Raw genomic sequence first — 72,089 nt, 5'->3', positions numbered from 1 at the left:
GTGCAAACACCATGGAGACATCTGATTACATGACTTAGCACTGATTTGTGGAACTTGCAGACTGTCCAGAACTTGGGGGCCTTTTCCAGTCCCGGGCATAGCTGGCTGCGAGTGTTGACGGAAGCCTCTGCACAGTGACACTTCAGAAAGCAAACTGGCCTTGGCTGCTTCTTTGTACGTAGTAATTGAGACATACCCAAGGGGTTCGCAACTCCAACCAAATACTTTAGTATACTCCATTTTGTCCATTTGTGTTTCTAAAACTGGTGGCTTCCTCACTGAGGATGTAGCAACACTTTCTCCTTCAAACCCTCAACCCTGTGAGTTGTTGGCCCGCAGAAGTTCTAACCCACAAAGACAGACAGTCTCTGTCCTTTTCCTCCCCTCAGCTAAGATCCCTAGAGACCTCAGATAGGATCATTCTATGTCTGAGATCTTCTCTCTCAATTTCTTATGACCTCCAGGAGTTACTCAGGCCCAGCTAATTTTTATCCATTCTACTGCATATTTTACCTATATAAATATTGACAGAATTGAAATCAGAGCATATGTACAAATTTCCATCCTGCTTTTTTCATTTAACATGTTAGTTGGTGACCATCTTGCATTTTTTAACATTTTTGGTACATGTTATTTTTAGGACAGCATAATATCTTATCACACGAAAGATCAAAATCTACTCAATGTTTCTCTCCTATTGAATATCTATCTAAGTTGCCACTCCTCCTCTTTTTTTTGCTAATATATTTAACAGAGCTTCTGCAGAGAAAGTAAGGGTGATGAAATACATGCGGATGTGTAAGCACCAAATGGGAGAGGATTTCTTAAGGAAGATAATGGAAAGTATTGAGTGCCCTGATTTTACCGCCCTGTTATAAGAACTGGGGGTCATTTCATGAAGTAAAAGCACTCAAGCAATTAAAATAATTAAATAAGTCAAGTTTGTGTGAGTCGGTTGGTGTGATTTGCTCTCACCAGGGAAGTTCAAGTCAAGCACTGTACTATAGTTTAAAAACAACGGAGTCATTTAAAGACCATTCCTTGCATTCATCTCAGGTCAACAGAGGATAAAGATCAGAGTAATCAGGGCTGAGGTTTCAGAACATGATGTGATTATGATGGTGTTCACCCTGTCATGTACAGCCTTCTCAACTGGCATTGGGTGTTGCGAAATTCCCTTCCTCAGGCATGTGGAACCTTCACCACATGAGAGATTGGTGGGGACATCCCTAAAGCCTGACCTGTTACTCTGTGTTCTCTTAAAAGCAGCATGGATTTCAATGAGCTCTTTTCCATCAAGAGAAGGAAAGCCGTTCCCAGCCGTGCCCCTGCCAAGGGCCACAAGGTACTCAGTGGGGTAAATCACAAAGTGTGGTATATGGTTTAGAAGAGACTTGTGCTAAATTCCTTAAAACAAATTTGGAGTGATCCTAGCCCAGAACTCTCCTGACAGGAGTAATGGGAGACAATAAAAAAATTAAGTCTGCTAATCCTACCTAGAACTGCCCACGACTACTTTGGGCTGGGGACACATGCTCAGCCTTCAGAGATGCATATGGGTGCATTTTGTTAATCCCCATCACTGCGTGTCAGGGATAACTGATCTATGACTAAAAATAGTGTGAGGACAGCAATACCAACTATTTGGGGCTGAACTGAGGACACAGTGGAAAACTTGACGGCAACACAGTAGAACCTTCCTGGCCCCAGGCCACAGGCTCAAGGGCAAGAGTCCAGGTTCATCTGCTGAGGAGCGTGATTAACAGACTCACCTTCCAAGAGTGGGCTCCAATGGTGATGATCTTCTAACACTACCGGGCACCTTCTGAGTGTAGGGTAAAGTGATAGGAGCTGGGCATGGCATGGTGTAAGACCTAGTTCTTCTCTGGAAAAAACCTACAACTGAGTGATACTTAAGAATCATACAGAAAATAAAATAAAAATGATTCTGCTTCACTTCACCGATTTCAGTATGAAACTTTGTCTCCACCACCTACATGAACAGGGAAAGAAATCCAGACTGTAAGAACAGAGGTCCATGCCCATTCTTGGCCCTGGTATAATTCTTTGGGTGGGAGGGAGGGACCTTGGGCAGAAAGAAGCCTCAAGGTCACATTTGCCCATTTGTTCAAGTTAGTTACATGTACTTAGTGCCAAAATTTACTGATAATGTTTTCTGTGTAATTATAGAATCATTGAATCTCAGTGTTTTTCCACTATGTAATTATGATATGTCTATTGATATAGGTTGGATGTTGTCCCTCCAAGTCTCAAGATGAGATATAATCCCCATTGTTGGAGGTGAGGCCTGATAGAAGGTGTTTGGATCATGGTGCAGATCTCTCATGAATGGTTTAGTGCCATCCCCTTGGTGCTGCCCTTGTGATAGTGAGTGAGTTCTCGAGAGACCTAATTGTTTAAAAGTATGTGGTACCTCCTCTCCCACTCTCTATTGCCCCTGCTTCTGCCGTGTGAGATGCCTGCTCCCTCTTTGCCTTCCGCCATGACATTGTAGCACCACAAGAACATCCTAACACACCTACTATGTGTCAGATGTGGTGCAAAGAACATTTTTGAGATTGCCTTAAAAGCTTGTTATAGTGATCTTGCCCAAAATGTATTTAATGAAAGAATAGTTCTTGGGAAAACTGCTAGGTATTCTCAAGAAATAGCCTCATGCCATATTCCATTAGAGTCGCAATTGGTGACCACAATACAGAGTCACATTGAGACATCCCTTATCCTACTCAGAGTTCCAGACATAATTAATAGTGACAAAGGCACTCATTTTACTTCTTAGCGTATAAAATCCTAGGCTGTTGGACAAGGCATTCAATGGAGCTTTTACCTCCCTTGATGGCCTCAGGTTGCAGGCCTCATAGAGTTACATAATAGCTTACTTAAACAAGTTCAAATTCAATTAAATAAAAAACTTCATATTTCAATCATCAGTCAACGATTAGGGATTAATTATAACAAAGAATATAACTCCATTTTTTTTTATTTTACTAGTGACAGCTTTTAAGCGTCACCCTTGCCTTTCTCCTGGTGTCTGTTATCCGGGCAAGCAGAAAAGAAAGCTTGGGTGCTTCCTCCCTTCAGCACCCATGGGAGGTTCAAACTAGACAAGCCCCTACTTGAATGCAGGGACCCTTCTCTGGGCCCCACCCCATCACCCACCTGTTTTACCTATGAGAGTTTACCTACAAAGGCACTTAAAACAGCTTCTAGCCCACAGTACAGTGAGTGGTATATAGGCGTTGGTCATCATGATTATTGGAATTGCTGTCCTTGTTGATGGTTTTATTGTGAGAGAAAAGTACTGGCTATCCCCTGACTTGCGGTTTTCACTTCAACTTTGTGCCATTCCTGGAAAGCACACAATATGACTGACTTTTCCAACTTCTGCTTTTCCCTGAAGATTAATCCCTTATATTAGATATGGCTGGTTATTCAATCTTCTAGTGGACAATAAATTACTAAATCCCTTGGGGGAAAAGGCCTAACTTTATGTCAGCCTCTCTGTGAAGCTTTTCCTAACTTTTCCACGTGGAGTTCGTCACAAGCACCTCCTTCAATATGGTCCTACGCCCCTGCTCTATCAGAACATTTGCCACTCTGTGCTGGAGTCTTTATGTACTGGTCTCTTGTCCCCACCAACCTGTGAGCTCCTTAGGGAAGGAACTATGCTGGCTTATCTCTGAATGCTTTTCCATTTTTTTCACTGTGGAGAAAAGCAAAGAGAACAAAGCAAAAATATCACTTTTATGCATGCTGAAATTAAAAGTTTTGATATCTCTCTCTCTTGCTCTCCTGTGTGTGTGTGTGTGTGCGCGCGCGCGCGCGTGTGCGTGTGTGTGTGTATTTCCTGATAAAAATATTCATCGAACAATTAAATCAGGCTGGGGTTTGGAAACAGGTCAGGTCTAGAGATAATGATTTAATGGTCATTTTTGCACACTGCTTTTAGAAATAATAGGAGTAGAAAAGGTCACCAGCGATGAGATTTCAGAGAGAGAGGAGGAGAGGGTAAGAGGAGTCTGGAGTTTCCAAATGCTTGCCCCTTATCTCTGCAGATAGAGCAAATTGTTCCATCTTTGCATCTCTAACAGATTCAAGCCCTTTCTAAGCTCTGGGGCCAATTTTGACCTTAGGGACATTTAAGCAACTCTGAATCCTTTCTAACCATTCATTCATCTCTGCAGCTAATCCCGGATATAAACCAGTCCTGGGAAGTGTGTCTCTCTTGCCTTGTTCTCCAGGGTCTCATTATGTATGATAATCTTTCTAGAATCTTAATTCAACTTTGTCTTGGCCATGAGGTGCAAATTAGTCATGATGAGTGTGCAGGGTTGAGATAAGAGTGATTAAATAGGACTGGGGTGGACGGGTGATCCAAAACAAAAATAAAATCTGAACAGGATGCCAAAGCTTCATACATGAATCAAAAACAAAGGAATGAGTATGGAAAGCAATGGCTAATATTAGTTCCTGAGCTGTCACAACAAAAGGAACAGAGCACAAATGTAAGCACATGTGGGAGCTCCTAAAGTCAAGAGCCAGAAGAATGTGCCAGTATTAATAAAACGTGAGAAACAAGGCACTCATATACCCTGCTAGAGGAAATGGTATCAACCATTTTGGATAGAATTAGGAAATATATATATATATATACACACACATATATATATATATACTTTTTTTTTTTTTTTTTTTTTGAGACGGAATCTGGCTCTGTCACCCAGGCTGGAGTGCAGTGGCGTGATCTCGGCTCACTGAAGCCTTCACCTCCTGGGCTCAATTGATTCTCCTGCCTCAGCCTCCTGAGTAGCTAGGATTACAGGTATCACCACACCTGGCTGATTTTTGTATTTTTAGTAGAGACGGGGTTTCATCAGTTGGCCAGGCTTGTCTCAAACTCCTGACCTCAAGTAATCTTCCTGCCTTGGCCTACCAAAGTGTTGTGTTGGGATTACAGGCATGAGCCTCTGTGCCCACCAAGGAAATATATTTCAAAAGCCCTGACGATGTATATACTCCTTAATTTTGTCATTCCACATCTAACCACTAAATGTAAGAAAATAATCCTTAGCATGGATGTTAATTTACAGAAATATCCATAGAAGATAGAATGGAGAAGAAAATGAAGTCAATTGCTAAATTATGTAAGAAGATAGATGGGTCACTAGATAATATTAGGAGCTTGGAACAGTCCTCCTGAACGTATCCTCATACCTTTTTTCCTTGCTTCCTTTAAGTTTGCTCAAATATGTCACCCTTTCAATGTGGCCTTCCCTAAACACTCTCACCTCCCATCCCTCCACCCTGTTCCTCTTTTCTATTTCATTCTTCTCTATAGCACTTGTAGAACACTTTCTATTGCTCTTTCAAACACTCTATAGAAACTAACTTATGTTGTCTCTCTGTCTGAATGGTAATCTCTACAAGAAAAAGGATTCTTGCTCTGTTTTGTTCACTGCTGCATTCCCAAAGCCTGTGAGAGTAAGGGCACACAGGGCATAGTAGTTCCAAGGTTCTTTGGGGGGAAAATGTGGAAAAGAAAAGTCTGCCTCCTGGGCGGAATTTGTGAGTGCAGGCTGTGTCACAGTTTTGGAGGTGGGGAAGACAGGCAGGGAATGGGGTGAGAAAAATTTGCCCACCAGTGGCTCTATAAAAGGGATAGGGCCCTCCCTCTTTCTGCCTCAACAACCCAAACACACAAATAATAGCCAGGTTTGCGAGGGTTTGGCAGATGAGTGACTGTTACCTGAGTGAACAGATTTTGCTAGTGTCTCCTGCCACGCTTCTCCCTTCCGTCTCGAACTCTTTCACCTACAACTCCCTCCTCCCAACTCTTCTCAGCTTTTGCTGCTTATTCCTCTATCTCACAGGTTTTGCACAGAACCAAGAGGCAGTCTCTCCTCTAGTAAGTTTCCCAAATCATATGCACATGTAAATTATGATTCCGAGGCTAAAGTTTTGCTAAAATCTTGGTGAACAACTGTTGGGTTTCTGTAGAAGAAATTTCATCAACACATGTAGGGAAATAATCCCCATGTAGGGGAAGCTCAGTTGGTTGATTATTCTTTCTTGTCTTTTATTCTTCCTATTTGGTTGTGGAGGCAAGAATAGCTTTGAGGTAAGCGTTGGCAGCTTTGATAGAAACAGAGGTCCCTAGGGCCCAATTGTTCTTGCATGCCAAGAAAACTAAGGTGTTGACCTTCCAGAAGGATCTAACAGAGCCCTGGTTAATCCATCTCATTCTGGCATCAGGAGAGTGAAATAACCAGACCTTAAACCATGTGTCAGCCATCTCACCGGTAAACTTAGATCAACCATTCAAGCACCCATGGCTTTGTGATTGTTCATCACAGAATGCCTGTAAAGTAATGTCATTTACACTTCTGGGGTCAATCAAATCAGGCGTACCATAAGTGCAGTGACAGGTTAAGTTTCCAGGATAGTGACATCAATGATACAACTCCCAAATTCAGTTTACCTATTGTACTTCTAAACTATTAAAAGGCACAGAGGAGCCAAGATGGTCAGTTTGATGTGCAAATTGCCTGGACAAAAGTGGAATTTTACAGCTCTGGATAATGTCATATTGTGTTATCCTGTCATCAAAATTGGTCCCAGAGAACAGCACATCAGGATGTGTCAGTGCTGTATGTAAGATGACTGCCAGCTGCCCAAGTTTAAAAAGTAAGATGAAACATTTTTCTAAGAATAGCGCTTTACACCTTCTTCGGGCTTTCCATCAGGAAAAATCTCAACACATTTGACTAATTTAATTATTTATCTTTAATTCTGTTTTTGTACCAGATTTCATAAAAAAAGGAAATGAACATTTATTATTTTCCTTGTACCAGTGTGGTGGCTATTTGACAAATGTAGCAGAATGCTAAAATGGAATTTAATGCTGAAAGACTCTATTTGTCAGGATTCTCCAGAGAAACAGAACCCATACGACACACAAACACGCGCGCGCGCACACACACACACACACACACACACACACACACACATGATGTAGTATAAGGAATTGACTCTTGCAATTATGGAGGCTGAGAAATCCCACAATGTGCTGGTCCGCAAGCTAGAGACCCGGGAAAGCCAGTGGTGTAGCTCTGAGAACCAGAGGCCTAATAGTGTACGTCTCAGTTAAGGGTGGGAGAATACTGATGTCCTAGCTCAACAGTTGGAAAAATAACAAATTCTCCTTTCCTCTGACTGTTTGTTTTATTCGGGCCCTCAAAGAATTAAATGATGCCCAGCATATTAAGGAGGGCCATCTGCTTTACTTAGTCCACCAAATGAAGTGCTGATCTCATCCAGAAACATCCTTATAGACACACCCAGAAATAATGTTGAATCTGGGCATTTTGTCAAGTTGACACAAAAAGTTAACCATCATAAACATCAAGAAAAAACTGATTCCACAAATTTGCACAACTTTCAAAGGAAATGATCAAAATCTCACGTGGAACTCACTCACTCACTTGCATGAGGTACGTAAACAGTCGAGAGATGTATATTTGAAGAAAATTTATTTGGAGAGAGCTGTGCTATGTGTCTCCCATCCCACTCTTCCAAGGGAGAGATAGGTAAAGGTACCACTGCCTAAGCCCAAATCTGAAAAGAGAGGCTTTTAAGGGACCAATATGAGGTCTTAACAGAAGTCCTTGGAACTTAGGGGGATATAATAGTTTAGTGTCTGAGCCACATCTGAGGAATATAAATAAACAAAAGCTGGCTGAAACTGAATAGAGGGCTCTAGCATGAGAATCGACTACACTCCTAGAGTCAAGAGGAAAGAACTGTGCGTTTTCTGTGAACCAGATGATTGGAAAGGACTGCTTGGAGGGCACATCAGACCTCAGCAGGAGGGAAGCTGGAGGTGGATTACTGGATACCTGGATGTTATGCAAGAAAGCAAATAGTAATGCATGCCAGACAAACTTTAGGTGAGAGAATCCTAGTGATAGCCGAGGGTGGGGTCATCAAAGAATTTCCAAAAGCATCCAGATAAGGAAGAATCAGGTCCCCGGACTGCCAACTTGGAGCCACACCATCATTCCTACTCCTTTCACCTCTGCCTTCTTCCATCTGCTCTAACCCTGGGGAAACCAGAAGCACTAGTTGGAGAAGAAGAAGGCTAGCTACATGAGGAAAGAGAAAAGCAGTCAATTGCACCTCCCTTCTGGAACTGACTGCATACTTCCTGCTCAAAGAGGACCTAGAGGCAGGAGGGTACAAGCATCAAGTTTGAATAAAGTTCTACAATTTTAATTCCTGAATTGAAACTGTATTTGTGATTCTAAAGGATATAGCAGATGTACTACCTAAGAGTGACGAGAGAAGTAATGAGACCTGGAAGGCTGAATAATGGCCTCCCAAAGATGTCCACATCTTAAGCCTTGGAACCTGTGAATATGTTACTTGAATGGCAAAAGAGACTTTGTAGATGCAATGTAGTCAAGAATTTTGACTTGGAGAAATTATCCTGGATTAACAAGGATGGCCCAATATAATTGCTATGGTCCTCATGAAAGTTATGTAGAAGGGTCAGAGACACAGAAGGCAATGTGATTGCAGAAGAAAAGGGACAGCAAGAGGTGGAAAGATGCTATGCTGCTGGATTTGAAGATGGAGGATGGGACCACAAGCCAAGGAATTTATGCAGCCTCTAGATGCTAGAAAAGGGCTAGGAAACAGATTTTCTCCTAGAATCTCCAAAAGGAACACACCCCTGCAGACTTATTTTAGGACTTCTGACCTCTAGAACTATAAGATAATACATATGTGCTGTTTTAAGCCACCATATGTATGGTAAGTTTTTAAAGCAGCAATAGTAAACTAATACATGGAATTTGCTCAAGTTTTCATGAAGATGCAAGGGAGAAGCCTCATTGACTAAAATTAAATGTACAGGAAGAAACAAAGGGAAAAAGACTGTCTTGTGATTTTGTATCTCACCAGGCAAGTTTGTTTTGTGTAATAGTTACACTTTGTCATCTCCATTGGTATTCACAATAATTTTGTAATTAGCTATTATAGTTCTCATTTTTAAATGAAGAAACTGAATATCAGAAGTTAAGAAACTTGCCTAAGGTGACACAGTAGGCAAGTGAGACCAAAATAGGGAAAGAGCCTGCAGTACTGGTGGTGCCCTAGCTGGTACAAGCACTCTCTCATCAACCTGGCTCCAAAGCCCATCCCTTTGTCATTGCACTATGCCATCTTTTAGATGCGTTATTCTCGTTTTCACATGGGTCACAAGCTATGAAACACTTTCCATAAGTCTGGTGCCTCCTAAGTGTTCTATTTTTCCTGAGAAGATTCAATGCCTGGTTCCTCCTATTTAACTTTCCTAACACCTTGATCTTGGTGTCTCAAGTCAAATTCTAGCTCTGATGTCTTATGACTAGACTGGATTTTCCAGGATCCTTCCCTGACTCAATCTTTCTCAAAAGAACTTTATCATTTAGATCATCATCTAGGCCTGTTTCCTGCTTCTCTTGATTTCTTATTTCTCTTAATGTTACCACCATTGTCACAGTCTTACAAGCTCAAAGGTTTGGAATTATATTAGTACTTCTATTTATAGCATCCTTTAACCCCATGGTTGCCATGGGAAGTATATTATCCCCTGGGATATTGACCCTACTCCTGCCCAGTCCCACTTCTAGCCAAGGTGGAATAAACACTGGACACCAGTCAACATGGGACAGTGATCTCTAAGAGATTGGAGGCAAATAACTTCTACAATTGCCCCAGTAATGGTCTGGGAGAATTTCCAGGCCATAGTATAAGACAGGAAGCCTAGTTGGAAGCTAGCAGACTCCTGAACTGAGAAAACAGAACTAGCAGTATGAGGAGGTCAAAGCAACTAGAGTTCACAGGGCAGAGAAAACAGCTATACAGCGGAGAAGCTCCAAGAACTGCAGAGGATCCCCTCAACTATTCAGCAGTGTACTGATTAGTACATGTGTGAGGAAACTATCTGAGATCAAGAAACTACTCAAAAGGAGCAGTGGGAGCAAGCACTGGAAGTCACAAAGGGCTGTGAATGGTCCATATTCTCACAAGCCAGAGTAGAAAAATGTCATAATTCACAAGCATTGAGTAGGACACTCAGAAATTTATTGCCTCAAAAATTTGTGTTGTTCTTTACAGACAAGATTAAAAAGCCAGCCTTGAGGGAATCAAACTGTTTCCAAACAACTTGTGTCCAGGAGGAAAGTGCAAGAATATTTATTGGGATATAAAAGTATTCAGCACTTAACAAGGTAAAATTCACAAGGTTTTGCATCTCATTAAAAATTACCAGATATGTAAAGAGGCACAAAAATATAAAAATCAATCCAAAATTTTTACAAATGGCAACATTAGCAGAGGCCTTTAATCAGTTATTAGAATTTTTTCCATATGTTTGAAAAGTTAAGTAACGATATAGAAGATATATATTTTTTAAAGATAAAACTCAAACTTATTTTTTGTTTGTTTTGGGGTTTTTTGGTTTGTTGTTGTTTGTTTGTTTGAGAAAGGGAGTCACTCTGTCACCCAGGCTGAAGTGCAGTGGCACCATCATAGTTTGCTGCAGCTTCAACCTCTCTGACTCAAGCAATCCTGTCACCTCAGCCTCCTGAGTAGCTGGGACTACAGGGATATACCACCATGCCCAGATAACTTTTGTATTTTTTGTAGAGTCTGGGTTTCACCACATTGCCTGGGCTATTCTTGAACTCCTAGGCTCAAGCCATCCACATACCTCAGCCTCCCAAAGTGCTGGCATTAAACGTATGAGCCACTATGCTTGACCTCCAAATCAAACTTTCAGAAATGAAAAAAATACTAAAATGAAAAATACACTGGATGGAATTAGGAGCAGATTAGAAATCTCAGAAGAAAACATCAGTGAACTTGACAAAAAAAAAAAAAAAAAGCAATATTAACTGTCCAGAATGAAACAGAAAAAATGAACAGAATATCAGTGATCTGTGAGGCAACTTCAAATGGTTCCATATATAGATGCTTCTTGACTTACAGTGGTGTTATATTCCAGTAAGCCCATTGTTAGGTTGAAAATATTGTAAGTCATTACTGCATTTAATATGCCTAAACTTCTGAATATCATATCTTAGCCTAGCCTACCTTAAATGTGCTCGAAACATTTATATTAGCCTACAGTTGGGCAAAAGCTTATAACACAAAGGCTATTTTATAATAAAATGTTAAATATTACATGTAACTTATTAAATACTGCACAGCAAGTGAAAAACAGAATAGTAATATAAGTACTCAAGTATAGTTTCTATGTAATGTTTCTGCACCATTGTAAAGTTGAAAAATAGTCAAAGCATTGTTGAGTCTAGCACTGTCTGTTTATATAATGCAGTACAAGGAAAGTCTGGAGAATGCTGGATATGCTCATGATCTTAATTGTAGTGATGGGTTGATGGCTGTATACATGTATTGAAACATTTCAAATTGAACATTTTAAGTGTGTGCATCTTATTATATGTCAAGTATACCTCAATAAAGCTGAAATAGGGTAAAAAGGTATATTGAAATATATGTTCAACAATAGTCCTTCTCTCTCCTCCTTTCTCTGCCCTATGGTCTCTCCCTCAGCCACCCCATCTCTGGATTGACAGCTCAGTCTGAGCTGTGTACTGGCTTTCTTCCCAGTCTTTTCCCCATAGGGGATCCCTTTCTTAGTAACTATCTCCATTCAGCTGCCGCAGCAGGGACCTGGCCAGGGACAAACTGAACCTTCTTCACCACGCTGCTATGAATACAAAATGAAAATCGATCGTAAAATCGTCAGAGAAGATGAAGTTGTTTCAAAAGTCATTACAAAATACCACAAGCATCGTAAATCATTTTGAAAAGACAAGTCAATCTGGTGAATTAGCATTTCTGTGAATTAGCCATTTGGCAAATTGGTTTTCAGGGAATTGTCTTTTGGTAAATTAACTAGGACTCCCTGGCACCGTATCCTTCTTTTACTGAGGGAAATAGATGGGCTAAAAAGAGTATTAATCTTACATGAATTACCATAAGAATCTGTATGACCCTCCTAGAAGACAGACTTTGCATTTGCCAAAGAAGTGAATATGTTATTATTTGCAAGATTCTCTTGCCTGGAATTTACATTTTATTGATTTATAAGGTTTTTATCTTTACAGTTGTGGCTGGAGAGTCAAGTAAAGTACTAGAATAATTCATAATTCAATGGAATGGTACTAGAGTTATCACCAGAGCTAACTGGTAAAGGCACCAAAATGTATTTAGAATCGTGACTAGAACTGATCAAGAAGATGAGAAGTGAACATTAAAATATGCATTAAAGACATACATTCATTGAAAGCAGTCTAAATGGTGGTTTCTATAATTCTGTCTACCTCAATTGGGTGAAACACTTTGAATATGTTTGCCGAACTAGAGAGAAGGGTAAATTAACTGGATAAAAGATGTAACATCTATCCCATCTAGGGATACACATTTAGAGTCTTTGTTGACATAGGAACCATAAAGTAGGCCCAACAAGCCATCAGCACCTCCGGCAGCATCATCTTACATGATGTAGTGCTACAGAGGTCCTATGTACTGGTCTACCTAAAAAACAACTGCAACTTGGCCTCATATATTTCCACTCAGTAACTGCAAATCTCCCAAGATGGTAAAACATCCAAAGTGTGTTATTGATCATCTGTGGCACCAACAGAATTATCCTAGATATTTAAAACCCCATATCACATATTCTTGTCTTGGATTCTTAACCTCTGCTTGAATGAGACCTCTGCTTGCTTAAGATAGAAAAAACATTCCTCATCATAATGAAAGTGCCTTTCAATCCTGAGAAAGATTAGAATTTAATATACTAATGATGAAGTAAATCAACACATACTACAGTATTTTTAAATATTTTTAGAAATAATATTATATATGTTTGTTACTTAATACATCTTTAATGTCCAAAAAAGTCTGACATATTAGTCAAACAAAAATCCAGTTACATAGTAAAGGAGTAGTGCCTTTCATAATAACTGTTCACACTGCTTTAGACGGTTTGCAAAAGGAAGCACAAGTCTTTTTTAACTTTTGATAGAATGGTAGATTAAAGATGGTTTGTGCTACGTTATTGCTTTATTCTTCTGCCAGGAGATTTTTGGGTCTCACACCGCTAACAACATGGTAAACCTAATTGAAGAAATAGTGATAGATTGGAAAAATGTCATACAATTATTATTGTCAATGGAACTATCAAGATGAGGCAAATTAAGAATCATAAGCATAAGACATTTATTCACACATTTCAACGGAGTGTTCCAAAGAAATTACAGCATAGCGTAAAATAGCAGAATCACAGGCTGACCCAGTAAAACAGAGAGCCACTATCATCAGCCAATTGACTTTACACGCATCTTGTAATATAAACAATGTTTAGAGAAGATGAAATCATAGCTAGTTCATGTTAAAAAACTGTTCTAACAATGACAACAACAAATAGCCTGAACCTCATAATTTGTAGATGGCAATATTAGGTAGTAAAACTTAGCGAAAACAATGATTGCTAAAAGAAAGTAGTTTACTGAAACCTGCTGCAAAGTAATCAACTGAAACGGCTTGAGCATTCGGTGTTTCTCTCATGAATCCTGCAGTAAAGAACCTCCTATTGCTCAATTACACTGATGATTTTAACATTATGTGCCTGCAAAGAAAACAGGTAGAGAGGAAAAAGCAGAGGTAATTTGGTCATCTTGAAACCCAGTGATACAGCTCCATTGTTACATTTCTAGATCGAAAGAAAAAAATCGCAACAATTGAGAAAAGCAGAAGTGATGGCAAAAGTGTTAGAAGTAAATTATAACTAAAATAATCATTAAAGTCTACTTCTGAAAATGTCCAGAAAGAATCTTTAAGTAGTGCACAAAGCTTCCACTTGAGGGATTTCTTCAATAAGACTGTGTCATAGTCATTGGCCAAATCTTCAAGTTCAGAACATAAAGAAAAGTCACATTTTATTTCAGTTACTATTACGGGGATAAAAAATCTTTGTAACTTGACCCTACCAAAAAAATATTTTGCTTCGCCATTGACCTTAGTTAAGAGTGGGTACCTCGATGTTGTCACAAATGAGTGGTATTTACCTTGGGAAGAATCTAACAAGCATCTCCAGAAACAAACTGTTTCTACATTATAATGTCAAATTTTTCAATTTAACCAGCAACATTTTTTTCTCATCATTTAGAATGTTTATACTTTAAAAAATATTATCTTAGAGTAATTTAGACATAGTTTTTATCACATTCATCTTGTGCATACATAAAAAGGAAAATATAAAGAAAATACATTGTCACCTATGACTTTCTAAGTCCAACTCACCTAAGTCACTTTTTGTCCATATTTTGCCAGACAATATCACCTTCTGTACCATGGAGAATATATATAATGCAGTATTTCTTAAAAGAATGCTCCGTGATGCCCTTCTATTTGGTCAGCAGGGAGTTTCTGACACACTGATGTTTGATGCTTCAAGGACAGTCCTGCTCCTCCCATGAAACGATGACATCATTCATCCTTATCTCGTTGCTTTGAATTTTCTATCATCTTTTCTAAGGATTTGGAGACCTCCCCTGCTTCAGTTCAGTTGCTTGGAGAATAATAGGCAATCCTTTTGCACATACCTTTCCAACAAATGTCACTCTCCTTTCATCTTGTGGGTGTGCACGAATGATATTTTAAATAATAAATGACACTTTTTGAAAATGTCTAGTTTATTCTTATTCCAAAGTCACATTTGACTTAGGCCTTGACTTTAGTCAGATATTAATTTTAACTCCCAGCCATTTGGCATTCTGTCAAAATGTATATTTGGTACAACCCTGCCTTTTATGAACCCTCTTGTTTGCCATCTCAGCTTTCACTCCCTACACTCTTTTTTTTTTATTCCAAACAAAATGTCATTAAGTTGAGGTCTTCCCCTCTCTCATGCTGCTCATAAGACCCAGGGGAGGCAGTCCCCACCCTCAGCTTCAAGGGCAGGCCTAACTGGTCTTAAAAAAATCCCATTCGCCTTGTTAGCAATTGATTCAGAAATTAATGTATTACCTAAATCTAGCCAATGAAATGTGAGAAGAGATTTGCTGGAGGTTTGGGGAAATGTTTTCTTCTGTCTAAAAGAAATCCAAAGGCTGGGCACAATGGTGTACACCTGTAATCCCAGCACTTTGGGAGGCCGAGATGGGTGGATCACCTGAGGTCAAGAGTTCGAGACCATTCTAACCAACAGGGTGAAACCCCATCTCTACTAAATACAAAAAATTAGCCAGCTGTGGTGGCATATGCCTGTAATCTCAGCTATTTGGGAGGCTGAGGCAGGAGAATCACTTGAACCCGGGAGGTGGAGGTTGCAGTGAGCCAAGATTGAGCCACTGCACTCCAGCCTGGGCAACAAGACCGAAACTCTGTCTCAAAAAGAAAAAAGAAAAAAAAAAAGCCGAAGGAAGCCTTTGTCCCTCTGCAGCTAGATATAAAAAGGAAAGTAGCCCCAACTGCTACCAGCAGTCATCCCATTGCCATGAGAGGAACTTGACTTACAATGAAACTGACATGGCCAACGGCACAGCAGAAGAGAATGACTAGAACCATTGATGACATTAAGTCATTGGATGACCCGACTCCAAGGTCTGTTCTATCTTTCATCTTTCCTTTCTGTGAGCTAATCTTTTCCTTAAACGTTGCACAGGTATTAAGATGCTTGTGGGTGTACACATTCTAATTGATATAAACTCATTCTTTTTGGTTGATTAGAATGATACTTTAGGCTAAGTCCCTTCATTGATTTCTATACACTAAGGGATCTGAAAGTATTAGCAAGGCAAATCAGAAATTTATCTGATGCTTTTTCTGATTTTAGCAAGATGAGATCTAGCAAGACATCTGGATTGCTGAATTCTGCCATCAATATTTTATCTTGGCTCTACCAATTAGATGATCTGATTCAATATATAGCAAATTAGTCACTTAGGGTGATAGAGATAGGCCTGGCCTAAACATGCTTTGAATTTGAGAAGTTTACTTTATCTTCACCTCAGTGAACCATTGTTTGCATTATGCTTCAAGTTGTTGTGACTTTGAGTCTAGTGATGTCTACATGTAGCTTAAATAGTTGTATGAGGCGATGCTGACTTATCAACTTTTAAATCCAAAAACATTATATCTTTGTTTACAGTACATGCAAAATCATCTTTTACTTTCTGATTAAATTTGAAGCTAACATATTTTTATGATTGAATGACTTTTTGGTTCTCTAGTTTCTTCTTCCATGATTTTTTCTCTTTTTCTGGCTCTTGCATAGAGCAAATATTTACTGATTTTCTGCTATGTGTCAGAGATTCAGATTCAAAGACGAAGAAGATGATAAAGACCCACACCAGCCGTCAAAGCCTTATGGCCCAGAGGAAACGCAGAGATGCCACAAGAAAAGCACAGTGAAAAAGTGTAAGCCAAAGGCTGCAGAGAAGGATGGGGCAAATTATCTCCCTGCGCCCATGTATATATATTTTCTGTAAATCCTTTCACTTTTGCCATAATGTGTTTTTTATTTGGACCAAGGATTTATTTAAATATTGATTATCTTCCCACCCTTGACTGTTCTCTCACCATATCTATTGAACAGAGGACAGTTTCTTCTAGACAGTCTCAAAAATGGCACAAACACTTAATAAAGATTGCATTCCATGCCTATCTTGCTCACTTGGGCCTTCATCTGCAGGTTTGGGGTGAGGACTGGCAAGGGACTAGAAAGTGGTCTAAGGACCCTCTGACAACGAATCTTTAGTGTTTCTCAGACATAACTCATAGAAATGTACCTCTCTGCTTGGTGGACACGTCACACATTTTTCCCTTTTTTCTTCTTTAAGATGAAAACTATGAGAAATCCATCATTCCTCTCCATTATTATAGGTAAATCCAGTGTGTAGTTTTCTTCTACTCTATTTTCAAAATTTCAATCACAGAAATAAAGGTATAGCACCTCACTTTCTGCTCTATCTAAAAGAGCATGAAAGTAAGTTATCCTTCCTATATGTAAAATTTTATTATTCTGATAATCATCATGGAGAGCGAAGACTTTTATTTTAATGGGTCTAGGTACCCTGACCTAGTAGGGGGCCTAGACTTCAAAATCCTTTGAGCGCTAACATTAATTATGTCTTACTTGCCCCTTTAAAGTGAGTCCTATGCTTTAAAATGCTACTTCATTTGCTATTATGTGTTCCTGTTCTTAACTGCAAAAATATTTCCTTAGTTGCCTTAACCAGGAATGAGCGGCGTTGGGGAGACAGGAATGTCAGTACCCACCTCACTCAATGGGATCCTTTCGTACTTCAGAAAATCTTGGGATCAAGCATGAGCAAGCTTTGTAGTAGGAAGAAAGGAGCAACCATGCGTTGGAAATTGCCTTGGTGGGTACAGACAAGCAGATGAAGAAGGGGCTCTGGATGCTGGAAAGTGTATCAATATAGTTACTGACACCCCTGGAACTAAGATTATCTTCTTAACTGAAAGCAAAGCATGAATATCCCTAAGTGCATACAAGAGGAAAGAAAAAATAATGCAACTATCATTAATGAATTCCACACTATGTGACAAGCACAGTACTAGTCCATTTCATGTATTTATTAATCTTCAAGGGCTCCAAGGGCTCCAAAATGCCTCCTAGCTAGTGACTGGCAGAACTGGGACTCAATCCAGCGCCATCTGACGCCAAACTTACCTTTAAATTATCCTTTTTAAAGCACACCTCTCTGTGTATTTATCCTTTTCCTGAACCTCAGGCAGCCATGTTTATCCAGCCCCTGCAAGTGTAAAATTGATGACATAATCATGTGATGGTGTCTATGGGACTATTACAGGAGGATTAGGCTATTATCAACAAATCGGGGACTAGTATTGTTTTATCAGCATGGGAGTGTTTTCAATTAATTTGTAATTAAATAAAGGAAGCAATTTACTGGGTCTTGGAGGAGTCAGGGCTGTGGAAGGTTTATCTCATCAGTCTCAGCTGTGCATTCCTCCCGCACCGGCTCATTGTTTAGGTCACAGCAGTGATACATGATCTGACCTATAGAAGTAATTCAATAAAACATCAATATTTTTCTTCCTTTAACCCATGGTGCTACGACAACTTGAGAAATCTGCCTTGAATAGCCTCCACCATGGGTCCGTCAAAAGCTATACCTCTAGTCTTACTGCTCTCTCAGCTACTCCTGCCAAAGAACCTAGCCGTGTTAGGAATGACCAAACTCGTTTTGTCTAGGGTAGAAAACAAATAAGCTTCATGGTTTCAGACTTGTTTTAAATGTCTTTGCACCTAAATTTTCTAGGCACTGTTTTAGCCTCTTTACACCCAAGATCTGATGCAATTCCCTCTTAATCATCTTGTAAAGTAGGCACTATTATCCCCATTGTATTGGATGAACAAGTTTAGGTTAGTTGATGGCTAAGCCTGGGACAGTACCTAGTTCTGTAGCACTCTCAGGGCCCAGGGGTTCCACCTATCCTGCTTAGCTCAGGCATACACAGACCATGGAAAGTGAAAATATAGCTGGTCCTCCCTGACAACCAGAGGATATTGTCATCATTTCTTGGTGAGCCCTTCTGTTATTTATACTATCTTAATCATTATCTAGTTATTCACAGAACTTGGCGCAAATATTTCAGTAAATATATGCAAAATAAGAATAATCACTATAATAATAACAATAGTGATGAGAACGACAAATTGAAACCTGACTATTTACTAGGTTCTAAGGACAATTCTAACTGCTTTACATATATTAACTCATTAAATCTTCATAAAAGTTTTGCAAGTTAGATACCTGTTATTACACCCACTTTACAGGTAAAGGGCATAGTGACAAAGGAGTTAAATCAATTTACCTAAAGTTACACTCTTTCTTGTGGTGAAATTGGGTCTCAAAACCAGGAAGATAACAATTTTCTATGGTAGAGGTCTGCAAAGTGAAACATTACTAAAAAGTATTAAAATGTATCATTATGTTTACTATTGACGGAAAAGTTATTATATTTATTATTTATCTTTTAAATATCCACTTACAGTTAAAACACTGTTTGATATCAGTATCCTTGCTCAATCCAAATGTCTGGTAGTCACATTTAATATGCAAGAAGCTCTAAGGAAAGAATGCTAATCTCCCTCACACACCTGGGTGGAGTGATGTATACCCTCACTATACTGTCAGCTGACTGTAGTTTACTTGGACTTGGTTTAGTTGCATACACAAATTATAATATCTGCACTTATCTCAATCAACTCTCCTAAGGTGGACAAGTGGCCTTAAAAAAAAAATGACTCCTCCAAGGAAACTTGGGTTTGAATATAGTTCCCATAATGCAAGCATAAGGAAACAAGAAGAAAATGGCACAGTTGACACTTCTTCACCCCAGAGAGATAGCCACATTACAAAGCACATCTAATCATATCTAAAACGCTATGGCTTATTTTTGGCACATAGAGATTGCAAAAAATGATTGAATCTTTTTGCACAAGATTCACAAACATAAGTGACATTAATTTACAAAATATATCATTTAATCTAAGTTAAAGTTCATGCTTCACAGAGTGCTATATAATTGTACCCTGCAAAACTTATTAAATTGTAAGGCCACAGTCTTCTTAAAATAGCAGACTTTTGAGGGAGATGCTGACGTTTCTTAAGCAGATTTGAGTTTTTTGGTTTTCCTTGGTTGCCATTCCCCACAGTGGACAGTAAATGTTTACAAACTTTTTTTGCAATTTCCACATTTGTCATCATCTTTCTTGAGATACAAATTTACTTCTTAATATTTCATCACCATCTTCATCATCTTTCTTGAGATACAAATTTACTTCTTAATATTTCATTAAACTTGCACTCCCATTTTTAACTGTCTGCTTCTCAAAAGGTTTACTACAAAAAGAAAGAAAGAAAGAAAGAAAGAAAGAAAGAAAGAAAGAAAGAAAGAAAGAAAGAAAGAAAGAAAGAAAGAAAGAAAGAAAGAGAAAAGAAAAGAAAAGAAAAGAAAAGAAAAGAAAAGAAAAGAAAAGAAAAGAAAAGAAAAGAAAAGAAAGTCTTGCAGAACAATAAAATACTTGGAGAATTATACCACACAAATAAATGACAAAATCACCATAACAAAGAAACTTCAGACGGCTCTCCCTGTACTCTCTGACAAAGTTATTACGCTATATTTTGGGCAGTTATTGCAGGGACACCTAACCAATGATTTTTCATGTTTCCCCTTACTGTAAATGACTCTCTTTCATTGTCTAGTAGCTTTGAGCATCTCTTAAGTCATGGTACAGTCATGGCATAACCAGCTGGTATGCCAAGTGACTAGCAGGGCCAGTGGCAATGAAAACTTCTTCCAGCACCACCAGAACAAAGGTGACCTTGGCCACATGAGCCACTCATGTCCAAGTGATTTATCAATAAGCAGCTTGAATGCTGTCCTGGGGAAGACAATTTTGGTTACATTGCACCAAGAAGGATTAGGAAAAGAGAAACAGATTATTGCTAGTATCCTTCCAATTGTACCATGTGTTAAAGTGAGAACTCTGTTTATTAATCAAGCTTCTCACATACTATTAAATAAGACTAACTGTGGCAGAATGTGGGAAGGCTGGGTGTGGTGGCTCACACCTGTAATCTCAGCACTTTGGGAGGCCGAGACAGGGGGATCACGAGGTTAGAAGTTTGAGAACTGCCTGGCCAATATGGTGAAACCCTATCTCTACTAAAAATATGAAAACTAGCTGTGCGTGGTGGCTCACTCCTGTAGTCCCAGCTGCTCCGAAGGCTGAGGCAGGAGAATGGCTTGAATCCAGGAGGCAGAGGTTGCAGTGAGCCGAGATCACGCTACTGCACTCCTGCCTGGGTGACAGAGCAAGACTGCCTCAAAAAAAAAAAAAAAAAAAAAAAAAAAAAAAAAAACAAGCACAACAACAACAACAACAAAAAATGTAGAGGTCTACCAAACCCATCTTAGCCTACCTTAATAAAATTATAATATATCATTGAAAGAAAACAAATCTGGAATAAATACTAAACTTGACAGGATGCCAGAATAAGAGATGTCAACTGGGATTGTGCCAGGTAAGCCAGGATATATAGTCACATGCCTTTTAAGGTCCCTTTCAAGCCTCAGTGACTGCATTCTGATGATAGCTAGGAGTCAAACAACTACTCACCTTGTTGGAATTCCGAGACCAGATGTTGAGTCTCGAAATGACCTGAGTCTTCCTCATTAGTAGTCAACTTCCATCTATTCTTTCAATACTTATTAAGCACCTGATTAGTAAGAGACATTAGGTTAGTTTCCTGACCTCAGAGAACTCACAGCACAAGAGGGAAATTAGGAAAGAAAGCCAGCAGTTCAAGTTCAGCTTACTGTTCTGCCCCATCTTGGATCTCATCACCATTTTTTAGTTTCTTTGTTTTCTTCACATTTTAAAATTAAATTCTTTATTATTGAGAAATTCAAATCAAAATCACAATGAGATACCATTTCACACCAGACAGAATGGCTATTATCAAAAAGTCAAAAAATGATAGATGCTGGTGAGGTTGTTGACATATTTTAAAACTTAAGCTTAAAAGTGTTATGCTATGTCATAGATATCACAAATGTATTTTCCAGTCTGACTTGTGATAGTCTTTGCTCAAAAAATTTGCTTTTCATTTTATGTAATTGTTATTCTATTTTTTTTATTTTTCCAACTTTTATTTTAGGTTGAGGGAGTACATGTGCAGGTTTGTTACATGGATAGATTTTGTGTTGCAGGGGTTTGGTGGTACAGATTATTTTGTCATCCAGGTAGTAAGCATAGCACCCAATAGGCAGTTTTTTTATCCTCACTCTCCTACCATTCTCCACCCTCAAGTAAGTGCTGGTGTCTATTGTTTCCTTCTTAGTGTCTATAGGCACCCAGTGTTTAGATCCCACTTACAAATGGCAGCATGCAGTATTTGGTTTTCTGTTCCTGTGTTAATTCATTTATGATAATGGTCTCCAGCTGCATCCACATTGCTGCAAAGGACATGATTTCATTATGTTTTATGGGTGTAGTATTCTGTTGTGTATATGTACCACATTTTATTTATTCAGTCTACTGTTGATGGGCATTAAGGTTGTTTCCATGTCTTTGCTATTGTGAATAGTGCCTCGAAGAATATACATGTGTATGTGTCGTTATGGCAAAACAATTTTTATTTCTTTGGGTATAAATGGGATTGCTGTCAATTTTTGTTTTTGTTGCAATTGCTTTTGGAGTCTTGGTCATGAAACCTTTGCTATGGTCTACGTCTGGAATGATATTTCCTAGGTTTTCTTCTAGAGTTTTTATAGTTTTAGACTTTACACTTAAGTCTTTAATCCATTCTGAGTTGATTTTTGTATATGGTGAAAGGAAGGGGTCTAGTTTCAATCCTCTGCATATGGTTAGCTAGCTATCCCAGCACCACTGATTGAACAGGGAGTCCTTTCCCTATTGCTTGTTATTGCTGACTTTGTCAAAAATGAGATGGTTGTGAGTGTGCAGCTTTATTTCTGACTTCTCTAACCTGTTACATTGGTCTATGTGTTTATCTCTGTACTAGTACCATACTGTTTTGGTTACCGTAGCCTTATATTATAGCTTGAAGTTGGGTAGGGTGATGCCTTTGGCTTTGATCTTTTTCCGTGTATTGTTTTGGCTACTCAGGCTCTTTTTAGATTCCATATGAATTTTAGAATACATTTTTCTAATTCTGTGAAATATATTGTTGGTAGTTTGATAGGAATAATAATGGATGTGTAAATTGGTTTGGGTAGTATGGCCATTTTAACACTATTGATTCTTCCTATCCATTAGCATGGAATGTTTTTTCACTTGCTTGTGTCATATCTGATTTCTTTCAGCAGTCATCCCCACTTTTTAATAGGTGTTCTACCCGTACACATTTACCTGGCAGAGTCTTTGTCTGTCTCGTTACCTCTGATGTATGCAGAACCCAGAGTAGTACCTGGTGTATGGTTAATTATTCAATAATATCAATTTAATGAACGAATGAATGAATTGAGCTCTGACAGAGATAAACCCAGGTGACTTGGAACAGGCATCTAACTGAGATAGTAAGTCAAGGAAGTAATGGGTTAGCTGAGCTCAAAGGGCAAGGAGGATTCAGCAAGTTAGGAAGGGCAGGAAAGTGCTTTCCAGGCATTGAGGAATAACATGTGTAAATGCCTGGACATAGCAGACAGTGTTGCTTGGGGAACTGCAAGTTATTCTGAATGATTGGGAAACAGGGTGAAAGCATCGTAGGAAATGAAGCCATGGGCAGGACTGGAATCTGGATTGGCCTTAGTAATGAGGAAATAAGCCTATGGTCATAACACTCTGAAAGCGCTCAATATCATCTGATCTCGGAAGCTAAGTAGGGTTGGGCCTGGTTACTACTTGGATGGGAATAATGAAGAAATAAGAGGTGATTGGGGATACCACTCAGAGATGTAAGCTGCTTTTCTGAAGATATGAAGCTCCAATTATACCCCAAGACTCCCTGGTCTTGCAGAACAGTGATGCAATACAGAGAGGAACCTAGAATAAACTTAGCTGTCAACTCTTGGAAGGAAAAGGAATCAGACCCATCCCAAGTTCGATGGTAGCAGACATTTTATGGAAAGACCCAAGCCACATTTGTCTCAGTGCATTTGAGTCAGGAATGGTGGAGGGCCTGCTTTTAGGCACCCAGCCTCTGTATGCAGAGAAGTAAATAGCTGAAGTAATTAAGTGACTAATTAAATGAAAGACTGATGAAACTGATGTGAATTCTTTAGATTTTCTTTTCCCAGCATGTTCCTTGCCTAATTGCCTTGATTTTCCATTGAATTGCCACCCTCTATGGAAGAAACCTTGACAACTTGAGTACAACTAAGCAATGGGAATTTTTTGCAAGTTTGAGTGGAAGTGCGCCTGGGGGAGGAAGAGACAGAGAGGAGGTGCAGAAAGCAGAAACAGGAAATGTCTGTTCTTTTGACTGCACCTTTATCTATAGTATCTCAGAAACATCTCCAGAGCTTTTTCCTAGTGTTATCTCTTGCTTAGAATAGCATGAGAGTTTCCTTGTTAGAATTTTTCTCTCCACTGTCTAACCATTGCAATAGGGTTAGTTCTCAAAAAGCACAGTCCCACTACTAATTGCGTCCGGCTTCATCTCCCACCATCTCTTACTTTCACCCAACTCTCCCTGGGCCAGCCTGACCTAATTAGCATTCTCCAAACATACTCTGCACTTAAACACTTCCATATATATTTGCTTTTACCACTCCCTCTCCCTGCAATATCCAAATTTTGCCCACTTCAGAATGTAGTTTAAATTCTTTGAAAGTTTCTCTGATCTTTCAGCTAAAGGGGACCCATTCCTCTTCTCAACTTCCATGCCAGCTTACCTATACTTCTTCTCAGCACTTAACACTTCATCTTATATTCAGGCTGTGTATATAACAGGTTTATTTCACTTACCTTTCCTTAAAGTCTGTGCCTTACCCATGTTTGTATTTCCTAGACTTTTCTATCCCAGTGCCTGACTCTTGTGGGAAGCCAATAAATGAATGAATGAGCCCAGGTGTCTGGAGACCTCCTCCCTCTACCAAAGAGGTGTTTAAAGCTGATGGCATTTTTTAACAGAGATAGTCAAGCCACAGTGCATCTTTCCCCCAGCTTCTGGCTCATGTGGTACTAAAGTCCCCAGCTGTGCACAGCTGTGCCAGTTGGGGACCATCTGAGCATCTAGCTACATCTGCAAAATGAAAATACCCACGCAGGGATGGGGCTTGTCTTACTGATTACTATTTTTGCTTTAAATAGTTGCATCCCTGGGAAGTCTATCCACATTTCTCAGGCTTCTGGGTGGGCTTTTGAGCATTAGTACCACTTGTTAGCTATAGTCTGAAGAAGTGCTTCGGTCTTTTTTTTCTTTGTTCCCTCCGTAAGAGAAATCCTAAGTCTCTGGGCCTGTGAATTTTCTGGATTCTTTGCAGATAGTGGCTGGTGTCATGATGAGCATAGTGGGAACACCTGTTAGAGTGAAGGATTATTACTTAAACTGTGCCCTATTTTGAAAGAATTTTGTAAAAATTACAAAAAGACATGTAGTACAAAGGGAGGTGAGAAAATTAATGGAAAATATAAATAAGTGTAGAACACTAAGGTGATTAATGATTAATATAGGAATGATTGATGTAAAACATGATGGCCATAGGATCTTCTATATTTGCTACAGGTAGACTGCGGATTTGACTCCAGGCTTCTTAGAAACCAAAAATAAAAGAGGGAAAGAATTATATGATTGTCTATATCTTATCTCATAAACACTGTGATTATTAGAATAACAGTGTCTGTAAGATAAGAACAAATCAAGTGCCCAAGGGGAGCACCTCCTTCCCCATACCCAAAGAAAATTTTATTTTGTGAAGTCACCTACATGACGCAGAAAACATTGTCCTTAGTAATACTGAAACACAACATAAAAATGTAAAAAACACCACAGCTGAGTCCCTGGGCCAGATTGAAATCTAATGATAAGGAACTGCTGTAGAGATCAGTGGTTTTTCCCTGCTCCTTACAATTTCAGCCCAACAAACATTTTTAGAGCTGCTACTCAGTGTCAGCCGGGAGTAAAGGTTGCCAAGAGCCAGAGAACAGCAGAATATGCCAAAACCATCTGCATTTCCTCTTTTTTAGGAGGAATGAGTTTGTGGTAATCCAGTAACTCTCTCTCACTCTGACTCCTGGTGACTTGTGGGCCCTGTGGCATGAAACCAGGTGATGCCCAGAGGACAAGACAAAGATAACTGTCCCACATGTGGACAGAATCTGCATATACCAAAGGTGGACAGAACAGGGCAGTGTTTTATATAACAATAAAGTTATTATAGCTCTTATGTTGTACATGAACTGGGGAAGGGGGATAATGGTACGCAGATGAACCAGGTGCACACATCTTTCTTAGAAAGCTCACAGTCCAGTAGGAACAGTTGGAGAAATAGCCAAAGACACCAGTGTCATGCAGCTGTCAGTGGGGAGCCCTTGGCTAGACACGAGCTTTCCCACCACAGCTCTCTCAAACACTCACATGATGCTCCACACCCAAGGATCTCCTTCTTGTTAGCAAATCCCACTTCCCCTGCTTAAGGAGAATAGGAGAACAGAAAGTACAAAAGCTCTAGCCAGGCCTTTAAGACTGAAGTAGAGTGAGTGAGAAAGAACACTAAGAAATGAGGCCAGAGAGATTTCTGGGGCCAGGCCGCAGGGGCCTTGCAGGCAGTTGTAAGGACTTTCACTCTGAATGACATGGGAAGCCACTGAGAGATTTTTGAACACAGCAAAAATATCTAGATTGTATTACTAAAGAATGCCTCTGGCTACTGTTGTAAGTATTCACTGTAGGGACGCAAGGGTAGAAACAGGGAAGGTAAGTAGGAGGTGATTTGGGATCATTCAAACGAGATATGAGAGAGGTTAGAGTGGCAATGGTAAGGTGGAGTGAGAAGGTAGAGCACACAGGATTGGGGAAATGAAAATCACCAAAATTGGGCTTCAAGAACATTTATCTGACATCAGGGGAAAGAAGAAAGAATATGTTGATTATGGGAAAAAATTGGAAGTCCTGAGAGACAGTGTGTCTCAGAAGTGGTCCATAAATCACCTATATTCAAATCACCTGCAGAGCTTAATATACAGATTCCTGGGTCTCCACCCAGAGCTACAGAATTATAATAATCATGAAGGAATCTTTGTGAGGGCCTCACTAGGTATTCCTTTCCATGACAAAGTTTGGGAACCGCTGAAGTCCTTAAAACTAAAAACAAACGCAGTGTTAATTGATTAAACTTCAAGTTCAAAGAGAATATTTTGTAACAGATGGATATCAAAGCTCTTTTCTTCTTCTTCTTCTCCAAAATAACATTTGTCCTAGTCAGTTTTGGCCACTATAACAAAATGCCACAGACTGGGTGACTTATAAACAATAAAAATTTATTTCTCATTGTTCTGGAGGCTGGGAAGTCCAAGATCAAAGTGTCAGCAGATTCAATGTCTTGTGAAAGCCCATTTCTCATAGATAGCTGACTTTTCACTCTAACCTCACATGGTAGAAGGGGCTGGAGAGCAATCTGGCCTATGAAAGAACTAATCTCATTTATGAGAGCTCCACCCTTATGATCTAATCCCAAAGGCCCTACCTCCTCATAACATCACCTGGTTAGTGGGGGAATGTTATAATTTTAACATGTGAATTTGGAGGAGATATAAACATTTGGTCTATTGCAACACTATTTAATAGTAATACTGGAAGTTTGGTATATATACTATGTGCTAGATACAGTCCTGTATAATTTACCTAAGTACCAGGGAAAAATTGTGACAACCTCATCCCCACTTCCATCCCTCCTATCTGTGGATGCTAACAAGTGGGTGCTAACAAGTGGATCCTAACAAGTGGATGCTAAGAAGAGTCCTTTGCTTGTTGAGTGGAGCCATGGGTATTGAGCTACTGATTAGAGGCTGAGAGGGTGCAACAATGCTCTGCATAAGAAAAAGTATAGAGAGAAATTCTGGGATGATCTGGGATGGATCCAGAGCCTCAGCAGAGCATGGGAGCCAGGGAAGAAAGGAAGACCTAAAGGCTGACCCTGAGGAGAGCTGGAGAGGGAGGAAAGGTGAAGTGGCAAGGACCCAGAGAGGAGCTCCTGGGAATTAGCAGAGATATTTAAACAGGATTATATGAACCTTTCCCATATAGCCTGTGAAATAAGTGCTTTTCCCCACTACCTGCCATCAAATTCTTATCAATATTACCTGTTAGATCTGTTTGAGGGATGCAATGACGTGCTTGGTTCTGCTGTGAGGTGATACAGGCCAAGAACAGAGGCTTCCCATTTACCTTCAGTTTGCACCCCACCCACTCATTCAAGCTAATCCAACTCCACGGAGGTTGCCAACTTCACCCACATGAGACTGTCCTGCTCACCTCCACGTTCCCGCCCATTGAGCTCCTTGTGGCATTCCCAGAGTCTGTGTGGTAACTTTATTGACTCAGTGTTTTCCAGGTCGAGAATCTGGAACTAGCATAACCTTTAACCCACAGCAGCTGCTGATTTATCACAAAATCTGTTAGAGTCTCTTCCAGATGTTGACGTTTCTGACATGAAGCCATTTAATTTGAAATTGGCTTAGCTGCAAAATTAGGTTAAAGATTTTTATAGTCACAGTCTAAGGCAGAAATTTTACCCTTCTTATAAACCCAAGGTGTGAGTGGTACAAAGCACAATTCAAAGATGATTAAATTCCAGACCACTCAATGTTACAGTGTATCTGGAAGAAGGCTAAAGGGTGGGAGGCAAGATGGGTTGTTCTTGCCTGGGGAGTCATGATTGAGCTTCAAGGATGGCTGCCAGATCTGTAAAGAGACTGCAGATGTGTGGTGGCCTTGAGGTAGCTCAGATGAGAAGGGGCAATCCCCCACACAAAGAAGGAGCACATACATTTTTTGTTCTCAACTCTATACTGAACTCCTGGAATCACTGCTGATGCTTAAATGCCTGACAAATTAAACTTTCCATTGTTAGGTTGTCCTGGGTACTTGTCGGAGTCTCTAACCTACTTAGTGTTCTGGAAGAGTTTCAGAGCCCCCACCTGTCCTGGAGCCCTGCCAGGAGAAGGTGAGTGGTAGTGGCTGTGGCTGTGAGGGGCAGTTAAATGTGTTGGAAGGAGACCTTACTCAGGTTTCACCAGAGAAGTGGGCATTTGAGGAAAGGATGATGAACATGCAGATGAAGCAAAGACCAAGGTGGAAAGCATCTCGATCTGGCCCCCGAGTGCCCCTCCTACCATGATAGTTCGCTGCCAGCCTCCACGCAGAATCAGAAGCTCAGGGGAGGCGAGACCAGAGAAGGCACAACCCTCTTTGTATTTAGTGCTTTAAGAGAAACGTGAGCAAAATGGAACACATTTGGGGACAGAGGTGGCTGGAAGAGAGAAGTCTTGGCTGAAATTTCAAGAGAAGTGGACTGTAAGGGGTAAACTATGTGACAAATTTTTTAAAACACCAATACCAATACTTTTTGCCAATGTGAAAAGGCAACGTGACCTGTTCTGTGAGCGACACAAGATGTCAGAGTTCAGCAAATGGCAGATACAGAAAGGTGAATTCCTAGGTACCTTTCTAAAAGGAAAGGGAGGGGGGGGAGGGGAGGGGAGGGGAGGGGAGGGGAGGGGAGGGGAGGGGAGGGGAAGGGAAGGGAAGGGAAGGGAAGGGAAGGGAAGGGAAGGGAAGGGAAGGGAAGGGAAGGGAAGGGAAGGGAAGGGAAGGGAAGGGAAGGGAAGGGAAGGGAAGGGAAGGGAAGGGAAGGGAAGGGAAGGGAAGGGAAGGGAAGGGAAGCCGTCTCTGTCTCTAGAACTTCTAGAACTGCCTGGATAACCTCTCAACAAATGTACCAGATGGGGAGCAGGCTAAAGCATTGGATGGGGATTTTCTTTAAAGGACCTTAGAGGTTCCTCAAATCTATGAGCCTAGACTCAGGCCTACTCTTAAAATGTTTTCTACCTTTTATGTGAAACTAAGCCTCTGGTTATCTGGTCATTTGATAAAATAGTAAAACTCTTCACTCTAGAATATTGAGAATATGCGAAAGGTACCATATGGTTAGTGTTTTGAATCTTTCAGAATGACAATTAGTTCCTAAAAGCAAAATATGTGTTTTTCATTTAATTATATTAGGGGACATGTTAGGCAAATTACGCAGACTGAAAGAATTGGATAGTGTGGATATTTTAAAATATTTGCCACAGCTCTACTGCCAAGGAGGAGTCAGGTTTCTAATTCTTTCCACTTTGAATGTTTTGCATCTGGATTTATTTATGCTGGGACAAATGCTCACTTCCTGACCCACAATTCTTCATGGTAACAACGAAGCATCCACCCAGGACAAGCATCTTCACCTCAACTTTGGTCAAACTCATGACTCAAAGGTTCTTTTAATGCAAGGGTTGAATCTACAAGACTCTACCATTCTTATAGACTGCACACAGTCAGACTATTGGAATTATTTTTTTAATTAAAGCAGTGTGATGAAAGTGTTGATTGTAGGGGGAGTCACTTATTGTCCAGAAGTATTATCTGCACTGCCAAACATCTGGATTTGGTGAAGAAACATCTAAGTGGTTCAAGTGAATTTTTCTTTTTCATTTGGATGTTTTGGTGTCATGTAGACTCAGCCTCAGTCAAGACTTGGAGGAAAAACCTGGCAGAAAAAGAACAGAATGACTTAATGCTAGCATAACAATCTTAAAAGAATAAAGATTTTTCGTTCATGATTGACATGATGCAGGAGACACTGGAAGAAAGCCATTCTTCTAAATAAGTCAGAGAGTAATAACCAGGTCACAGAAAATAATGAACTATGCCCCTAGACCTCTTTCTCAATTCTGGCAAATGAGTGGTAAAGTGGTATCAATGGTAAAAAGTAGGATAAACTGTAAATCAGGTTAGCAGATATTTGGAAATCCTGAATGCATAAAGTTTAACCAAAAAAAATTACCTACAATCTTGAGCATAAATAAAACATATATGAAAGAAACCACTGCTAGCATTTCTGAAGACTAGTGAGGAATGGACAAAAATCCCAGTAATTGGGCGAAAACTAAATACTATTAGACCAAGCTAGGAAAGGAGGACAGTGATTCTGAACATTATTCTTCATTAAAAAAAGAACTCTTTAACTGTTGAGAATGGATAATCACCACACCCCTGTAGGCCTCTTAGAGGCTCAAGAAAAGGGATAGGAATAGGCATGTGCACTGTGAATGCATTTCCATCAGGATGAGACTCTCAAGGTTAGAAAATTCAATTGGTACTGAAGTTGTACAGCTTTATCAAAGCCAGAAAATTTATAATATTATTCCCTTTTCATTCATCCCCCATTCCTTATCTTTCCCATACCATCTGCAGGTTAACCCAGCTCTTTGTGTAACCTCTCCATTCATGATCTGGAAGGTGGGGACGTTGGGTGCTGGTTACTCCCACACCCTGCCCTGCCAATTGCACATAACTTCTTGAGGCCTGTTTCTTCATCTTTAAAATGAGGATGTTAAATAATATTACTTTAATCATAGCATCCAGAAACAATAGGCTAGTATCCATAAGAACTAATAAACTGTTAAAGAAGCAACATTTGGAATATTTAAATGCATTTGCAAAGTGATAGTTCTGACCAAGTGGCAAGGGCAACCCAGAACCTAAGTAACATCACTGAGGCCCAGCATTGGGCTATAAAGTAATAGGTAAGGAGACATGAGGGAACATACTAGACCCAATGTTCTCTAAAAAATATTAATGGGACATGTAGATTATACCAAGCTAAAAGAAGCAGACCCCAGTGTGGGCAGGCAGTAAACACATGAATGATATTAAGAGATTATAGAAATATGGGTGGGAAAGAATGAAATGGAATTCAACTTGGAAAAATGCAAAGTAATGTATTTGGGAGCAAATAACCAGAAACACATGAGTTTGCAGTGTTTTATGGCAACAGAATTAGCTGGAGACAGAATCATCCTGCCAGTGAATGGAAGATGGATGATTTCTGCATCCCTAGGGGAGTATACACTTGGAATTCTGAGTTCAAATCTTCCCCTTCAAAAGTAAGAAATGAGGAAGAAAAATTAAAAAGGGGTCAGGAGAATGCCAAACAAATAATTAGAGAATTAAACATGGTTGATTTAAGGTGAATTTTTAAATTTCACAGGATGGGCTGGCAGGTATCAGGCTGTGATAAGAACATAGAGCATTGTAGATCAAGTTTAAAAACCGGTGTGAAATTGGGGAATATTAGAGAAGGGGGTGGTCTTAGAAACCTACTCCACCACCACCCCTGACTCCATGTTACAAATGAAGCCAAGATTCAAAGAGTTCAGAAAAGGATGTCATTTATTAAAGTGATTTCTTAAACAATAGAACTGAATAGGAAACCTCAGGGCCTCTTGGTTATTGCACCCCTAACCCAGTAATCTCTGAATGTGGCATCACTTTGATGTGTTCTTGCCTTTGAACATGAATTCATTCTGCCCTTGTGCTGGTTCCTATCCCCCAGGGTCCTCTGCCTGATCCTCTGTTTTCTAAAGATTACCCTCCCAGGGCCCACGCCATCACCTATAACATGAACTCCTTTTTCACCGCACAGGGAAGGTTCATGCACACAGCCTGGCTGCTGGTGAGCAAGCCCATTTTGGACACGTCTCTCCTTCAATCAGAATTAGTTTTCCCTCCTGACTGTCCTCTTAGGCCTTTTCCATTTCCACTAAAGCAATGATCACACTGGGTTACAAATCTGTTCATGCTTCCACACCTGACATCCGAGGGGAGGAGCAGTGTCCCAGTCATCTTCACATCTCCAGCATTTAGTTCAAGGCCTGGCATAAGAAAATGTCTTCTCATGGATGTTAAATGAATGAAATATTCTGTTTTCTTCCTATCACTCACTTGCAAACCTATGTTTCAAGACAGAGATTTTGGGAGGCTATGTGTAGCGGTGGTGTTAAAATGTGACATTATTCACTACTTTCAGACACTTAACACCTTCGGAGCAGAAGTCTTTTGCAGAAATCAAACCTAATCAACCCATCAAAATGTATTCACCCTCCTACTAGCACAACTGATTAGGCAATTCTATCATTTTGCTTTTTCTCAAATGTGTTTTATATTTCACAATATATTTCTCCACTAAAGGCAGATTCCATAGTGAAACAAATCAGAAACATTTGGTGAAACAGAAGTAACTTGCTTTTCTTTACTGTCCTGCATATTATGGATCACAAAGCTAGGGGTCACCTAATTTGAACTCAGAACCCTTTTCTCATCTTTTAATATATCAGCTTCAGGGAGTCGTGTTTTGTGGAAAACATTTCAAAATATGTTGAGCTTTCTAGGCAGGTGACCATGCCACATGTTCTTGTAGTAGTATAAATAGCCAAGGCTTACTGTGTGTCAGACCCTGATGCAATACTTTATGTGTATTAACTCATTTAATTCTCATAACCTTCTAGGAAGAGCTATTACTCTTACTTTACAGATGAAAAAACTGAGGTATAGAGAGGTAAAGAAATTTGCACACCATCACATAGCTAACAAGAGGCAGAAGCAGAATTTGATCCCAAAACTTTGGACTCTAGTGCCCAGTACTTTAAGATAAAACCCCATTCCCTATAATTGTCATCCCAAGTTGACCCCTGGGTGCTGTGGACTGATTCCCAGCCCTTATGGCATGAAACCCATTTAAATATTTGAAATATTTCTGTGGCTTCTCTTCTCTGAATCTTCAACTACAATCTACAATCATTTCTCAAATAACAAAGTCTGAAATTCTTTCTCCTTCTCGATGACTGGCCTCTGACACATAGAATAGATCTATGTCCTCAGTAATTTTAGGTCTCAGAAGTAATCCAGCCAGCCTGATGTGGTTTAACTAACACTAAGAACAGTAAATAATTTCTTCTCCCTAGAAACACATTAGGTGTGGGGAGTCTTATTTCTATGTTTGTCTATTCGGGGTATCCGTATTATAATATTGGCTTATGTTTAGCTAAATAGTAACTAAAACCCAAGGTCAGCAAAGCATGAATTTGAAAATATTTCACAAAAATTTTAACTTTTGTAAATGACAGAAACAATTAATGAGCAAAGACTGCCCTCAGCTAAATGTCCCCACTTAGGCAAATCTGCACGTATCACATGGGCCTCACTCAGGACAATTCCTGTCTCCCATTTGCAAAGTTATGATGGTCAGTAACCAGCTGGCAGATGTAACCAGCCCTTTCTGAAGGGAATCATGAGGATACAAGTTATGGCCTGGGAAATGGTTATATAAGAGGAACTGCTTTTAATGAGGCTGCCACTGACTTAATATTAGAAGCAGTGTGGGAGACAGGATGAAAGAAGGAAATTAACAATTTTTTTAATTTGTAATTAAATTATACAGATACAAAGAAACATGAGTACAACCCAGTGGACACTCAGAAACATAGCTCCCTCTCTTGTTCCACTAGAACCACTTAGTTCAGAAAAGCAGATTGTGAGTGGTCCACCACCTATGTAGAATGGTCAGCTCTCCACTTGAATGGGAACTTCCTCACTTGACAGATGGGGATTGAATGTCTGTTGGCTAACATTTTTCCTCTAATTACTAATTATACCAGAGAAAGGGGCTTTATGAACAGAGTCCTGGAAATATGAAATTTGATCAGTAGAGATTTGCAGTGAAGATGGAAGATTGATGTGTGACGTCAGACAGCTGGCCAGGAGGCCCATCAGGCGAGGAAGCTAGCAGCTGCTTACAGCAGATTTGAGAGGGTGGAGGGAGAATCCAGGAAGGGGGGGATCAAAAATGGATCTTGGAGAGGAAAGATAAGGAGAACCATGTTAACAATTTTGCTTCCCCCAATCCCCTTTGTGTCCTTTCAGATAAGAACACATTAATCCTCTGAGTTTGAGGTTATGTCCAACAGGTGGCAAGGCCTATTCCTGCATGGGAGACAGCTGCTGGGACTGAGGGAAGATGCCAGAAAAAGGGAGCTTCAGGTGGGAATCTGCACAGTGCAATTAACCTTCACCTTGAAACACACCGGACTCCACTCCCACCACTCACAAAGGAGAGCACAACGCTGAAGGCCAAACACTCAAAGCATTTCCTAGGGCAGGCATGCCGAAAGGGTCATTCAGGGACCAGCTGCGGCAGAATCCCATGCCCTTCTGTTTGACAGTGCGGATTCCTGAACCCCAGCCCAGGCCTCCAGAGTCTGAATATCTGTAAGCGGAGTAGTCCCCACTGCCAGTCACTTTCTCTTACATCATCCCATGTATTTTCTTCTTCACACCTAAACCGTGATCTGAAATGATATCATTCATGGACCTGTTTCCTGCCTTCTCCACATTCGCGTATGCTCCCAAGGGGTAGGAACCACCTTCTCAGAACAGTATCTGGCACAGAGAGGAGCTTCATAAATAAATCAATGAATAGGTAAATTGAAGAGAAAGAGGGAGGAAGGGAGGAAGTTCAGAATGGCTTCCCTAATTAATAACAAAGCTGAGCTGAACCCAGTTCCTACATCCTGGGGATCTTCAGGGAGTAGAAATCAGGGCAACAGCCAAAAGAAAAGGAGGTTGCTGCCCATCAGGCGTCAAAAACACCAACATAAAAGACTGAGGATTTCATATGAGTAATGAGCCCTTAATGTTCCCACATGCACCCCCCACACACACCACAGACTCCTGCAGGGAAACACATTACCACGTCCAAACACAAAGACCCCACCGGCAGCCAGGCAGTTGCACCTTTGTCTCCGGAAAGCCTTTAGTGCACACCTGTCATTATTCTGAAGTTGCCCCTAAGGCATCAATATAAGACAAACATTGACCCCTTTAATTTTATTTAGTTTTTAAAAAATATTGTTAATTTTAATTTTTCTGGGTACATAGTAGGTATATATAATTATGAGGTACATGAGATGTTCTAATATGGGCATGCAATGCACAGTAATCGCATCATGGAGAACGGAGTATCCATTCCCTCAGCCCTTATCCTTTGTGTTACAAACAATCCAGTTATCCTCTTTTAGTTCTTTTAAGCCACCCCGAATTTTAGAACAACAGAAATTAAGGCACTAAAAGTAATGATAGTTTGCACAAAGACAGAAAGTGGGGAAAAGTCTAAAACCTGGCCTTTTTGCCTCATATATCAAGTGTATCTTCCAACCTTACTGCTTCCTGCATTTTCTTTGATGCTTATTCTTGAAACAGCTATGTGCTGTTTAGGCTTATTTTTGTAACTGGCAAGAAGGAGGGAGGATGTTAGCGTCATACCATGCTCAGTAACACACGTTAAACTTAATCTTCCTGTGACCCTTTTTTCCTACTTTTATACAATAAGGTTGGTAGTATTGATAATACTATCTAAGGAGATGACTAGAGGACTCACAAACACAAGCTAGTGCTCACAAATACAGAATATTAAAATGTAGCACCTTTCTTACATACACATATAATGCTTTCTTATACTCCTATTCTATTAAATCAGTCTTTCAAATCCCCACCCCCTTGTAATAAACATAGCCTTCTACTGGTTTGAGTCTTCCATAAATGGGAGGCTCAAGGATCGTGGACTCTAGGATCTGGCAGGGCTCTGAAGAATCACACAAGTTAAGTCCTCCCCTCCACACTGTCCTGGACAAGGCAACAGAGGTCCAGAAACTTCACATGGCATGGGAAGCGACAGGGCCAGTATTCCTGTTTTTTGCTTCCAGGATTTTCCATAGGAACCCCAGTGTTTGGCATAATAACTTGGAACACTGAGGCAGGACTTGGTGGCATACCTGATATTTGTCCTCTTCACTATTGACTGATTAGACACTAAATCCCTATGACCCCGAGGCTTTCGACATCTTTAGAAATGTCTGCATGTTCTTTTGTCACTACACATATTCCTTCATCCTTAGGGGAGCTATACCCATATAGAAGCAACCAGAGTCATGGTGGTTATGAACACAAGGGGGTTATAGGGGACCCTTACTAGGATGGGTGTGGAGAGCTGAGTGGCTGAGTTTGCGCTTGCTCCTCCCAAGAAGTTGTGTAAGAAAGACCTCCCTCTCTAATGGGTTGGAGAAGGAAATTTGAAGCCTTGCTCCTGGGAAGGTGACGCTCACTCCTCAGACGCTGCACTGGCCTCTTTCACAGCAGCTCTGGGAGGCATCATTGTCACAGCTGTGTCAGCCCAGCATCAGCACAAACCAGGAGATTACAAAGAAGCAGGCCATAAACAGGTCCTCTCCTCTCATTTGCCAAGGGAAGAAAACTGACAGGCATTCCCCAGTGCAGAGCAAAGGAGGCATCAGAAGGCCACGTGCAGTGGCTCACTCCTGTAATCCCAGCACTTTTGGAGGCTGAGGCAGGAAGATCACTTACGCCCAGGAGTTCGAGACCAGCCTCAGCAAGACCCTATCTCTACAAAAAATAAAAATAAAAATAAATTAGCCAGGAGTGGTGGCACATGCCTGTAATCCCAGCTACTCAGGAGGCTGAGGTGAGAAGGATCCCTTGAGCCCAAGATCAAGGCTGCAGTGTGAGTCATGATTGTGCTACTGCACTCCAGCCCAGGCAACAGAGTGAGGCCCTGACTTAAAAAAAAAAAAAGTCAACAACAGTAAAAAAGTGATAAGTCTAATGTGGCACCATTTTTCCATTGAGCTGGAGAGCTTTGACAATCATGGAGCTGGGCTACCAAGTTTGTTGTGGCTAAGCAAGATTCAAGATTATTATCTTTTTTCGAGGTTAGAACGACTAGGAGTGTCTTTCCCCCATCTCCACTCAGGAAATTCCTCTTCATTCCTTGCAATTCAGCTCATTGTTAAGTACCTCTGGGATGCATTGTCAAATTCCCCTACGCAGTCTTCTGAAAGGAATGAGTGTCTTTCCTGTGTGCTCCCACAACACTTGGCATACTCTCAGTGGCAGTGCTGTCCAGTGGGGTGCTAATTATTTGCTTTTCAAGGCTATTTCCTCAAACTGTGCTTTTCTCTAGAGCAGGGGTCAGGTTTCCTTTATCTCTGTAGGCTCTTCTCCTCCTTACCCACCTACCTTTAACCTCCCTACCTCCAAGTCTGGTTTTAAAGTCTGGCACATCAAAGGTACTGAAAGAACAGGAGAAAGAAATAAAAGAAGGAAAGTTAAGTAGCTTACCCAAAGTCACACAGAAAGTCAGCATCGGAGTTCTGACATTTACTGCAGCACTCAATTCTAAAGTAGGCTGTCATCAGGCTGATTTGATGGTTCACAAAGAGTGATATATTTTTAAGAATGATTTTACTGCTAAAGAAGTGAAGAACATGCAGCCCAGGCCAGTAACTTTTTAAGTATGATTAGATGATGGCTTATGGGCTCCATCTAAGCTTTAAATCAGGACCATTTTCAGGTCTAATGGAAATTACATGGTGGCTTTGGCTTCACAGGGAAGGAACTTGGAGCTAATCAGCCTCGGGAATGCCACCATCTGAGATGCCAGGGCAAAAACAAAGAGATGCCATCGATTAAGAGTCTCCGTCAAGAACGTTCCAAGGCTGCGAGGCTGCTGAGATGAGATGGGACTGGAATCCTAGCCACAGGCTTAATTGCTTTGCAAGAGGCCACAGCTGTTGCTGCAGGGAAGAGCAGGCAAAATCCTGTTTTCTTACTTTCAACTTTCTGCTGACCTTGTTAGAGATTGTTTCTGAGCTGCCTGATGCCCATGCCTATCTCGAATGGTATTTCTTCAGTGTCTCGTGTCTTGCCTTTGCTTTTCCTTCTATGCCAAGCACTTAATGTAGTGCCTGAAATGCAATACTCACTCAAGAAATACCTGTTTGATTATTTAAGCCATCAGAAGAAGAGTTTTAATAGCAAATGACAGTTCCCTGTCACCCAAGAGAGGTACTCCTTTACTTTTTGAACCAAGATTCCTCTTAGTCCTTTCACTAGAATACAGGAACATGAAGAAAGGAGAAATAGCATAAAAAACATTGGAATTTTGTCCAGTCGATGACTGTGTCTGCATCAAAATTTTCCACCCATATTCCATGACCAAATCAACTGTTTTTGAGACTTCTTTCTTTTCCTCTTGTAAATGACAAGCAATCCTTGAATAACAAATGACTTGTCCCACATTTGTAAACTCTTCTGGCCTTTGAAATAGCTAAAATGACCTAAGGTCTAACAGAACAGTGGCATGTATGGACTTTGCCAGAAGTTGGACCCATGGGGTAAGATCTCTAGAGTTATTGGCTTAAGTGGTGTTAAGCAGCCTATGATTGGAAAATGAAATGAAATAGAATCCCCTCATAGAATCAAGAATAGACAGGCCTCATCCTAAAATAAACAGGCCAAAGAAGCATGGGTGGCAATGGCCTAATCCTCAAACCTGTTCTTCCCCCTTTATTTCACTTAGGTTTCCAAACATTTGTTTCTGCCTTCTATCTGTAGCCTTAGATCCATACATGTTTTAAGACTTTCTGCTTTTAACATTAAGCAATCTGCTGAACTCCTTTTAAAACTCAGTACAGTAGGAAAAAGCGCTGGTTCATAATGAAAATTTTTGATGACTTTTGTTCTTCTTTGTTGTGAAAGGATTTCTACCACTTTATACACTTGGAAATTGAGGTCATCTTTTCCTTGTGGATTAAAAAAAAATACACTCTTTATTATATTGCATAAATAATGTTTTTGCATTCACTTCACCAACAATACAAAAATATTTTCTCTCTCTCCTCTGGAGCAAAGAAAATGATTGGTTTCACCTCAGTCCTCTGAGTGCTGCGGGAACACCGGTGGTTCCCAATGCTTTCCTGGACGTGATACAGTGGAAACATAAATAAAAGAAATATATTCCTCAGAATTATGTTCTCCTATAAGTCTGCTACATAATAAAAATAATAATAAATAACTTACATAAATACAGCACTTTATAATTTACATCATTAATGTTTTGTCAATTGATCCACATCAATGGAACTAACTGTAAATCATATGGTATAGATAGATTTTATGGATGACAAAATTTATCTTCTGCAAGCTTAAGCTGCTTGCTAGAGATACACAACTAAGCTGAACAAAATTAAAATTCATGTTTATTTTGGCCAGGCACATTGGCTCATACCTCTAATCCCAACACTTTGGGAGGCAGAGGCAGGAGGATCACTTGAGACCAGTGTTCAACACCAGCCTGGACAACATAGCGATACCGTGTGTCTACAAAAATTTTAAAAATTAGCTAGGTGTGGTGGCGTACACCTATGATCTCAGCTACTTCGGAGGCTGAGGCAAGAGGGTCACTTGAGCCCAGGAGGTCGGGGCTGCAGTGAGCTATGATTGTTCCACTGCACTCCAGCCTGGGTGACAGAGCAAGACCTTGTCTCCAACAACAATAACAACAACAACAAAATTTGTAATTCACATTTATTTTGTCATTCTGGAGATTTTTTCCCTATTATTTTCTCAACTGTGATAAAGAAACTTAAGAGGATACATGATGAAATAAGCACATGTTGCCATCAGTGTGTTCAAGGTGAGCAGGGAGTGGGAGGAAGAAAAAGGCTGTATTCCCAAGACGGTAGCTCAGATGGTGATATTGTGTGGCATCATCTGGCCTATTGGTGGCAGCAGTGTTTAGAGAGCAAAGTGGATGCAGCAGGGCAGGGAAGACACAAAAGGACAGATACTTGCTCCCTGAAATGTTTGATAGTTAGACTTGGCCTCAAAAGCACTGGAAAACCGATATTCAAAGCCTGTCTTTCATCGTGTCTCAAGTCTCTGAGATCAACAATGTCAGGGCTCTGACTTTCTACTTCTAGTTTAGGATATTGCTTCAATATTCATTTACAGCTGCCACCTCCTTCTGACAGAGCCTCATGGATGAAATGAAAAATGAAGACTCCAGCCATTTGTGGTTATTAAAGACTGTGTAGTACCTTTTACAAGAATTGGGTGATTAACATTCACAATCTTGGCCTCTTTCCAACACAGAGGAAAGAACTGTGCTTCCTCATTGCCTGTGTGCCCTGCAATTTCCACTGGGTCTATTGCACAGAATCACAGTGGAGGAATGTAGACCCTGGTGGGTTGGTCAGGGTAGAGTTGTTGTGAAAAACCCATTCTTACCGTGTTTTAATTTAGCACATCTGAGGACCACCTGGATGTAGGAAACCAAATTTACTCCTGCCTTCAAAGGAGGGGAGAATCAAGGCTTTAGGAATAATTTACTTCAATCAATTTCAACTTCACTTCCCTGGGCTGTTTTGTAGAACCAACACCTTTCTCCTCACTGTGAAAGACTCTGACCCTGGACAACAAGCAGATGCATTTTTCAGAACACCTGGCAATACCTACCTATAGAAGAGGCTTCACTCTAGGCTCTGACTGGCAGTTTTAAGGCTAAAATATTATACCCATATTTTAGTTTCTTTAAAAATATATCCTCCTAGAATTTCTCTAAATAGTAATAAATAACTTACCAAACAAACAGCCAGATGACTCTTAAATTATATATGCAAGTATACAGAAGGGGAAAAGAGAAGGAGAAGCAAAAGAGAAATTGTGTCAAGCTTGGGACTCACTCAGATATCACATGTTTTGAATTTCAAATCTTCTGGTATTTCAGTTTGCATATCTTTGGCAAAAAAAAAAAAAAAATTGAATCACTCTTAGTGTGACATATTAAATGCCTTACTGGACATCAAGCATTACTTATTGAGTGACCTGAGTTGAGTCTGAAACAGTGCAAGGTTCAAACTATTCAAGGTTCACAAAGGGAAAACATTATGTAGAACGGGGGTGGGGAGCTAAACATATTCCTAGGGATAAAGTAACCCCTTGGCTATAGTTAGTAAAGCGTTAACAGAAAAGCAGATGCAACCCTAAAAGATTTTGACTTTAGAAAATAAATGTTCACTGGAGGAGATTTTAATTTGTTTCTTTAATAGAAAGACAATAATAAGAATTAATGGTTATTGATCATGCAGTTAGCTCCCTGGGCTTTTTAATAGCTAATATTTGTGAAATGCATACAGCGTGCACGTTTCTCCTCTAATGATAAAGAAAGTTGTCAAGTCTATGTTAATTTTATTGCTGTTAATAATATTTTTGAGAAGTAAGCAAATGATGTCTAATTTTCTCAGTCAGCGCTCTGCTTCATTACTTAGTAATTTTTTCCTTTTCATAAACTTCTAACTAAAATATCTCTGTATGTCACTTGGCTGAGTTTTCACCAGGACCACAAAATGATGTCCACTTCAATAATTTTGTTCTGGCCTTGCTCACTTTTACCTGTGCTACTTCCTCCTCCTCCTACCAATGTCTGTTTCTTTTTCCAGTTTGCTTTATTGCATATCTATTAAATACAAGCAACTATCTGCAAAATATTCCCCCTCATCATAGGCTCACAGTAAAACAAGCCCACAAAGAACTAAAAAGTAGAGCAGAAAACTTTGAGCACCAAGAAGAGGCCTATGAGACATTATTTGATATTTTTCCTTTTCACTATTGACTAAAAAAACATGTAAGCACCTTTGGTTGTCTCTTCAGTGTCATTAGATTTAGTGTGTAAGGGTTTGCTCATAGAGAAGGTCCTGTGTTCTTTTTATATTTCAGAATGATGTTTTTATCAAAGTTGGGCAGTCATTGGGGTCCATTCTTCCATGCAGTAAAGTTCCCAATAGTAATTTTAATGTTCTTAACTAAAATGAGATTGCAGCAAAAAAGCAATCATCTGAAATAAATACATCAAAATTCTTTTCACAAGCAATTAAATTTTTCTTGTAATTAATTCCTTCAACAAATACATTTTAAAACTGCAATCATAATGGGTCTCGTGAAGACTTAGTAGAGGGAAGGAAGGAGAGAGGCGGAAGGAACAATTTTAGACATGAAGTACAGGGAAGATCTCTCTTGTAAGAAGACAGCTGAAAAGGAAAAACTTAAAGAAGTGGGAGAAAAAGCCACAAAGATAATTAGACAAAGAGCATTTGAGGGAGGGGAAATGGCACCTGCAAAGGCCCTGTGGCAAGAATGTTTGTAACATGTTGTAGGAACAGAGGGAGGCCCATGTAACAACAGCTGAGCAGGCGAGGGGCACATAGAAGACTAGAAGGTCAGAGAAGCCTCAAGGGGCAGATCACACTGCACCATTAAGTCAGGATAAATATTTTAGATTTTGAGTGAGATGGAATGCTAGGTAAGGATTTGAGGAAGAAAGAAGATATGCACGGACATGCACTGACAAATTTTTAAAATACCACATTGGCTACAGAATTGATCATTAGGAAACAGAATGAGCATCTGGAAAGACAGTACAAGTCCAAAGGATAGAGGACCACGGCTTTGACCAGAAAAAATGCCATAGAGATGCTGAGGTGCAGCTGGAGTCTAGATGCCTATGAAGGAAGAACCAGGAGAATTGCTCTGGGTTGGATGTGAGAAGTTCTTGAAAGAGAAAAGACAAGTATGACTCCAAAGTTTTGCCCTGAGAAACTGGAGAAACATTTATGACATGAGGAAAAATACCAAAAAAAAAAAAAAAAAAAAAAAGAAAAGAAAAACAAAGGTGGAGGCCAATTCAAAGATAAAGAGTTCTATTTTGGGCAAGATAAATTGAAAATGTTTACTGATATTTAAACAGAGAAATCCATGTATAGTTCAAGGGATACATGTGTGAGTCTTCAGTGAAGAGATGACTTTTAAAGCCATGACACTAGAATGAGACCACCTGAGAGTGACTATAGTCAGGGAAGAAACCTAAGGACTGAGTCTCAGAAACCCCAACATAAAAGGAGATGCTGAAAATTAGAAGAAACAAGCAAAAAAGAAAGAGTAACCAGACAGAGAATAGAGTGACCAGAGCCTAAAAAGGAGTGGCGAAAGCCAAGATAAGTATTTCAAAAGAAGCCAGGTCAAATATACTGACAAGTGAGGAAGATGAGGACTAAGAGGAGCCCACTTAATTTGGCAATGTGAGGTCACTGCTGAACTTGGAAAAGGCTGTTTTGATGTGGGGGTTGGCCTGAAAGCCATACTGGAGTTGGTTCCAAGGAGTCTGAGAGGGGAATAAAAGGAGCAATGAGGAGAGACTACTCACAGTTTCCTGTGAAGGAGAGCAGAGCTGGGAGGTCAACATGAGGTCAAGGCAGCACATTTTTCTAATAATGGAATACAGTATAGCTCATGTGTATGCTAATGTGAATAGTTCAGTAGTGAAGAAAAAATGATGATGTGGGGAAAAGGTGAAGGATTTGAGGAGAGATGCTGTATTATTTTGCTGGACCTGCCATAACAGAGTGCCATAGACTGGATGTCTTAACAACAGAAATTTATTTAATCACAATTTTGGAGGTTGGAAGTTCGAGATCAAAGGGCCAACAGGGTTCATGTCTTCTGAGATCTCTCTGCTTGACTTGTAGATGTCAGTCTCCTTCTGTGAGAAACAAATTCACCTGTCCAAACCCAAAGAATGGACTCAGAGACCCCGAGAGCAGTGAAAGTGAGACTTTTTAATTACCATCTTGCAAGTTCAGGTGTCTGATGGGCAGGCACACCCAGCACAGTTACAACAAGCAATTTATCCCCTAGTGCACAAGTCCCTTCCCCAGTTCCTCATAGGCTGAGTACTATGGGGTTACAATCTTCCCAGATGACACCTGTCAGTTGTTGGGTTGGGGCTTTTGGTGTTTTTTGTTTGTTTGTTTTTGTTTTTCTAGGGTTGTCTTGCTGCATTTTGTTGCAGCCCACAATGCATTGTAATCCTAGTTAGCTCAGGGGCTCTTTAAGTGTTTGACTTGTGACCTAAGTAGTTGCGCAGGTTGATAAGAACAGACAAAGTGAGTTATTTGGCAGGCTAGTAAACTTTCATCTTAGACTAAACTTTTTTGGTTCGGATGAGGGCAACTCAGGGGGTTGAGGTGGGGGGGCCTGACAAGCAGGCATCAGCCATCCAAGAAGGAGCCTAGTATATACTGTTTTATCTGTAGTTTGCTGAGCTAAGATAATTTAAGGCACTTTGTCTTGGAAATAGACTACTGTATGCATTATTTCCTTCACTTCTGTCTTCACATAGACGTTTTTATCTGCATGTCTGTGTCCTAATCTTTTCTTATAAAGACACCAGTCATATTGGATTAGGGACCACCCCAATGACCTCATTTAACTTTAATTACCTTTTTAAAAACCCTTTCTCTGAACATAGTCATATTCTGAGGTCCCCCTAAATTTTGAAGAGAACACAATTCAGCCCATTACAGATGCCCTCAAATAGGAGAGAATGGATGGGCTTCAGTGCATGTGTAGAAGATTTTAACACATCCATAGACAGAGGATAAAAGAATGTGAGAGTAGCTATACATAGCTTCATAGGTTTGCTTGTGGGAACATATATCTGAAGACAGTCTGATCAGTAGCTGAGAGGAAAATTGAAGGAGACATTGGAGGTTTCAGGAAAAAGAAAAAAAAGGTAGAGTAGTCACCTGGGATGTGGTGAAGTGAACAATAAAAGGAAATGGAGTGGAATTACTGGGCAGCACTAGGGCCCACCTGAAGTTAGTGGTCACAGCTTGAAGGTGAGACCAACCCATAAGGGTGCGTGTGTATGTGTTTGTGTGTGTGTTCTTCCTCCAGTTATGTTCACCTGCTTAGGAATGATATGAAGCAGGAAAAGAATTGGGTGGAAGTAGAGTTGTTTTGGTTGAAGCAGAGTTGGATTTTGCTAGATGAATGTGCTGGAAGGAGGGAGAGACAAGTGAGTCGAGTACACATACAAGGTCACAGAGCAGTCATAGAGCAGCCTGAGCTCTATGTTTTGACCCCTTTTAGCCACAGCTGGGGTGCGGCGCACCAAGTTTTGAGACTGCACAAAGCAGCACGGCCCTTGACCCAGCCCATGAAACCATTTTTCCATCTAGACCTCTGGGCCTGTGATGGGAGGGGCTGCCATGAAGATCTCTGACATGTCCTGACATTATTCCCCTCTCATTTATACTGATAAATCATGGCATAAAAATCAGGAGGAAAAGAGGTGAAGAAGGATAATCAGCAGTAAAAACAGAGTAGGAGCAACAGAGCACAGCTTCCTGTGTAGCAGAAGAACTATGGCAGACAGAAAACTAGGGAGATTAGAGAGAATGGGTTAAAACAACAGGGCATGCTAGATGTGAAGAGGAGCTATTGAAATGAGGTCTGGAATAGCTGCAGTTATTGATCATGACAACTCTGCACTATAGAAGAATGAGTGGCTTAGTGAGAGTAGGGGAAATCAGAAAACAGATCATTCAGAGTATGCATTGCCCCTAAGAATTTTAAAATGTCATGAATTCTTAGGTGCATAGTTTTAAAGAAAGGGACAAAAATATTCAAGGTATAAAGGAGAGTGAGCTATAAATCTGTAGCTGACTCCAACAAGAAAGAGTAGTGTTCAGCAGAGCATGACAGCATGAGCTTGTGGTGGGCTGGGCAGGGAGGGCTGGTAGGAGGAAGGAAGGGAGAATGGTCTGGAGGTGCCAGTGAAGACCAGTTAACAAAGCATAAGGAGGACACCTCAGTCTGCATGGGTGAAGGATAGAAAACAGACACTGCTTGAGAACAATACAGGGAAAATGTCCTCAGGGAAAGGCAGGTTGTGGTAAAGATAAGAAAGTGAAGGTGTTGAGAACAGGAGGTTTTTTGCTGAAGCCAGTGAGTTTCAGAGGGTGCAGTGAACGTGTCTGGGAGGAGAACTTTGTAAATGGGTCAGTTTAGGGGAAGAGGATCTAGTGACAAGGAATGATCTGAGAGCCTTAGGCCTCCAGTCTGGTTGAGGTAGAGGGATATGAGGGAGAGAAGACATAAATACTGGCAGTCCCTAATACTGAGATGGCAGGGGTTGTGTTTGGAGTGGAAGGTGGGCAGAGGGTAGTGTGGAGGTTGCTACCTGGCTGCTCCCCTGACACCAGTGCCAACTAGGTGAGTTAGGTGTCAAGTGCCAAGTGCTGGAATGCAAAGATGTTGCTGCACTTAAGAGCCCAGGGAACCTATGGGAGAAGAAGAGGGAGGAGTCAGGGAATTGTTCAGTCCTGATCCCCATGGAATTACTGTACATTCAACACAATAACAGTGAGCTGCCATCCTTCAGTGCACAGATAACAGGTCAAAACAGTGTTGTCTCCATCTGTGTGCAGGTGTGACTATAGAGTGGTGAGGATTTTTTTTTTTTTTTAATTTTTGATGTTTTATTTCAATAGGTTTTTTGGGGAACAGGTAGTATTAAGTTACATGAATAAGTTATTTAGTGGTGATTTCTGATATTTGGTGCACCCAACACCTGAGCAGTGTACACTGCACCCAATGTGTAGTATGTTATCCCTCACCACCCCCCAGGTTTTTCGTCCAAGTCCCCAAAGTCTGGTGTATCATTCTTATGCCTTTGTGTCCTGATAGCTTAGCTCTCACATGAGAGTGATAACATACGATGTTTGGTCTTCCATTCCTTAGTTACTTCACTTAGAATAATGGTCTCCAATTCCATCCAGGTTGCTGCAAATGCCATTATTTCATTCCTCTTTATGGCTGAGTAGTATTCCATGATATATGTTTGTGTGTGTGTGTGTATATATATACACACACATATATATATGTGTATATATAGACATTGGACTATATAGAAAATATGGTATATCTATAGATGTAGATATACCATATTTTCTTAATTCACTCATTGTTTGATGGGCATTTGGGCTGGTTCCATATTTTGCAATTGCAGTTTGTGCTGCTATAAACATGTGTGTGCAAGGTTTTTTTTTTTTTTTTTTTTTTTTTGTATAATGACTTCTTTTCCTCTGGGTAGATACCTAGTAGTAAGATTTCTGTTTCAAATGGTATATATACTTTTAGTTCTTATGGAATTTCCATACTGTTTTCCATAGTGGTTGATACTAGTTTACATTCCTACCAGCAGTGTAAAAGTGTCCCCATTCACCACATTCTTGCCAACATCTAATTTTTTTTTTTTTTTTTTTTTTTTGGCCATTCTTGCAGGAGTGAAGTGGTATCATATTGTAGTTTGATTTGCATTTCCCTGATAATTAGTGATGTTCAGCATTTTCCCATATATTTGTTGGACATTTGTGTATCTTCTTTTGAGAATTGTCTATTTGTGTCCTTAGCCAACTTTTTTATGGGATTTTTTTTCTTAGTTTGAGTTATTTGTAGATTCTGGGTATTAGTCCTTTGTTGGATGTATAGACTGTGAAGATTTTCTCCCTCTCTTGGGGTTGTCTGTTAACTCTGCTGATTATTTATTTTGCTGTGCAGAAGCTTTTTAGTTTAATTCAGTCCCATCTACTTATCTTTCTTTTTGTTGCATTTGCTTCTGGGTTCTTGGTCACAAAGTCTTTGTCTAAGCCAATGTCTACAAGGCTTTTTCCAATGCTATCTTCTAGGATCTTTATGCTTTCAGGTCTTAGATTCAAGCCTTTGATCTGTCTTGAGTGGATTTCTGTATAAGGTGAGAGATGAGGCTCCAATTTCATTCTTTTACATGTGACTTGCCAATTGTCCCAGCACCATTTGTTGAATAGCATGTTCTTTTCTCATGTATGAGTCCATTCTCATGCTGCTATGAAGAAATACTCAAGACTTGGTAATTTAAAAAGGAAAGAGGCTTAATTGACTCACAGTTCTACATGGCTGGGGAGGCCTCAGGAAACTGACAATCATGGCAGAAGGCACCTCTTCACAGGACAGCAGGAGAGAGAATGAGTCCTAAACAAAGAGGGAAGCCCCTTATAAAACCATCAGCACTCATGAGAGCTCACTCACTATCATGAGAACAGCATGACAAAAAAAACCACCCACATGATTCAATTATTTCCACCTGGTCTTGCCCTTGACATGTGGGAATTATTACAATTCAAGGTGAGATTTAGGTGGGGACGCAGAGCCAAACCATATCATTCTACCCTGACCCCTCCCAACTCTCATGTCCTCACATTTCAAAACATAATCATGCCCTTCCAACAGTCCCTCAAAGTCTTAACTCGTTCCAGCATTAACCCAAAAGTCCAGGTCCAAAGTGTAATCTGAGACAAGGCAAGTCCCTTCTGGCTATAAACCTGTAAAATCAAAAGCAAGTTAGCTACTTCCTAGATACAATGAGGGCACAGGCATTGGATAAATACACCTGTTCCAAATGGCAGAAATTGGTCACATGCAAGTCCAAAATCTAGCAATGCATTCAAGTCTTAAATCTCTGAAATGATCTCCTTTGACTCCATGGCTTACATCCAGGTCACACTGATGCAAGAGGTAGGCTCTCATGGCCTTGGGCAGCTCCATCCCTGTGGCTTTACAGAGTACAGCCTCACTCTCAGCTGCTTTCATGGACTAGGGTTGAGTGTTTGCAGCTTTTCCAGGAGCACAGTGCAAGTTGTCATTGGATCTACCATTCTTGGGTCTGGAGGATCATGACCCTCTTATCACAGCTCCACAGTGCCCTATTGGGGACTCTTTGTAAGGGCTCTGACCCTACATTTCCCTTCCACATTGTCCTAACTGAAGTTGTCCATGAAGGCTCCACTCCTGCAGGAAACTTCTGCCTGGACATGCAGTTGTTTCCATACATCTTCTGAAATCTAGGCAGAAGTTCCCAAACCTCAGTTCTTGACTTCTGCGTGCCCACAGGCCCCACACCATGTGTAAGCCACCAAGACTTGGAGCTTGCACTCTTTGAGGCAGCAGCAGCCTGAGCTCTATGTTTTGACCCCTTTTAGCCACAGCTGGGGTGTAGGGCACCAAGTTTTGAGATTGCACAAAGCAGCAAGGCCCTGGGCCCAGTCCATGAAACCATTTTTCCACCTAGGCCTCTGGGCCTGTGATGGGAGGGGCTGCCATGAAGATCTCTGACATGTCCTGGAGACATTTTCCCCATTGTCTTGGTGACTAACATTTGGCTTCTCATTATGTATGCAAATTTCCACAGCCAGCTTGAATTTCTTCTCAGAAAATGGGTTTTTCTTTTCTATTGCATTGTTAGGCTGCAAATTTTCTGAACTTTTATGCCCTACTTCTGTTTTAAATGTAAGTTTCAATTCCAATTCATATCTTTATGAGTACATGGAACTGAATGATTTTAAGAGCACCCAAGTTATCTCTTGAATGCTTTGCAGCTTAGAAATTTCTTCTGCCAGATACCTTAAATCATCTCTCTAAAGTTCAAAGTTCCACAGATCTCTAGGGCAGGGACAAAATGTCACCAGTCTCTTTGCTAAAGCATAGCAAGAATCAGCTTTATTTCAGTTCCCAACAAGTTCCTCATCTCCATCTGAGACCACCTCAGCCTGGATGTCATTGTCCATCTCACTATCAACATTTTGGTCAAAGCCATTCAACAAGTCTCTAGGAAGTTCCAAACTTTCCCACATCTTTCTCTCTTCTTCTAAGCCCTACAAACTATTCAAACCTCTGCCTATTACCCAGTTCCATATTTTCAGGTATCTTTACAGCAGATACCAGCTCTCTATAGTGTCAATTTACTGTATCAGTTCATTCTCATGCTGCTATGAAGAAATAATCAAGACTCAGTAATTTATAAAGAAAAGAAGTTTAATTAAATCACAGCTCTACATGGCCTGGAGGCCTCTAGAAACATACAAACATGGTGGAAGGCACCTCCTCACAGGGCAGCAGGAAAGAGAATGAGTGCCAAGTGAAGAGCAAAACCCCTTAAAAACCCATCAGCTTCATGAGAACTCACTCATTATTATGCAAACAGTATGGAGGAAACTGCCCCATGATTCAATTATCTCCTTCTGATCAAGCCCTTGACAAGTGGGGATTATTAAAATTCAGTGTGAGATTTAGATAAGGAAACAGAGTCAAAACATATCACCCCATGTTATGTTTTTGTTTGCTTTGTCGAAAATCCAGTGACTGTAAGTATTTGGCTTTATTTCTGGGTTCTCCGTTCTGTTTTGTTGGTCTATGTGCCTGTTTTTATACCAGTACCATACTGTTTTGGTGACTATGGCCTTATAGTATAGTTTGTAGTCAGGTGATGCTTTGTTTATGAAGGCTCTTTTTTGGTTTCATATGAATTTTTGGATTGTTTTTCTAGTTCTGTGAAGAATGATGATGGTATTTTGATGGGAATTGCATTGAATTTTGTAGATTTATTTTGACAGTATGATCATTTTTACAATATTGATTCACCCATCTGTGAGCTTGGGATGTGTTTCCATTGTCTATGTCATCTGCGATTTCTTTTAGCAGTGTTTTGTAGTTTTCCTTGTAGAGTTCTTTCACATCCTTGATTAGGTATATTCCTAATTTTTTTTTTTTTTTTTTTTTTTTCCGTCTTTCAGCTATTGTGAAAGGGGTTGAGTTCTTGATTTGATTCTCAGCTTGGTTGCTGTTAGTGTATAGCAGAGCTACTGATTTGTGTATGTTAATTTTGTATTCTGAAACTTTGCTGAATTCATTTACCAGTTCTAGGAGCTTTTTGAATGAGTCTTTAGGATTTTCCAGGTATACAATCATATTATCAGCAAACAGTGATAGTTTGATTTCCTCTTTACTGATTTGGATGCACTTTATTCTTTCTCTTGTTTGATTGCTCTGGCTAGGATTTCCAGTACTGTGTTGAACACAAGTGGTGAAAGTAGGCATCCTTGTCATGTTCCAGTTCTCAGCAGGAATGCTTTCAACTTTTCCCCATTCAGTATAATGTTGGCTGTGGATTTGTCATAGATGGCTTTCATTACCCTTAAGGTATTTCTCTTCTATTCTGATTTTGCTAAGTGTTTGAATCATAAAGGGATGCTGCATTCTGTCAAATGCTTTTTCTGCATGTATTGAGATGATAATGGGACTTTTGTTTTTAATTCTGTTTATGTGGTGTATCACGTTTATTGACTTACATACATTAAACCATCCCTGCATCCCTGGTATGAAACCTACTTGATCATGGTGGATTACCTTTTTGATATGCTGTTGGATATGGTTAGCTAGAACTTCACTGAGAATTTTCACATCTATGTTCATCAAGGATATTGGTCTGTCATTTTCTTTTTTTATTATGTTCTTCCCTGGTTTTTGTATTAGGGTGATACTGGCTTCATAGGATGATTTAGGGAGGATTCCCTCTTTCTCCATCTTTTGAAATAGTGTCAATATAATTGATACTAATTCTTCTTTGAATGTCTGAAAGAATTCAGCTGTGAATCTGTCTGTTCCTAGATTTTTTTGTTGTTGTTGGCAATTTTTTATACTATTTCAATCTTGCTGCTTGTTATTGGTCTGTTCAGAGATTCTATATCTTCCTGGTTTAATCTAGAAGGGTTGTATGTTTCCAGGAATTCATCCGTTTCATCTAGGTTTTCTAGTTTATGCACGTAAAGGTGTTTGTATTAGACTTGAATAATCTTTTGTATTTCTCTGGTATCAGTTATATCTCCCATTTCTTTTCTAATTGAGCTTATTTGGATTTTCTCTATTCTTGGTTAAACTCACTAATGGTCCATCAATTTTATCTTTTCAAAGAACCAGCTTTTTGTTTCACTTATCTTTTGTAATTTTTTGTTTCAATTTCATTGAGTTCTGCTCTGATTTTTGTTATTTCTTTTTTTCTGCAGGGTGTGGATTTGGATTTGGATTTTTTCTTTTTCTCCAGTTCCATGACGTGTGACCTTAGATTGTCTGTTTTTGCTCTTTCAGGCTTTTTGATGTAAGCATTTAATGCTATGAACTTTCCTCTAAGCATTGCTTTTGCTGTATCCTAGAGGTTTTGATAGGTTGTGTCACTATTATCATTCAGTTCGAAGAAATTTTAATTTTCATCTTGATTTCATTGTTGACCCAATGATCATTCAGAAGCAGGTTATTTACTTTCCATGCATTTGCCTTGTTTTGAGCGTTCCTTTTGGAGTTGATTTTCAATTTTATTCCACTGTGGTCTGAGTGAGTACTTTATATAATTTCGATTTTCTTAAATTTACTGAGACTTGTTTTGTGGCCTATCATATGGTCTATCTTGGAGAATGTTCCATGTGCTGATGAACAAAATACATGTTCTGCAGTTGTTGGATAGAATGTTCTGTAAATATCTGTTAAGTCCATTTGTTGTACAGCATAGTTTAAGTCCATTTTGTTGTTGTTGTTGTTGTTGTTTTTGTTGTTGTTGATTTCTGTCTTGATGACCTGTCTAGTGCCTCAGTGGAGTATTAAAATCCCACACTATTATTGTGTAGCCATCTATCTTATTTCTTAGGTCTAGTAGTAATTGTTTTATAAGTTTGGGAGCTCTGGTGTTAGGTGCATATATATTTATAATTGTGATATTTTCCTGTTGGACTAGTCCGTTAATCATGATATAATTTCCCACGTTGTCTTTTTTAACTGTTGTTGCTTTAAAGTTTGCTTTGTCTAATGTAAGAATAGCTACTCTTGCTTGCTTTTGGTGTCCATTTGCATGGAATATATTTTTCCACCCCTTTACCTTAGCTTTATATGAGTCATACATGTTAGGTGAGTCTCTTGAAGACAGGAGTAACTTGCTTTGTAAATTCTTATCCATTCTGCCATTCTGTATTTTTAAGTGAAGCATTGAGGCCATTTACATTCAATGTTAGTATTGAGATGTGAGATATTATTCTATTCATCAAGGTATTTGTGGCCTGAATACCTTGCTTTTTTAACATTGTGATTTTGCTATATAGGCACTGTGAGATTTATGCTTTAAGGAGGGTTTTATTTTGGTGTTTTTCAAGGATTTGTTTCAAGATTTAGAGCTTCTTTTAGCAGTTCTTATAGTGCTGGTTTGGTAGTGGAGAATTCTCTGAGCATTTGTCGGGAAAAGACTATATATTCCCTTCATTATGAAGCTTAGTTTCACTGGGTACAAAATTCTTGACTGACAATTGTTTTAAGGAGGATGAAGATAGGGCCCCAATCCCTTCTAGCTTATAGGGTTTCTGCTGAGAAATCTGTTGTTAATCTGATAGGTTTTCCTTTATAAGTTACCTGATGTTTTTGCCTCACAGCTCTTAAGGTTCTTTGTCTTGACATTATATAACCTGTTGACTATGTGCCTAGGGAATGATTTTTTTTGTGTGCTAAATTTCCCAGGTGTTTTTTGTGCTTCTTCTATTTGGATATCTAGATCCCTAGCAAGGCTGGGGAAGTTTTCCTCAATTATTCCCGCAAATGTGTTTCCAAACTTAGATTTCTCTTCTTCCTTGGAAACACAAATTATGTTTAGGTTTGGATGTTAAAATAGTTTCCATACTTCTTGGAGACTTTGTCTATTTTTTAAATTCTTTTTTTCTTTGTCCTTGATGGATTGGTTTAATTTGAAAGCCTTGTCTTTGAGCTCTGAGGTTCTTTCTTCTGTTTGTTCAATTCCATTGCTGAGACCTTCCAGTGTATTTTACATTTATCTGTGCCCTTGATTTCCAGAAGTTATGATTGTTTTTTATTTATGCTATCTATTTCACTAAAAATAATTCCTTTCATGAACATTCTTCTGTATCATGGTATGACTCCATTCTTGGACTTTACCTTTGTCTGGTGCCTCCTTGATTCATTTAATAATTGACCTTCTGAATTCTTCTGGCAATTCAGAAATTTTGTCTTGATTTTGATCCATTGCTTATGAGCTGGTATGATCTTTTGGGGGATATTAAACAACCTTATTTTATCATATTTCCAGAATTATTTTTCTGGTTCCTTCTCATTTGGGTAGACTGTCAGAGGAAACATCTGGGATTCAAAGGCTGCTGTTCAGATTATTTTGTCAAATGGGGTGCTCTCTTGATATGTGTTCTCTCCCTTTCCCTAGGAATGGGGCTTCTTGAGAGCTGAACTGTAGTGATTATTATTGCTCTTCTAGATCTAGCCACCTGGTGGAGTTAGCAGGCTCTCGGCTGGGCACGGGGTGTGAGCGTCTGAAAAGAGTCCTGTGATGTGATCCATCTTCGGGTCTTTCAACTATGCATATCAGCACCTGCTCTAGTGGAGGTAGCAGGAGAGTGAAGTGGATTCTGTGAGGATCCTTGGTTGTGTTTTGTTTAGTGTGCTGGTCTTGTGTTGGGGGGCCAGTAGATGGCACTTTCAAGAGTACATCAACTGCCATCCTATAGGGAGGATGCAAACTTGCCTTACAGACACCTGGTTAAGTATTCAAATTTCTCAAGTGGTAGGCAGGGCCATAGAGCTCCCAAGAGATTGACTTTTGTTTTGGCTACCAGGGTGGGTGGAGAAAGACCTCAGGTTGGGGCAGGAATAAGTGTGTCTGAGCTCGGCCTCCTCTTGGGCAGGGCTTGCTGTGGCTGTTGGGGGAGATGGCAGTGTGTTTCACAGTCCAATGGAGTTATATTCATTCACAGGGAGATTATGGCTACCTCTGCTGAGTCATACAGGTCACCAGGGGAGTTGGGGGAAGTCAGTAGTCACAGGCCTCACCCCGGTCCCACACAGCCTACAACCCTAAAGCCCAGTCTCACTCCCATGATGCCCCTGCAACAGTGTGTCTGGAGTTGGTTCCTTCCGGTGGGTTTGTGGTCTCACTGACTTCAAGAATGAAGCCACAGACCTTCACAGTGAGTGTTACAGCTCTTAAAGGTGGCACAGACCCAAAGAGTGAGCAGCAGCAAGATTTATTGTGAAGAACAAAAGAACAAAGCTTTCACAGCATGGAAGGGGACCCAAGCAGGTTGCCACTGCTGGCTGGGGTGGCCAATTTCTATTCGCTATTTGTCCCCTCCCATGTTCAGTTTCTGTCCTATTGGAATGCCCTTTTTTCAATCCTCCCTGTGATTTGCTACTTTTAGGATCCTGCTAATTGGTATGTTTTACAGAGCGCTGATTGGTGTATTTTATAGAGTGCTGATTGGTGCATTTTACAGAGCACTGATTGGTGCATTTTACAACCCGCTTGCTAGCTACAGAGTGCTGATTTGTGCATTTTTACAATCTTCTTGTAAGACAGAAATGTTCTCCAAGTCCCCATTCGATCCAGGAAGTCCAGCTGGCTTCACCTCTCAATCCCCCCTCTAAACAGAACACCCCAACTGCTGTTGTGAATTGGTTCATGACCACTCTATACTTCCTGCTGGATAGGGGCAAAGATGGGGCCCCATAGGTGTACTATCCTCCAGAGGGGAACTATCTAGGCCAGTGAAAGGGCCAGTGGGTCGATCCGGGGGTCCTCAGTAGAAGTTGTGAGTTGAGCTCATTTGGGGTTCCATTTGTAAGACCATCTGTATCTTGATGGCCTCGATCCTGGAGGAAACAAATTTGACAAGGAGGTTAAAAATACAGGGCCCAAAGACAAGTAATAGCAAGATGGCTGTCATGGGACCTAGAAAGGGGAGAAGCCGTGTCGCCCAACTCCGGAGGTTGGTATAAGAGTTTGAGAGGCATTGTCTGATTTCAGAAGTCTTTTCCTGTAAATGCCAGTTGGCATCTCATACTATCCCTAACTGGTTAGTGTAAAAGCAACACTCTTCCCCTAACAAGGTGCAAAGTCCTCCTTTCTCAGCAGTGAGGAGGTCTAGGCCTCAGTGGTTTTGGAGAGCCTCTGCTGCCAAAGAGTCTATTTGGGATTCTAGAGTAAGGATAGATTTTGTTATTTCTCACAAATTGTCTGAGAAATCCTTTGAGAGTGTGTGGTAGTAGGATAGTGAAGTGGACAAACCAGCTATTCTGGTTCCTGTGGCAGTGGCCATTCCTAATCCTGTAAGTAGGGGCATTAGTTGTATGGCCCTGCGCTGATGGACTTGAGCTTTGGGGGGCACTGATAGAGTTTGCTTTCCTGGGGCAATGTCAATGTTGGGACTTAGGAAGACTAAGGTCTGGGTGCCTGTCCAGTTGGTGGGGAGGCAGATATAGTTTGAAGTTCCACATAAGAAGAATATGCCTTGGCTGGGAGACAGAACTTGTTGTGTATGTTTAAAAGGTGTGTGAGTTTGTTGTTTTCATTTTCCCATACTCGTAGAGTACTTGCCAAGGTAGCTCCAGTGAGCAGCTGGAAAGAGGTATTGGGAGCAACCAAGTGGCTCCCTGTGTTCTATTTTCCCACTGGAGAAAAAACTGCTTTGTATCTACTAAGAACCATTCAAGAGAGTAATTGAAAGAGGGGATGAGAAGGCATTCACTAGTGGTGGGGGTACTGCTACAGGGGGTTCAGGGGTGAATGGTGATACAGGGAGTATGTTTGCCATTACAAAACACAGGCTGTTTGTTAAGCAGGGTTGAAGTGATGATTTTTGGGGGCCCTGAGAAGCAGACAAGCCATCTGAATGGAGCTGTTTGGGTGACTTGGAAGTTACTATGATCAGCGGGGGCTTGAAGTTGTAGAGTGTAATTACACTGATGGGATAGTAGGTGTCCTAGGGGCAGGTTTAATAAGAGGTTGCATTGGATGCATAAAGGGGCTTGGAAAGTTAAGATGGTATTCAAGTTTACAGGGCAGTGTATGGTTTTTTCATCGCTCGTGTAATAGGTGATGTTGACTAACTGCCAGTCCTCTCCAGGATAGTGTCCTCTTCTTTGTTCCTCCAGAGGGGCCTTATGGTGAACCAAGGGATTATTCCTTTGGCAACCTCACAGGCTTTGACTACTTGTCGGATGATCCAGAGGAGATTTGGCCCTGTAAATAGGGATTTGGCCATTTTATGAGTGTTCTCAGTACACATATGAAAAGTTTGGTGGAGGGTTTTAAGTATTTTCCACTGCTGGCTTCGGGTATGAGTACCTTTCCCTTTTCTGTCATTAACCACCCTGAGGGGAGAAAACTATGCCCCCGTGGAAAATCCCCCTTCTATTTCTGTCAGAGAGTACTGGGGCTTAACCTCTTGGAGAGGGTTGTTCCATACCAGGGATCCTTCCATAGGTATTTCTAATGGGAGGTTCCGCCTGGCAGCAATTTTGTCCTCAGCATCTGCCACAGTTTCCTTCTGACTTTTCTCCTTCTCTGTTTTAATGGCTTCAGCAATGTAAGACTGCCACTTCCTTGGGTTTTTGCACTGTCTGCAATAACTCCATGATTTCCTTGTGGTATTTAATGGGAGTTCCCCCAGAGGTTAGGAATTCTCTTTCTTTCCATATTGCAGCATGGGCATGTAGGATTAGATAAGCATACTTGCTATCTGTATACATATTTATTCTTTTGTCCTTTCCCAGTTCTAAGGCTTGGGTAAGCACCACTAGTTCTGCTAACTGGGCACTGGTCCCTGGGGGAAGAGACTTACATTCAACTACTGTTACATCACTAACTATGGCATAATCTTCCCTTCATATCCCATTCTCCACAAATGAATTTCCATTGGTATTTAGGTTAAGGTCAAGATTAGCTAAGGAAACTTCTAAGAGATCCTCTTGGGAGGCATAAATCTGGGCTACAATTTGTTGGAAGTCATGCTTGATTGGTTCCTCATCTTCTGGGAGAAAAGTGGCAGGGTTGAGGGCTGCACAGGTGCATATCTGAAGCACTGGTTCCTCAAGAAGTCGTGCCTGGTATCTAAGCAGGCAGTTGTCTGATACCCATAGACTTCCTTTGGCATCTAATATGCCATTTACATCATGAGTAGTCCAGATGGTGAGATCCTTTCCTTGTATTATTTTAATAGCCTCTGATACTGAGATGGCCACTGCTGCAACCACCCATAAACAGTAAGGCCAGCCTTTTGCTACTACATCAGTTTCGTTACTTAGGTATGCCACTGTTGTGGGGTTGTCCCACGAGTCTGAGTAAGGACTCCAAGAGTTATTCTCTCTCTGTGTGTGATGTATAAAAAGAAGTTTTGTCCTGTGGGAAGGTTTAAGACTAGAGCTTGTACTAGGGCCTGCTTTAAGGTTTTGAAGACTGTTTCTGCCTCTGGTTCCCATTCTACTAGATGAGTATTTGCCCTCTGGGTCTCCTTGATTAGAGTATGGAGTGGTCTGGCCATCTCACTGTATCCAAGGATCCACAGTTGGCAAAAGTTGGTGATTCCAAGGAACCCCCGCAACTGTTTTAATGTCTTAGGGTGAGGATAAGCCAGTATAGGCTATATTTGTTCCTTGCTGGGGACCCTGGTTCCTCTGGCTAAGATTAGGCCTAGATATTTGACTTCTTGTAGGCAGAGCTGGGCCTTCAATTTAGATGCCTTGTACCCCTGATTAGCTAGAAAGTTCAAGACATCTAGAGTAACCTGCTGGCATGAGGTTTGCAAACTGGTAGCCAAAACTAAATCATCCATATACTGAAGGACCAGAGTGTCTGGACTTGAGAAGTGGCCTAGATCTTGGACCAGTGCTTGACCAGACAGATGAGGGCTATTCTTAAATCCTTGAGGCAAGACTGTCCATGTGAGTTGGGTCATGTGGTCTGTGGGATCCTCAAAGGCAAAGAGAAACTGGGAGTCAAAGTGCAGGGGAATGCAGAAGAAGGCATTCTTGAGTTCCAGAACAGCTTACCATTCTGCTTCTTCTGGTATTTGAGACAGCAGGGTATAGGGGTTGGGTACAACTGGATATAGAAGAATTACTGCCTCATTGATGAGTCTAAGATCTTGCTCTAGTCCCCACTGACCGTTTGGTTTTTGTACTCCTAGAATTAGGGTGTTGCAGGGACTGCTGCATTTTCTTACTAAGCCTTGAGCTTTTAAAATTCTAACAATATCCTGTAATCTATTATGAGCTTCAGGCTTTAAGGGATATTGCCTTTGATAAGGAAAAGTGGTGCGGTCTTTTAGCCTGATTTGGACTGGGACAGGGGGGGCATTTTTTGCCTTTCCAAATTGTCCTTCCAATGCCCAGACTTCAGGGTTGATTCCCTCCTCAAGTAGGGAACAACAAATGGGTAGCTTGTTCCCCATATTCATATAGATAATAGCTCCAGCTTTGGCTAATATGTCCCTCCCTAATAAGGATGTGGGACTTTCAGGCATAACAAGAAAGGCTTGTGAAAAGAGCAAGGTCTCCCAATTACAACTGAGGAGGTGGAAGAAATACCTGGTTGTAGGCTGTCCCAGGATTCCTCAGATGATAATGGACCTTGAGGACAGTCATCTGGGGCAGGAGATTAACACTGAGAAGGCTGCACCAGTGTCCAGGAGGAAGTTAGTTTCCTGGCCCTCAATGTTTAAATGTACCCCAGGCTCAGTGAGGGTGACGACATGAGCTGGCACTTGCCCCAGGCACCCTCAGTCCTATTGTTGGATCATCTGGTTGGGGGCTTCCAGCCCAGAGAACTTTTGTCCTCTGGGGCAGTGTGCTTTCCAGTGATTGCCTTGGCATAGTGGACATGGGCGAGGGGGCAGCTTGTTTTTCCTTGGACAATCTTTTTTAAGGTGTCCTTGCAAACCAGACTGATAACAAGCCCTACTGGGTGATTGGTCTGCCCCATTTTCTGTACTCTCTGAACCACCAAGGTTTGTTTGCCTGAGGGCCATGACTAAGGCTGCGGTCTTTCTCTTACCTCCCTTTTCCTTTACAGCCTGTTCCTCTTGGTCCCTATTAAAGAACACCGAGCTTGCCAGGTTTAATAATGCCTCCAGATTTTGTTCAGAGCCCAGGGTTCAGTTTTGGAGCTTTCTCCTAATATCTACAGCTGATTGGGTAATAAACTTATCTCTTAGGAACAATTGACCCTTGAGAGAGTCGGGTGACAGGGGAGTATATTTTCTTAAGGCCTCCCATAGCTGCTTAAGGAAGGCAGAAGGATTTTTCTTCTTTTCCCTGAGTTATGGTGGACATCATTGAACAATTCATGGGCTTTTTCCTAATTCTCCTTAGTCCTTCTAGAACAGAGGTAGCAGATGTTTATGACTCCAGTCCCCATGATCTGAGTCGAGGTCTCAGTGGGGATCCATACCGGGGATGGCTTGCTGACCAGTAGAGAATTTGTCCCTTTCTTCAGCTGTCATTCTATCATTTACTTGACTAAGATACCAGGTATCTCCAAACTCTTTTGATCTAACAATAGCATGACATCTCTCCAAGTGAGGTTGAAGGTTTGCCCTAGACCCTGTAGGACATTTATATACTTATCAGGATCATCTGAAAACTTCCCCAGGTCTACCTTGATCTGCCTTAAATCATAAAGGGAGAAGGGGACATTTACCCAGGTTGAGTCAAATTTCCCCCCACCCCTCAGCCCCTACAGCTAGAAGGGGACATAACTGATAGCCCGAGGGGGTTTATGGTCCCTTGGAAATTTCTTTGCTTGTTTTCTTCTTGGTGGGGGAGATTAGAGGAGGCTTATAATTAATAGGAAGGGGAGCTGTAGGGAGGCTAGGATATGGAGGTAAGCTGAGAGCTCCTCCTGTGGGATGTAAATTGCAAGCTTTGCATAGTTGTGGATTATCCTTCAATGAAAAGAAAGCTTGGACATAAGGTATTTCACTCCATTTGCCTTCCTTCTTACAGAAAACGTCAAGCTGCTGGATAGTGTTATAATTTATACTTCCCTCAGGTGACCATTTTTCCCCATCAGAGAGAGAATATTGGGGCCAGCCATAGTGCAGAAAAAAATAAGCTATTTCTTTTTCAGGGTTTGTGGGTTATCGGTCCTAATGCCTTACAATGCATTTCAAGGGTTAGTCTGTTGATGCCTGAGTGTTTCCCACCTGAAAGAAAAAAACACCCATGGTTTTGTTGTTATTGTTGTTGTTGTTGTTGTTTTCCCTGCCCAAGAACCTGCAATGGTCCCTGGAACCTGCTGTTCGGAATAGTTGCACTCATCAAAGCAGCAGCAGACACACTAGTTTTCCTCCTAGACCACAAAGGGACCGAGGAAGGTCAGATTTAGTGGCCCTTACCAACACTTTCTCAAAAACCTGCACTCTTGCCTTTCCTCTTAGACCACAAAGAGGACTGAGAAAAATCGGATTTAGTGGCCCTTACTGACATATTCTCGAAAATCTGTTAGAGTCCTAAATGTTTTCTCTTGTTAGTACTGGAACCTTACCCTTGTCTTATAAAGATGATATGCCTTAAAATGGAGTGGAGGGCCGTACCTGAGGGAGGGAAAGGATCTCCAGGGTTGAGTGATCCTTTTGTCCTCACTTCTCATCAAATGAGTAGAAAGGATGCCTCCCCCAATTTTGGAGTCTATAATTTCTGAGGCTCCCCATATCCTAGCTTCAGGAATAGCCTATGTTAGGCCTGCTAGTCTGCGGAGAAATCCTAAAATTCCAGATAGTACCCGCACCGATAGCGCTTTGGGCAAAAATTATGTCTTTCTGATTGGTAAGCCTGTGTGCCTAAGGAAGGGAACAGGGTCATGAAATTTATACTAGAAATCATTCTTATAGGAGAAACTAGAAAAGCACCAGAGACAGGGAGTGGATTTTAGAAGCAGGACTAGCCTCAGAAAAGAGAGGTGGGAGGAAGTTTTTCTGACAGGCATTAGGACCCAGGAGACAAGGGTCAGGAAAGATAGGCTAGATGGACGAATCTTGTTTGGGAGATGTAACTTTGAGAGTTCTGCTCCTGTCTGCAGGGCCAACCAACTTTTTATCAGGACCCCAGAGCTGAATGGATTTCCTCTCAGTCGACCCTCAGCTAAGCCCGGAAGTACAGAAAAAGCAGAAGCTGGATCCAGGCAAACCAATGCTCCCAACTCTTCGGGAGAGCCCTTTTCCAGAAAGCCTGACACCCGTGTCTTTAGTCTGGCAGCCATGCTAGTCACTTTTAACTGGCTGACAGGTGCCCGGTGTTTAGCCCCTGAATTCCAAGGAAAAATAGGACAGAATAGCAAGTGAAAGGCATCCAATGGTACTCACCACGTGGTGATATCCTTGACGAGCCCCTAAGATGTGTCCAGAGTTGGTTCCTTCTGGTGAGTTCATGGTCTCGCTGACTTCAAGAATGAAGCTGCGGACCTTCGCCGGGAGAGTTATAGCTCTTAAAGGTGACACAGACCCAAAGAGTGAACAGCAGCAAGATTTATTGTGAAGAGTCAAAGAACAAAGCTTCCATAGCTTGGAAGGGGACCTGAGCAGGTTTCCACTGTTGACTGGGGTGACCAGCTTTTATTCCCTATTTGTCCTCTCCCACGTTCCCTTTCTGTCCTATCAGAATGTCCTTTTTTCAATCCTCTCTGCAATTGGCTACTTTTGGGATCCTGCCGATTGGTGCATTTTACAGAGCGCTGATTGATGTGTTTTACAGAGTGCTGATTGGTGCATTTTACAATCCTCTTGCTAGCTACAGAGCATTGATTGGTGCATTTTTACAGAGCACTGATTGGTGCATTTTTACAACCCTCTTGTAAAACAGAAAAGTTCTCCAAGTCCCCACTAGATGCAGGATGCCCAGTTGGCTTCTCTCAACAGCACTAAGTCTATTTCCAGGCAGCAGGTGACCAGGGCTGAGAACTTGCCCCAGACCTTGAGTCTTCCTGTTGAGAAAGCAAGCTGACTCACAGTTCACAGTTTCTTGGTGTCTCAGGGAGCCTGCAGTGGTTATCTAGTTTCTTCAAAGGGTCTGTGGATTTTCTGGGCTTTCCTGGTATGTTCCTGTGGTAGGTCTTGGAGCAAAAGTTCATGATGTGAGTCTCCACACATTGGTTGCTCTGTCCTTCTGAGCGTGAGCTGCAAGGTAATACTGCCTCCTATCCTCCATCTTAATCTGGTGAGGATTATTTTTAATGTGGCTTATCAATTTTATTTATTGCCATTCTTTGATGTTCACATAAATATTATGATTGCCTGCCAGGAAATTATACCCAATATAGGCTTATGGGCACTTAGAATAGCACAGAGGAAAAAAATTATAATTAATAGTACTGAGCTAAAGGTAAGCTTTTATCCCTTTCCAACTGTGAGGCATAGGTGTCATAGTTGTTTTTTTTTTATTATTATTTTTTAAAGATAACATTCAAATGTTGCTTCCTTTCAGCTGAATTACTTGAGTAGAACCACTTCAGCAACTTGTATGTGCATGTGTGTGTGTGCATGTGTGTGTTCATGTGAAACATTCAACTAATGCTCAAACAGCCCTTACAGTGCTTAGAACTCACAAATGAGAGCTTTCCTCTAGGAAGCATCTCTCAGGGAAATAGGTGCAAGAGGAATACTGATATTTTAACCTTTGTCTCACCTTAAATTTTCAGCAAAGCACAGTGTTACTTCCTTATAGTGCTAATTTTGGAGTAGTTACTATTTGTATTCCTTATATCCCGCTTGATATTTTCCTTCTACAGCTGAGAATCAAAGATTCCAAACACCAGGAGGAGAGGAAAAGCTTCTATTCTTCTCCAACATTGTCCTCAAGAACAGTCCTCTCTGAATGTAGATAGATTCAGCAAACTTCCCTAGCATCCAACTTCCTCCCTCCAAAAAAAAAAAAAAAGGGAAAACAATACAGTTATTTATTTATTTATTTATTTATTTATTATGTATATTTATTTGAGACAGGGTCCTGCTCTGTCACCCAGGATGGAGTGCAATGGAGTAATCTCCAGTCACTGCAACCTCCACTTCCCTCCTGGGCTCAGGTGATCATCCCACCTCAGCCTCCCAAGTAACTGGGACTACAGGCACACACCACCACATCCGGCTAATTTTTGTATTTTTTTTGTGGAGACTGGGTTTTGCCATGTTGCCAAGGCTGGTCTCGAATTCTCAGGCTCAAGGGATCTGCTCACCTCAACCTTCCATAGTACTGAGATTATTGGCATGAGCCACTGTGCCCAGAAATGCAGTTACTTAGATGCTTATTTTATATTCTTGCATATCTTGCTAAAATATAAACTCACTGAGAACAAAAGGCACATATTAGTGTTTTGTAAGCATCCCCCATTCCTCCACCACCCTCAGAATATGCTTAACAAATACGTTTGGAATTTAATGTGCATTAAAGTGCTGATCTATCAATAAAGAATCCATCCTCATTCTTATCTCCTTGAAGAAAGGAATGCAAATCTATAGAGCAAAATATGGATCAAACCAAGTGTCCTCACAAGACCTTGGCTCTCAGAGCTTCTAGAATCAGCTATTGTACAACTATCAACTTAAGTGTATAGCTGACCCATAAACAATTAAAACTGCAGGTATTCAAATATTCCAAATGCAGGTATTTGAATGATGTTGTTAATTGTCCCAAGCGTGCATTTTTAATAGCGTATACTCATACATATACAAATGCAATGAATGTATGTAGTTTTTATTCCCTCAAAACCAGGGAAGCAGATTACTGTGAATCTACTACTCTAATCTCTCACCTGTGGTCACTTGGTGGCCACAAGCACCTGTTCTTCTCTAGATCTCACTGAAAATACCTACAAGTGGTGGAACTGAGATTTATAGCTATCAACCTTGACAGTTTAGCCACCAATAAAGGCAGTTCCTCTATGACCCACACTCACTCTACCCCAAGCTGAATCCATCAAATGTGCTGTGTATTTCATGCAAATTTCCATGGCAGCAGCTCTATGTGGGCCACGCATAGTTCTCCTGAGCAAGGGGCCCAAGGTCTATCCTCTTCCTCCCAACAAGTTGATCCTATTTCTCCTAGCAACTGGTATGGGGCTGCCCCCTGGAGGTGTAATAAAGCCTGTTCCCTTCAAGGCAGGCGAGAAGGACTAACTAGAGGCACTTCAGATGTTGAAACTGGCAGAGATCATCTGATCACCTGATCCAACCCTTCAGAAACAAGGATATCCAAGTTCAAACATAAGTAATCAAAATGCACAGATGCAATACTTTTCAAAGAGCCCACCCAGCAATGTGATCACCAGGAAACTAATTTACTGCAGCTTTTTAAAAGTAGAGAAAGTGACTTTACATTACCTACTTAAGATCCAGATTGTTCGGGAAGATCCTTTCTTGATAGCATTTGTTGAACAACTACTACAGATAAGGCCATGACCTTCAAATGTGTACATATGCTATGCCTAGAAAAGCCATTATGTTTGGATATCAGTGATTTTCTCTAGCTGGCAGGATAATAATTGATTTCTGCTTTCTCTGAGAGAATCAGTAAAGAAAAAGAAAAGGAAAAGAAAGCACCTATTGCAATCCTGGGAGACAGATTCCAATTCTTCTCAACTGTGTGAGTTTGAAACCAACACAAGCATTAAAGAGAACGTAAAAAAAAAGGCATTGGCCTGTAACTGGTGCATATAAGATTATTGTGCTCCCATATAGAGGGAAAAATGATTTAAGATTTGTTATCATTTCTAAGCAACAACATACTTTGAACTCATTTTGAAATAGCTACAATTCTATTTTTTTAAGATGTAAGTTGCTGGACTTTATTGCACATTGACTTAAACTGAAAGTTGTCCAAACGCCTTTGAATAAGAGATTTAAAGACGAGGGCTATACCACTTTCAGAGGGAGCCTTTCCTTCTCAGTGGGACTAAGCGCTATTTCCAAAATATCTGGCTGGATCTTAAAAGTCATTCATGACAGGTGATAATTGATTACATATTGAGTTTTGCCAGAAACTCTAATGTCATTGGCATATAGAGACATAGCATTAACACAGTGTGTATGTGCAGAGGACTGGAACACAAATAGAAGGCTTCATAAATTAAATTTAATGTTTCGTAGCTCTTCTTTAACTAAACAAAGTAGGTGTGGAAATTATTTTAAGTTAAAATTTATTTCTGTGCAAAACAAAAATCAGTCTCTATGTATATGGGGAATAAGAAAGCAGAATTTAAGGTCAAGTGTAGCACTAATTGAACATTAAAAGAAAGAAAATATGTTTTAATTTTTAAAAGAGTCAAATATTGAAATTTCAAATAATTTCAAATATGGGCTGCACACAAAATAATAATAATGATAATTACGACAATAACAATTACACACACACATACCATTCAACAGAAAAATTGTCAGAGGATGACTTTTAATTGGATAAATTGATCCATGCAATTCACCTGAAATTTAATATCATCATTTCTATTTTATTGAAATGTCAAATTTCTCCTGTAATTGAGAAAACTTTCTGCTAATATGCCTAAAAAGAGAAGAATTTGAAAATAGATAAGGTAACACAGTGAGTTAGAGTAAAATTAAACTCTCACATTTAAGACCATTGCAATTAATTTAAAACATCTTCAATTGCATTCCACCTTTTAGAGCAGAAGTGACACACCTACTGACCATGAGTCAAATTAGGCCCAAACTAGCTATATGAAAGCTACACAATAAATTTTATTTTGTTTTGCTGTTGTAATTTTTGTTGTTCCTTTTTAAGACTTTTTCAACAGCCTTACAAAAACTATACACTTTATCAATTTATCCACAGGCTAACTATTGTCAAATCCAGGCAAATTCGCATATTTATAATAACTGGTTTCTGTGTGCATTTTTGTTTGTTTTTATTTTGTTTTGTTTTGGTGTCTGCTCCAGAGCAGTTTATTTCTTAAACTGCCAGCCCCCATTCATTTGAGGCTGTGAAATATACTCAGTGGTTCGGGGATTAGCACTGTTTTCCACAAACTAGAATAGAGTACATGTACCCTAGAACTTAAAGCATAATAAAAAAATTAAAAAATAAAAAATAAATAAAGCATTCTTATAGCACCCCCCCACACACACACACACACAAAAAGAAATGAGCAGAGCATCACAGAGTACAAAGGTAAGCCTTATTTTCAAAAACTGTCACCTCATGTGCGTGTATGTGTGTGTGCATATGCACATAGGTTATATATACAAAGGAAAAATGCGATTCTTACACTGGGCAATAGTCCACAAAACCTAGAAAACACCATTCTAAAGAGTCTTCGAGGGATTAAGATATTCCTTAAGATTATATTCAGATTATGTTTTTAAAAAGAAAAGAAAGAAATGCAAATTGAATGCTGGCTCAAATGAGCTCAGAAAGGTCTTAAGAGAGCTTTTTACTGTAAAGGCACTACTATCCCAGGATTTAAAATTTTTAAATCATTGACATAGATCCAAATACAGACAAGGAAGAAGTTTAACTTTGTAACATATCAGCTCTCACCTGATGATTTATGGTAACAAAGAAAACACATCTGGAAACTTGGAGAGAAAAAAAAGTCTTCAGATACGTCAAATATTTTAAAGTGGCAAAGGATGGTTGTTCGAGAGTCTGTAATAGTAAAACATTTTATAATTATTTACAAAACTGATTATACCTTCCATAGATTATACATTCTACAAATTATATTATTCCACAAATATAGTCCAGATTATATCCATCCCACAAACATTTATTTTCTACTACTACATAGGCCAAGAATTTTTCAAACTCTTCTGCCTTCAAGGAGCTTATATTTGTAAAGCTTAGGATACATTCTTAAAATATTTAATTGTCTACAAAATCCTTTAGCCTTTTCTCCCATTTAAGTTCTACCCACTTTCTCTTTACCTTCCCTATCAATTCTCTCTTGGTCACCATGGCTGAAAGTGAAGAACTACTTCTCTTACTTCCTGCCTAAGCCACACCTTTAGCAGTTATTGCATGAGACTTTGTGGCACTTCTTCTATGCTTTAATATATAGCTTTTAAATCTTGTTGATAAGCACAAAAATCCCTAAGTATTTGCAATATTTTCCTTCCCTTCACTTCTAAGGAGGATTCTTTGTTATACTGCTTGCCTGTTGAGTCCTAATGTGCTAAGCAGAGTAACAAGACGAGATACAGAACTCAAAAAGGAGACAGAATGCTATAGACTAAGCTACATAAGAAAAAACATTAGTATATTCTGACAATAAAATGAAAAAATCCAAAAAGTGGGGGAAAGGAGTTGCAAAAGAGGGAGTGATGATGAATTAAATAGGAAATCCAGTTTGTCTAGAGTTTGGTAGAAATAAGTAAAGATTTTTGGAAGTTTTCTGAACATTAGGAAATTTCTCCTTTGCTACCTGTTCAAGAGACCTTCAGGGAAGGCTTTTTATTACATTTCAATACTTTTTACCGTCATATTTGTGGGGTTTTTAGCTACTGCACTGTGGCTCTAAGCACTCCAAATTTACTTGGGTTGTAACTATATTACTTAACACTTTTGAGGACTGTGCTCAGCCTTCCCGGTTAGTTTGTGACATTTGAAGAAGGTGTTTTAGACTCTTTTTGCTGGCCCCATGACACTCAGTTTGCAGAATTCACACTTTTTTTTTTCTCTATGGTGAAGGTTCAGTGCATTCAAAGGTAATTCTCAACCTACTCAGAGTTCAGGGTTTTGGCCTTTGACACCTATAAAATAATGTAGAGCAAGACTGATCACACCTACATATTTGTTGCTTAACTTGCCTATAAGTATTTCAGAAAGAAAGAATCTATAAAAGTCAACAAAAATATAATAGAGAAACTACTTAAAGCAGCTGGCACACTACCCTTTCCTACCTTGCAATATGTCAAAGAAAATTCATATATTTAGATTATCAATAAATCTTGTTATTATTCTGTCCCATTCTCTAGATTCAATCTTGAAGACCAACCTCTTACATAACATCAAACAGAATCATTCTTGGAATAAGGCCAATCCTCTGCTCTCTGCATTAAAAAATGGCATGTCACATGATGCTTCTAACACTGCAGTCCCATGTAATAGTACAAAATGTGTCAGTCACTACATGTAACCTATGAGTTCAGGAATAATAACCTATCAAGTATGTGCAATGCTATGTGAGAAAAATCTCAAAGAGACGCTCTTATCATCATATTTTAGGAAACCAATCTCTAGCAAACAGAGCCAAAAACACTTGATTTTGTGTCTTAAATCCATCTTCTATTGAAGGACTTTACCAATATAAACATTAACTATATACTTTGTAATCATTTATCGTTATGATAATATTTATTGGTTTTAGGATCTCTTCTTAGATGAACTGACATCTCCAAACAACCAATTCCATTTCTTTAAGTTGTTTATATCGCTCAGCACTAGCCAGTTACCAGGATAATAATAGGCTTTTCTTTGATGTACCTCAATCTGCACATCTGCTTCAACTCCTCCACCAGATGTTCCTATTTATTTATATTCATTGCTTAAATTTTTGGGATAATTCTGCTCTGGGGAAAGACGTATTAGTACAATAAACTGTATTACACAGGATGTCAAAATAGCTGGTATAATTACCAGAATAATCATAACTATTTCAATCAACCAAAAGTGATATGATTCTAGAATATTCTTAAATGTGTATTTATAATGAGTTCCTAAATCCTTTTTTAATTCATACATTAGGTGACAATAATATTGAAGTGTCCATTGGCCCAATGCAGCCTTTTAAAATTGTTTCAGCTGCTGCAAATTGTCTAATATAATCAGCCCAATTACATCTACCTGTGACCATTTAGTGCCTATAACTGTATCTGAATCACCTCTAAAATTATTTCCACAGCAAATAATTCCTAGTGTTGGTATATACTGAGCACTTTCTATATGTCAGGCACATGATGTACACATAAAAACATTTCATTACTTCTTAACACCCTCTTGGTGAAGTGCCATTATAACCCCCGTTTTACAGATGAGGAAACTGAGGCTCCATGAGGTTACGTATCCAGTAAATGGCAAAGCAGGCATCAGGCCTAGGACCACCTGACTGTCTCCTAATCTCTGTGTTTCTATTGAACACCACTTCAATATCAAGTAGAATAATTTCATCTATAAACCAGACACAATTTATTAGGTACAACTAATGAGAAAATAAATTCCTTGTAACACCTCCATGCATGAAGTCGCTTTGGTTTAATTGGTGAGATTTGAGGTAGAAGGAGGCCAGTTGATGGAGTTCCCATGGACTCCTGTTTCTCAAGCTGGGACACACACACTTACAGGACAAAGTGTATCCTCTTGGAACATACTTTTTCCTCAACGATAGGTAGTTTAAAATAACACTTTTTATTAAAACAAACACAGATATATTATGGAATGAGTCAAAGAATTTCTTGAATTTTTACATTAAAACTGAGATTTCCAGAAGCTTCCTCTTTTGAGGAGAATTGCCCAGCTTTCCTAGGAGGCAGGTATTTGCTCTCTTCTGCATTCAGGGTATATTGACTGACAGCTGTAGGAGCAGGGGAGCCCTTAAAAAGTCTTAAGCAGGTTCTTATGGGGATTTCATTCTGGTAAAGACTGACATGAAAGAAGCAAGACCAGAGGCAGAGGAAAAATTAGAAAGTCTGACAAAAGGGCAAAACACAGGTAAAGGACAAAAAGAGACACAGTTCTCTCTCTCTCTCTGTCTCTCTCTCTCTCTCTCTCTCTCTCTCTCTCTCTCACACACACACACACACACACACACACACACACAGTCTGCAAAATGAAGATGTAAAAGATTTAAAGGATGCATATCCAAATCTCACCTTGTATCCACCTTGCCCCACCACCTATGCTGGCTCTTGCTTACTCACATTAAGCATGGGCCATGTCAGTGTAGGCTTGGCCTGATTTGCTCGTTCAGCCTGCCTTACAAGCTGAGCCCCTCCAGCAATGATCCCGACCTAACATTTTCACACTCTGGGCATGTTTGCCATGGTCTTTTGGCCACAGTCAATTATGTTGCTGGACAAGTCCTCAAGAAGTTTGCGATGTCTGCATAATGGTGCTCTCCATAGTCTAATAGGAACACGTGTTTGGAGAAAAAGTTTCATAAGGGAAAGAAATGTTTTAATTTTTTCTCCTTTTCAGCTGAGAGTTGTTGTTTCAGGATGTGAATGACTTCCATTGGTGAGAGAGATTTATTACTCACTTCCTGGAGAAGGCAATTTTCTCTCATGTGTGAACATTTAGACAGGGGCATCCAAAAGAGTCACTAATTTTTGCCTTTGTAACTTAAAAAGAGAAATTTAAATATGCCCAATTTCCCCCTCTCCTCAGGAATTAGCAGTGATGTGCTCTCCAAAGCCACAAGGCAGACAGGGCTGCTGTGTTCCTCCCTTGCAGTGAGAGTACAGGGTCACCAGCTGCAGTAAACAGTCTCTGTAACTATAATTACTAACACAAATTCTTTAGTGACTCTTGTAAATCTATTGGAGCAAAGTCACAATGATATAACTGCTTACACAGAAGAAAGCCTAGATATGTCTAGTACTACTTCCCTCCTTATCCTGTCCTCTAGCATATCCCAATGGTGGCTACAAAGCTGTGTTTTTGTATTGTGATAGTTTTACTGAAGAGTGGCAAGGAGCTTTCAATAACCACTATGCATTCTTTCTCACTCTATACCTTCCTTCCCTGGGAAGTTTCATCCATCGCCATTGCTTTCCTTATAGTTTACAGGCAGATGATTGACAAATCCATGTTCATATCTATATCCATCTCTCTCTGCTGAGCACCAACCCATACACCAGCCTCCGTAGCAGCAATCTCCCCTCAGATATTCAAACTCTTCAAGTCAAAGCCTGAGCTCATCACCATCCTTCCCAACCCTTTTTATTCTGCTGTGTTCCATGTTTCAGTGATCAGCACCACTATCCCCTCATTTTCTCAATCCAGGAACCCTGAGCATCCTATTCCTCTCTATCAACACCC

This window comes from Macaca thibetana, chromosome 1 (assembly GCF_024542745.1).
Source record: "Macaca thibetana thibetana isolate TM-01 chromosome 1, ASM2454274v1, whole genome shotgun sequence".
Classification (NCBI taxonomy): domain Eukaryota; kingdom Metazoa; phylum Chordata; class Mammalia; order Primates; family Cercopithecidae; genus Macaca; species Macaca thibetana.
The sequence above is the reverse complement of the archived record's forward strand: the minus strand, read 5'-3'. Positions refer to the sequence as shown.